Source organism: Uloborus diversus, chromosome 4, assembly GCF_026930045.1.
Source record: "Uloborus diversus isolate 005 chromosome 4, Udiv.v.3.1, whole genome shotgun sequence".
NCBI lineage: Eukaryota > Metazoa > Arthropoda > Arachnida > Araneae > Uloboridae > Uloborus > Uloborus diversus.
The window spans coordinates 33750327-33822415 of NC_072734.1; the positions used below are offsets into that span (position 1 = coordinate 33750327).

General features: G+C 31.6%; 1 protein-coding gene across 1 annotated transcript; it reads left to right on the top strand.

Annotated features, from left to right (window-relative positions):
• Nucleotides 1–34178: 34178 nt before the first annotated feature.
• LOC129221166 (neuronal acetylcholine receptor subunit alpha-6-like) lies at nt 34179–49933 on the top strand. The gene is made up of 5 exons (XM_054855616.1): nt 34179–34282; nt 36815–36969; nt 41735–41779; nt 44132–44241; nt 48494–49933. The coding sequence occupies exons 1-5, from the start codon at nt 34240–34242 to the stop codon at nt 48951–48953; spliced, it is 813 nt and encodes a 270-aa protein (XP_054711591.1). The 5' UTR covers nt 34179–34239; the 3' UTR covers nt 48954–49933.
• The last annotated feature ends 22156 nt before the right edge of the window (nt 49934–72089 follow it).

The window sequence follows — 72089 nt, forward strand, 5'->3', positions numbered from 1 at the left end:
TTTATGCGTATGTTATGTTATCAACAAAATGGCGTGATTATGAAGATCCGTGAATAATTTAACTGCAGTAAAAAACTAGCTTACATCATATTTTATACACCAAAATTTAGAATACAACATATCTATCAAAACTATCTTACAAAAAAATCTTCTATTAAAAACGGTACTTTCAATTTTGTATTTATAAACATCCATTCAACTAACATATTTTGGTTCTTTTATGATTTAATATATATATATATATATATATATATATATATATATATATATATATAATAGTACAGAAAATCTGACTGTGAAAGCATGTATAAAAAGTCGGAAACTTTAAGCCTGAAAACAATTTTATAATAGCTTGAAAATACAGTTAGACACTTTTCTAAGAACTTTTTAGACAGCTTTAAAGTAGTTTCCTCCAGTCAATTATTTTCCCCTGTTGCTTCAAAAGTTTATTTTCTGTTAAAGCTGCCATTTTACGTGGCATCATTTCTGAAAAAAATGCCAAAATATACCTTTCGAAAAACGTTCTCGAACAAATCAAGAGAAAGCTTTTGAAACACTAAAACTTATAGAACTTAGCTTGAATTTATTTTTAAAAATGTGTCTATTCTTTAAAAAGTTGGCGAGTTTGAAACATATAGTGATTGTAAAAGTTCATAATAACAATGTAAAACAAACTATAGCTTGAAAATTAAATTTTATTTAAATACTAGATGCGTTTCCCGACGTTGCATGATCTATCTCGAAAATAAAGTTGTGTCGAGTGACGTATGTTCAGCAATCAGGCTTAAAGGAGAGAAAACAATAGTGTAAAATTTGTAGTATAGCATTTATAAGTGATTATGAATATTTAACGGTTCTTGCATCACATAACACGAATTGGCATCGGCACACGACGCAAGCTATTGCGTAAGATTGCATCATCCTTCTAACTGCATAAAAAAATCAGTTGAGCGTTCGACGATCTGGACTTACGATCTGGACTTATGAGTTGCAATATGTCGAAATGACCGCAAAGGAAGAGTGTTGCCGTTGCATTGGACAAAAGAAGGATTGTCTTCACGTTCCATAGCAAACAGAATAAACTGCTCGCAGTCGACTGTTGTTTGACTACTGAATAAATTAAAGAGCACCGGAAGCACATTAAGAAAGAGTGGCGGCGGTCGTTAACGAATCCAATTTAGCGCAGGACAGGTATTTGATACGACTCAGTCTTCGGAACAGACAATCATTTTCTACAGACTTTAGAACAGCATGGGAAAACGAATCAGGTGTTCACGCATCTGCGTCTATTGTACGAAAACGACTGTGTGGTGCGGGTTTGGTGGCACGCCGACCACGAAAGAAGCCATTGTTGATTAAAAAATGAGGAAACACCGTTTAGACTGGGCAAAAGCTCACCAAGGGTGGACTGTGGATCGATGGAAATCAGTTGTGTTTTCGGACGAGTCCAAATTAAATCTGCATGGGTCCGACGGACAGCACACAGTTAGACGCCGCAAAGGAGATCCGATTGATCATCCGGGCTGCATTCAACGCACAGTCAAGCATCCTGGATCCCAGATGGTTTGGGGATGTATTTCTGATCAAGAAGTTGGTGAGCTTCACTTTGTGCAAGGAATAGTACACGTTTAGGTGTATATTGGCATTTTGGAGGAGAAATTGCTTCCTACTATCCGGGATCACTTTACCTCAGTTCCAAACGTCATTTTCCAGGATGATTCTGCTCCTTGCCATAGGGCAAAACTGGTAAGTAAAAATTCAAAAACCTTTTTCCAGCCATTAAACTTAAATTGACATGGTGGTAAGTATTTTTTTTTCTTCTAGACTCACACGCAGGTTCAGAAATGAAAAAAAAAATGAGCATGGGGTCAGCATGGTTCGAGCCTTGGCTCGAAAACTGCCCCGATCTAAATCTGATCGAAAATTGTTGGAATAAAATGGGGAACTTGCAAAACTCCGGGAATTAATAATTCGTGTCTGGCACCATGAACTTAGTAAATAATACCTTCAATCACTCATCCGTTCAATGCCCCGTAGATGTCAAGCTGTCATTACAGCTAGAGGTGGACCAAAAAAATATTAGGTTATATTTTATGATGTTTAAACATTTCCATGTTACTTTTTTTATTTTTGAACAGAAAGAGTTTACAATTAAAACCTCTACTTACTTTTTCGTCATCCACTTGGCAACGTGGATGCATTTCACATTGTACTTGTTAGTTTTGGCCATGTATTCACATGAATAAAGTAAACAATTATCGGATTCCTGCTGTGAAATGTTTATTCTATAAGTTTTGCAGAACTTCACATACATTCATCGTCGACCAAAACTTCTCACATATTCCATTGTTGTGAAAATGCGAGGGTGATGCAATTTTTTTTTCCAGCACTATAAGTCAACTCCTGCAGGGTTGACCTGCGCCGATTAACAAAAAGTGATTCATTTAATAAATTGCTTTATTTATAAACTAAACATTAAATTTTTAATTTCAACAAAACTGATTTTGGCAACGTTTGACGAGCAAATTAGCGCTTTTTTGGTTTAACTAGAGCCGCTACATATACCAAAGAATCAATATAGAGCCCTTAGTTTTAACCAGTTTGGCCATGACATACCTATAACGGAAAATGGCCACCCTTATCTCGGTTTTTGTTAATTTTCGTGGATTTTACAAAAGTACAATTTTTTTCCTTATTTCAATTTAAAATTTAAAAAAAAAAAAAAAGAAAAATAGTTTTTCCCCATGCAAATAAAAGTTTAAAATCATGTGAGGGATATTACAGGTTTTTTACATGATTTTTTAAAAAAAATGGAACTAACCCAGTCTTTGAGACTTACGTGGCTTGTTATATCCTATTTTTTCATCTTCTGTGTTACGGGTTAAGGGTGAATCTAACATGAAACCTAAAATCTGCAAACCAAAGAGATAAGGTAATAAGATACTATAGCTTTAGTCTTTGAGAATGATTAGAAGCAGAAAAATAATTCGCATTAACTATGATATGAAATTACGGGTATTATTCAAGAAAATAGTTTTTTTCCATGCAAATAAAAGTTTAAAAACATGTGAAGGAAATTACAGGTTAATTACACGATTAAAAAAATGGATCTAACGCAGTCTATGAGACCTTACGTCTCTTGTTATGTCCTGATTTTTCCTCTTCTCTGTTAAGAGTTAAGAGTGAATCTAACATGAAACCTAAAATCTGAAAACCAAAGAGATAAGGTAATAAAGGTACTATAGCTTTAGTCTTTGAGAGTGATTAGAAGCAAAATAATAATTCGCATTAACTATATTATGCCATTATCGGTATACATCGCAAAAGTATCATACTACGCATTCTTTAAAAGAAAACTTTGCTGCTGATACGTTTATATATTATTAAACTAAAGCAGGCTTTGTGAGTAAAGGAATTATTGAAATAAAACATGAAAAGAAATATTTGTAATTATTTTAATCAATACCATGTTAATTATTATTATTTTAAATATTTATCTATTTCTTTCTTCATAACAGGTAAACAAAGATAATTAAATTATACTGTTAGAGAACTAATCATTCTTCTTTTTTTTCTTCAAAATAACGCTCCTTATTTTAAACAGTATGTCATTTTTAAAAATAAATGCAGAGTAGAGTAAAATAAAACATCAAAATTTAGTTGAATCTTAATCCTCACTCGAAATGCCTACATTTTTATAAGGAGATTAAGTCTCGAGTAAATGCATAAAATATTGTAAATCTTATTATCTACAAGAATATATACTTTTAACGCGTTTCAGCTTGCTAATGTCTTCATATATAATTAATAAGCTCAGCTAATTAAAATTTTTAACGTTGTCAAAATAATATATCAGTATCTAAAATAAATACAAAGCGTAAGGTAACATCAATTTACATGTTTGAGTTTTTTACATAATATAATTAATTAAAACATTGTTTGCATTTAATTAAGCCGCTATACTGTAATATTTACCCGATTTTCTTTGACATATAGGAATGGTATAACACTCAGAAGAGATTTTTTTCCGTTGTTTAATTGAAAGGTAACGATGTTATTGAGTATTGAAGCTAAGATAAATATTTAACTACCTTTGGAGAACATTTTTTACTGTTTCGAGAACGTTTTAGTTTAACAAAATGTTCACATTTCTGAAGATCAATCGGAAAGCTTTTTTGGAGGAGATTCATACCGTTATTTAATGAGACTCGCTGTGTTGTTTACATATCATTTGTCAAATAAATTTTGGATATAAATATTTAATTTTCTTGAAAAGAGTGTAGAGAAAATTTCAGCTGCGTTTTTATTGCAATAAAAAATTACGTATTATTTAGGCTTAAAATCCATTATTAACGAGTGATAATAGTTAACTTTTTTGAGTTACGGAACTTTTTTGAGTTTTAATAGTTGAAGGGGAAGTGAGTACAATATGTTAGTTCAACAATCGATACAATAGAAAACGTAACCAAAATTTGGTTTAAAATTTTGTAAATTTTGAAAAAAAAAATCATAAATACAGTTAAAAAAAACTTTAACTGCTGTGCTAAAAGAAACATATTGTGCTAAAAACATTATGTCGAAAGAAGATCCTGTGTCATTTTGAAGTACTTGTTAGTGCTTTGACACTTTCGGCAACTTTGTTAACCAGAGTTAATTTCCTGTTGTCAGTTGGAATTCACCATCATTACTACAGATAAAAATCTAAATTTACTTCATATACAGGGTATTCCCATTTAACCAGCAATACCGTGCTTTCCAATTGCAGTAATGTAAAATATCAGAGGCAGAGCGATTAAGAGAATAGCAACAACCAATATTAGTTCTTTGTCCTTTTATTGCGACAACCTATCATTACTCTTACAGGGAGATAAGTTCCACTCTCATGTTTTGCATGGTCCCTTAAAACTTTTAACTGGAATATTTCTCTGAGTTTTGGTCGCGCAAATGCCAATTTTTTTTTGTGTTAGTAATATGTTTCATTGGGGATTATTTAACTAAATATAGGTTAGGGGACTTAGGTCCCGCAAAAAAAGTTAAACTTTGTATTTTTAACGCATTCTCTTTTTGCTTCAATCTTTTAATATATTAAACTCTGCGTCTGATTTCGAACATTTTTACAATTGAAAGCATGCATCTAGTACTAACGGTTGCTAAAATAGTGGTCTGGCAGGTTAAACAGGAACACACTGTAGGTACATATGTTACTGTGAAAAGTCCGAAATCTGGTAGCTGCAACATTCACGTACCTAACATATCGTGAAAGATCGAGTATTTCCAGTGAATGACAGGTGAAAGTCGATACATAGAGTAAGGTCACCAGTAACAGACAAGGGTCCAGTAACAGACAGTCATAAGTTTGGATTGCAACCATCCAGTGCTATCAGAGTAAATTTTTTTGAGCCAGTTGGTACTTTCAAGGCAGTGGTGGAAGATTATAAATAGTGTTTCACATTCATTTGAATATATTGAAACTTTAGTACCAAAAATAATGAACTTTTGCACATTTTTATGATAAAAAGGGAATTCTGTATACAGTTGGCTCTCTGTTCAACAACGCTCTATTCAACGACTTTCTCTATTTAACGACGGCATTTCACGGTCCAAGATGGTCTACTATAGTGTTATAAGCATTCTTCTTATGGACGCTTTCTACTTAAGGACGATTTTTTGTGGTCCCTTGAAAGTCTTTAAACTGAGAGTCAACTGTATTTCTTATCCTTTCCTCATCCTGTCTGTTACTGTATCACCATATCGGTGTATGATCTCTATCTGATTTTTTGATGACTGCTAGTGGGAGCTGGACCTTTTTTTTCTTTTTTTTCAAAAATGAGCATTTTAAAGTAGAGAGAACTAATTCAGAGGGTCCAGAAGCAGCAAACGTTAGATGAGATGTAGCTGCATGAGAGAAAAATAGTTTTAAAAATCTAAATACATTACAAGGCTCAGAAAATTGAGATAACCTGAGAGCGATGCCTTAAGCATGTCTGACTGGTGCTGTTACCCTATACGCAAGGGAGGACTGAAAAAAAAGAAAATTTTGATTAGAAACTTCTAACACCAAAAAGCAAAGTTGTGTATTGCAATTCTAAAAATGTGGGAAAAATATTTAAAAAATAATAATTCTTTTGTCTTCAGATCGCGCATTGTCTAAAAAAATATCAATTTTTAAATATTTTTATGAAAATTCAAATTTGTTCAACTTTTTGTTCTAACCCCGTTTAAATGCTCTCTTTTAACGCTCTTTTTTGTCCTTGCAAATATTTAAATTCCTTTATAGTTTTTAGTTCGTGCATAGCCGTTAAGTTTCGTGAAATTAAACAAAAATCGGCGTTTTAAGCTTATTTGTACATTGCAGTATTTCTTCTTTTAGATTTAAGTTATACGTTTTTACAGGAAATAGGTTCTTAACAGCTCTCTTTATCAAAAATGTAATTACATTTTACTACATTAACAACCCAGAATCAGCTACAACTAGGTGGCTGCTCTTTGTGTTCTACCCTACAATTTCTCAGAAGAATAGTTATTTACAGCAATTATGTTTGCAAGTGTTTTTCATATAATTAAGTCTCATGCGTCTGCATTTCTGAAGATTCACTGACAAGTTCCAAAATCCTTTTAACAACCACAGTGTGATATGGGAATTTTAAGAATGCATACTGAAGCGAACATAAAAGCAACTATTATGTTTTCAGTACTGTCTAAATAATGTAGTTGTTTTCTGTAGAATTCTTTCAGATGAACAATAGTTATTACAAGTGGGCCAATAACTAGGCAATATGTATCGTAAAAGCGAAGAAACTGCTACTATAAGGTACAGAATTATTCTTATCTGGCAATTTTTGAGGAATCCTTTTTTTTTTTCTTCTGTGTTTATTTGAGCATGGAAAATCTATTCATTTAAAATACGGAAAAGAAGAAAATAGGTCACAATTCAGTAATTAAATTTAAATAAAAGCTTAAAGCTGAAACAGATTATGTTAATTAAAGCCTCTATATTTTGAGATTTTAGTCGATAAATTCATCAAAATATTTTTACACATTAAGTCAATAATCTTGGCTATTGGTGTTCGAAAGGGTTCCATAAAGATAACTAAACAAGACGTCATTTTGTTAAAAATGTGTGTAGAAAAAAATATAAATACAGTAACGTGGTACTACGCAATGAAGCAATATTAAGAAAACAAATCGTTGCAAATAAGTTTTAAGTTTTGAAATGAACTACACTGAAATGATTAGTTAAAATTTATATGAAATAAAATAGGCTGTCTCAAGGCATCTAACAGACTGTTCTAGGTAATCACACTAAACAAATAATAAAAAAGATTTTCCACAAACAAAAATAAAAAGTTTCGAGAACTCAAATTTTACGTCCAAAACAAGGGAGTAGTAAAGCGCGTTCAGCTCAGTTTATGACTGTTTTTACGTATAAAAGGCTCTCTTAAAAAGACTTACTGCAAAACAAAAAAATCTATAAACTAGTTCAATTAATTTTCTGGAAATGATAACCTTAAATGTTCTCAGAGACCAAAGACAAAAAAAAAAAAAAAAAAAAAAAAATGCACAACACAACACAATGCCTCTACTTTTACAAAACTCCATTAAATGGAATGTGGTATGGTATCTATTTAAACTTTTTTGGAATTAATAGATTCAATAAATACATAGAATTACACATGATTTCTTTTGTATCAAAATCAACTATATGAAAAAAAAAATTAAAAAATGACGCTATATTTTCCTGTAAAACAGAATTAAATTTGTTTTCACATGTGTAAAAACATTAACATACAGTCCAAGAAATGTTTAATAATGCCAGACAATGTTATGTTTTTTTTTTTTTTTTTGAAATGAACTATTTCCCGTTTGAGTAAAAAGTAAAATATGACCTTAATCAAAGCACAAATTGTCGAAAAATATTCTAGATGATGGAAGATTTGTGCTTTTCATCTTGATTTGATTATGATTAATAAATGATTTATTCATGTGTGGTGGTATGCCCGGAAAATAATGTTACTAGACGTAAATCGAAGAGGTGGAGGAACATGAATAAATGTAATTTCTAAAGCATAATCGAATAATACAAGAAACCTGAAAACATCTAGAAAAAAAAGCTTACTATTGCCAAGAAAATAAATAAAGAAAAATGCATGAAAAATAAAGAGTAAAAAAAATCAAGTAAGAATGTTTACATGCATAAAGGGTTATGAGATCTGTGGAGGAAAGGAATACAGTTAAAACTTCACTAAATCAGTACTTAGTGTGTAACCTCTTAATATAATCTCTGCAAGATTTAGATTTACTTTAATGACGTATTAAATATATAAGAATTTGCTTAAAATATACACACACAAAAATCTGGATGAATTATAAACACCACATGTAAAATGAATAAAAATACAGCACCCAATTTTAATTAAAACTTAAGAATAGTGAATTTGCTTTTAGCTGTTGCCAGCTTTTATTTATAAAATATCCACACTGGGGAAAAAAACACATGGAGTTACATTTCTAGGTGCAGTTCTAATAATTACACGGATGCACACAGTAATAATATCCACATGAATTAAAGCACTAATTGGAACAACTCTGACTCTTTTTTTTTTGTATTCTCGCTGTGCTAAACAAGGAAATACTAAAAAAAGAGAAGAAATACCTTTAGAATTAATAGCAAAATGTGATAATGAATGATTTCTCTATGCTCATTAAACAATAGTCAAATTTTTATTTGTTTTTATAAAACACGATTTTTAATGAATTAAAACATATTTTTCATGCTTAAAACTGGAGAACAAAAACTTTAAAATTTCTATCCTCGTCTAAACTATTTTTTCATGGTTAAACTACCATAATACTTTATGAAACCAAGAAAATGAAAATACTTATTTTTATCGCATTTGACAAAATTGCGGTTAGCTTACCTGGAAGTATACTTTTTTTTTTACAAAAACACGAGAAAAAACCCAACCTAAAAGCATTTAAAGAAAGTAATCCAGCATGAAAAGTTCCAAAAGTTTCGCTTCAATGATCTTCTTATTCAGTCAATGGGAGTTTTAGACGTTACATTTAACTGGTTTTGAGCGGTCTCAAACTTTCTTGATGGAGAATGAAGAACTTATTATTAAATCTCCAATTTTCTAGATATTCAGTTCAAAAGCTGACCTGTTTCAATCGTTTGAATCATCGGAATGTGACGGTAATACTAAAAAGTATTGTACACCAATTACCTTTTTTAGATGGATCAATAAATATAATAGTTTGGACAAAACGGAAAAATGAAAAGAATGATTTAAATCCGCAAAGGGAGTAGGGTATTAATGGAACATGAGACAAGGTTATTTATATTTGTATTCTTTTGTGAAACAAAATTATTTAATTCAATTACGTACCATCATTTGGACCAAAGGGATTTTTTTTCAGCAACTTTCTTTCAAAATTTTGATTTTCAATAAAAAATTCTTCTTACAGCTTGAGTTTACGTAAAAGTAAAAAATAAAATAAATATTGTTTAGAGAAATAAAGTGTGTTTTTTTAGAGGTATAGAACATTAGATTCAAATAAAGCACCGTTAAATGATATAAATCGCCATGTATTTGGCTTTATTCGAAAGATAATTCTTTGCCATTTTTATTTAAATGTAATTTCTGGTATATGGCCACTTCGGCTGGCTTGGAGAACGTCTGATCGGCTAGTCCAATTTTCTACCACTTTTTACAGCAATGGGGCCCGTATGTGAGTGATATGTGGCGAATGTTCTTGTCCAAGGCGTCAATCGTCTGTGTCTTATCGGTGTAGACCTGAGACTTCACAAAACCTCACAAAAAATAGTTCAGCGTAGTTAAATCTTATGATCTCGAAGGCCAATTCACGGGTCCATTAAGCGAAATTATTCGTTCACCGAAAGTTTCTTTCAATAAATCAATTGTGACACGTGTCCTGTTGTCTATTCATGATGAAATGGAAAACCAAACTAAACACAAAACAAGTGACAACTATCAAAATGGCCCACAGATCAAATAGTGTTTCCGACTTAAAGTTCTATACTTTAAAAAAAAAACACCCTTTACTACCACATTTCACAACCCGCAGTAAAGGAAGGAAACACGGTTTACAAATAATATAATCAAAAAATTTGTTTTTAGAAAAAAAAAAAGTTCACACGTGAGATAAGAGTGAACAGAAGTAAGGAAAAGTGAGAGAAAGCAAAATTGCGGGGAAAGGTCAACTGGTGAAATATTTTCTTTGCTTTCAGCGGAACCTATTTGGAAATATTTTAAATATGTAATAACACGGGTAGTTTGTTCCAATCAGGAAGAAGTTGCCTCTCAAGGATAAAGAGTATTTGAAAACAAGCAATGTTTAAAAATCGACACTAATCCTCATATATATAATAGCCAATTTATTTTCTTCGTATATTAATTTACGCATTTATATATGTATTCGTTATCAATATATTTCGTATAATCTTTTATATTAAGTCGTTCTTTCTTTTATTTATTCCTTTCTTTGGTAAAGGTTTTTTTATTATTAAAATGTTTTGATGAAAATTCAAAATGAAAAATAAAATATTTCTTTGAAAAAATATTTTATTTTTCATTTTGTTTCATGGGACAAAGGGGCAAATTTCCCTATTTTTAAAGGCACAAATTACTGCCAAAAACAGAAAAAAAGATATTTCAATGCAAAATTTATTACGAAATATATTATTAATTCCTACTGTACGGTAAGCTTCAAAATAAATTTCCAATTTGTTTAAAGTTAGAAACCAAAGTAAATAAAGGTCAAATGCACAATAAAATACGGCACATAGCTTTTTTAAGGGTTTGATGAATCCACTTTATCAAAAAAAAAAAAAAAAAAAAAAAAAAAAAACCTCTCCTTACAACCAGAAAGTTGTGAGAGAGCCGTTCTCTTATCATGAAAATTATCTTTATTTTAGGAAACATGTTTATACTGTAGCTCTATAGGTTTTATATAATGCATTTTTACTGAAATATTTTCAAAAAACTACAAACCACAAGTAACTAAAATCAAAAATTAAAACAAAATCCCGACTGAGTCGCAAATGTGGAGACGATATGATTATCCTTTTAAAAGCATTATGCTATTAAAAACCAATCACAAGTATTATATTTGGAAACGAGTATAAACTGGCAACAAATAAACATTTTAAATCATTGCATTTTCTTTCTTTGTCGGCCAACGATGAATTCGGTTACCAATCGCGTGAATAACGGCTAATTCGTATTTAAAATCGCCTTGAAAAAAACGTTATAACTCGAATTCTATACAACATGAAAGTTCCAAACATATTCTATCAGACGTAGAAAAAATTACCCTTTAGTTTGATTGTACAAATTTTAAATTTTTAAATATATGTTAACTGCAGAAATCGCAGAAAATCTTTTAGAAGTTTTAAATTAATGTATTTGTTAGTTAATGCCATTCGAAGACGCAACGTAGTTAAGAAAACTCTCGATCAACTCAACTTTCAAACATTTTTTTTTTCAAAATTGGTCAGCGCGTCTAGGCGCTAGAGTGCCGCAGACACATACATAGACACGTCAAACTTATAACCTCCTTCCTTTGTGTGCAGGGGGTTAAAGAAAGGCGAGAACTTCTTTAGTCAACTGATCACGAGCAGTGTCACATTCGTGTGAAAAAATATTTTCTTATTGACACAACGTTTTGCACTTTATATTGACACAGTATAGATTGCAAACGTTTTAATGTAATTGGTATGTGTTTCCCGCAAGAGAGTTTTTCTTTGAAATATAATGACTGTCCGGCTTTTAGTATGTGCATCAAAGGCTTCGTAATGTATGTTATTTAATTGAAAACATTTTTTTTTAAAGTACCATAGAAAAAATAACTTGCACGCGTTTCGGAATATATGGAACCCTTTTTTCAATGAGAAACAAGTCAAATTATAGTGAAAAGTGAATTAGAATCTTTAATAACCCAACCCTGCGAAGTTAGGGTTTTGGAAAAATACAAAATAAGTTATGACTAATTTTTATGTTTATGTTTGTCCAGCATGTGTATTACAATAACCATTTAAGTAAGGATCCTTGCAACTTAAATATTTAAATTTCATTTAAAATTATAGAAGAAAACAAAGGTAATTTAAAAACCAACGTAATTATTTTTAGAAATTGCAATTCGAAATGGATTAAGGGAACGAAATTACTTTTGTTTATTTCCGTGAATATTTAATGCTAAAATATCTTTCTATCCGCTACTTCTAATTATTTTTTTTTAATCTTCGTTTTAAGCAGAGTATCACCAGATTAAAAACTTCTCTTTCTTTCAGATCAGGATAAAATGCGCTTTGATCTTTTTCAATTCAATTATAACCAGAAAATTTCGTAAAACAATATTTTTTCACGAAATTAAATTTTAAAAATTTATCAATTAATGAAACTGCTTTGCATATTTCGTACAATTAAATGAAACTTCTTAAAATTCCGTCTTCGGTGTTGTGAAAGTTTGAGGAGATGCCTTTTTTCTGTTTAGATACATTTAGAACAGCATAAAATGTTGTTGTGTTATTTTGAGAAGATAAACAAACATTGATTACGACTAAAACTGTTAGAATTAAGAAGTCGTATTCACACTCTTAAGCCTCTTAGTATGGCAACTAATATAGGACAATATAGGAAGAAAAAAAACATATTTATAAAATTAACGGATCAGAGGGATTTCATAAATGTGTTTTTAAATCTCTCAAAAGGCATTTTTTTTTCTATTCCTTTCAAGATATGTCGGAAAATTTCCCAGAGCATTTTCCTTTTTACAAAAGGCTAGGTAACGGTTATTTATGAAAGCATTTTTAATAAAGCGTACATTATTATTTCTGTCGTTCAAAAACTAGAATCCTATAAAAACTGAGTGTATGCACCTATGTATGTAACTATGTACCCAACTATGTATGCAACTATGTATGTATGTACAAGTAACTTCTCTCGAACGACAGTGAACAGACCATAGAGCCACGTATCGATGGATTCGTAATCTTCCCGTCTTCATGTTTGGAATTTAACATAATCCTCCGACAATAATTAGCGGAGATATCATTAAAAACTATATCAGTTATAACATTTAGATTTCGGCATAAAATCCCTATTTTTCAGAGGTTTTCCTCCAGTTAAATTATTATTCAGTAATAAGATAAATAAATACCTTTGTGCTGAATAGTAAAGTCAGAACAAACAACGTAAGTAGAAGCACAAATTTGTAAATTACAGCAGACACGTGTTTCGGCGTTACAGGGAACGCCTTTTTCAATGCAAAAAATAATGAGCTTATGGATGAAAAGACATCCGACAAAAGACTTTTGTCGGCTTTTTAGAGGCTTTTGTCGGATGTCTTTTCATCCATAAGCTCATTATTTTTTGCATTGAAAAAGGCATTCCCTGTAACGCCGAAACACGTGTCTGCTGTAATTTACAAATTTGTGCTTCTACTTACGTTGTTTGTTCTGACTTTATTATTCAGTGCTTTATCTCAACTTTCGGTAATAATACTTTTATTAAAATTTGTAGCGTAAAGAAAATCATTAAATGAAATATCTGTTGCCATTTTTTTTCTCGAATGTGAACAAATAAAATTCTGTTTTTTGTTTTAAGGCTTTTCCTGAGATAAGATGATTTAAAATGTTTCCTTTTTGGATATTTTTCTGCAATCTTTGCTAATTTTTTTTTATTTTTTTTTTCTAACCGACTTCAAAAAAAGAGGTTATGATTTCGTCATGCGACTTTTTATGTATGGTTTCGGATTATTCCAAGACTGCTGGACCGATTTCAAAAATTATTTTTTTGTTTTGAAGGGTATTCTTCCCATTTGGTCCCATGGTAATTTGGTCTGGTTCTGATAAGGAGTTCCAAAGAAATCCAAGAAACTTTGAATTTCACACGCTGTGGATGCATTCAGCTTATGTCAGCGGGCGGAATACGTGGTGTTTCCGTGACCGGTGTATTTTCTCAGCAAAAGTTTTGCCTTCGTCTTGAACGAGAATTCTCGTGGCATATGGATGATTAACTTTCGCCGCCTGTTAATTTTTACTTATAGGTGTTACTAATGTTTTACTACGTAGCAAAGCAGTAAATTAAATATATTTTGCTACTTTAATAGCTGAATCAGTTGACTTAACACTATAGTTAATATATATATATATATATATATATATATATATATATATATATATATATATATATATATATATATATATATATATATATATATATATATATATATATATAAATATATATATATATATTGATAATTCCGTTTTTAAATGCATTTAGTGTTCAATCCAAGGGGGATTGAATACAGAACACACCTCTTCCGATGATTTAACTTATATTCTTTAATAGTATTTTGTAACTGGTGTCTGATTTCTCAAGTGTGACCAGTATTTTAGATTTACTATTTCACAATGCCGCCAGTTTAATTTGAAATTAGGGTTATTCTAATTAGCAGGCTTCAAAAAAAGGAGGAGGTTCTGAACTCGTCGGATTAGTTTTTTCTTTATTCAATGTTCTATAAATATTCGAAGACACCTGTACCCAGGGGCGTGCACGGGGGGGGGGGGGGTGCTGTACCAATTAGGAAAATTATTATTATTATTATTATTATTGGTGCCTGTACCAATTAGGAAAATTATTATTATTATTATTATTATTATTATTCTGAAACGGTACACTTTCCTGGCGGTGCAAGGGTAATCAAATTCGGGTTTGATGAAATGGAGCGAACTCTTCAAACATCATACTCAGGTTTAAAGCGATTTGTACTTTATTATTTTGTATTTTGTCTCACTCAGTGAACCGGTTTTTCTGATTTTTTTTGTTTAGTGGATAGGGGTGGTCTAACTTTACTCTAAGGCTCCAAATCTTTGATTTACGCTATTTGTTGTTCAGAGAAAAGTTATGGATAAAAATAATAAATTTCATGCGATTTCTCTCACGAACGGTTAAGTATAAAACCCATTGTACTTGTAAAAAAATGACATAAAACAAAGGTATGTGATTTCTTTATCCATAGTTAAAGAAAGTACTAAAAAACATTATTATCAAGAATAATCATAATGAAAATTTCGAATCAAGGATTCTCTGCAGCAAACATAAAATTCATTCTAATGGAATTTTTTTATCTTCATCTATAATGGGGGCATTTGAAGAATCATGCGACTTTTACCACGAGTTACCTGAATTCTTGTGAAACATAAATTACAATTTACAATGTGTTACACTTTAAAATTTACAATTTTACGGCTTGCAATTTACAGTTTATTTTTAGTTTGGGAAACCGTAGACATTTAAATGGTTCTAACTAAATAATGAATCCAGTATATCTTTCATTAGAAATGAGATGTATCAATTGTTGTATTTCTGCTAATGCTCGTTTATTGTAAGGTTTAGTTAAAAGTTTAAAGGGTTCTAAATAAAATCGAACTGTTACTTCAAGTCTTGACTATGCTCAGAGCTGCAAATACTCCTCCTTTCACAAAGTTTTTTTGCCTAAATCTATGACAGCTTTATCGAGGGTTGTGTGAGACGTATTGTTGTGAAACATAATTTACAATTTACAATTTTGAACTTAAAGCGATTTCTTTTGTTTTTTTAGTGACTCGTGCATTTGCTTTCGGAAAGCAAACTTTTATAAAGTTGAACTAATAATAAAGACAAAATTTTTTTGTACATAGTTGCGCATTTGAAAAAGCCTTTCTTCACAGTCGTCGGAAGTCTCCGAGACGCTGTGGTCTATTCCTTTCTCTATCGTGCTTATATCAGTCGTTTTCAGACTCATGTGCTCGACGCTTGATTACTCGAGATACGCTTAAGAAAGGCCTCAACGTCATGTACCAATATTCTATCCCACGAACTTATTTTATATTTACACCACTAAAAACAAAAAATAAATTACTTTTAAATAAAAAAAAACCGCCTACAAAAAACACCAAGGAACTAAAAAGTAAAACGTAACCGACTACACTTACATGCTATTTCCTACACAAAACTAGAAATGCAATTTATTTTACAATTCCAGAACAAAAATCAACGAAACTAAACACCCAATTAATGTTGCTTTTCGAAAAGTAATTGCATAAAAGTAAATAGCTGATTTAGTTATACCTATTCATCAACGTTTTTAAATAAATAAATAAAATATTAATCTAAATTGAAACAAATCGTAGCTGTGAAGCACGACACTGTTTTGGGGCTACAAAGGGACAGTCATCAGTACAGCAACAGTAAACATGACCCTAAATTTCATAGTTGTAAATGAAAACACGAAAGTAAAGAATGAAGATACTTAAAATAATTATTGAATGAAGAAACTGGCCTTTTGATTATTTGCTAGTTTATTAGCAGTGTAGTTAATTTTTAATCGAACTTAGGCATTTAACATGTTTTTACGAGGGTAGAAGAAGAAATAAAGTTTCCTACCTTTAAAAATATTTTTAAACAGGTGCAATAAAGCATTTCGTATGTTCAAGCCCAAAGGCTGACATTTAAATACGCAGAAGCTTTAAATGAAAAGTTTCCTAACGCTTGGAGAAATAATTGAATGACTATTGTCAACTGATGAAGCAATATTAAAAGTTACATGAAGCAACGACCAAACCTTTCTCTCTGAAGACCAAAGAGTATTTTGATGTCATTTGTAAAAAGTTTAGATATTGTAGCGAGACATACCATAACACAACATATCATAACACAAGTTCGTTCCAAGCAGACTTCTGAACTTAATAATACTGATTTAGTTTGCAAAAATTTTCAGACTGAGTCTGGAAACTTAACATGTCTATAAATAATTTCTGAACCTGGCGAAAAGCAGTTCAGGCATGCAGTTTCAGGAAAATGAAGGGAGCTTTGAATTTATGTGAAATCAAGTCTTTTAAACTTATTAATACTGTTTTGTTGATGGTGTTCAAACGTGCCTTATGCACGAATCATATGTAAACACTTTTTGTACATTTGAAAATATTTTCAAAAATGGCTTTACATTTCCTAATAAATGACGTCTTAAGACGTAATTACGTTTTATGAGATTAGGAGTAAAACGATAGTTTGTAACAAAATAAATAAATAAATAAATAAATAAAATAAAAAATAAATAAATAAATAAATAAAAATAAAAATAAATAAAAATTTAGATTCTTGTATGACTTATAAAAAAAACTGTTCATAAGTGCACCCCTGTCCTCTATAACCTCGAAAATACAAAATAATTTTCAAGAAATAGACTTTTCTAGATTGTACTTTATGATTACAGTTATTTAACTCTGTCTAAATTTTAAATATTGTCTTCTTAGAAGTTTTATTAATAACGAAAATCCAGACCAATGTTTATCTTTTGTATCAAAATGTACAACAGGTATAATATTTCATCCAGAAGTATCTTCATCGAGCGCTTTTTTCCAACCTAAATTGCATTTTAAGAAAGTCTTTTGCATAGCAAAGTAATTAAGAGCAAAATGCACTCAGATACTACTTTCTCCTAAATGCTACTTACCCCAATAACTATTCACGAGTCAATGAACTTTTCCACTGATTTCTCTCTGCTCCCCATAAGCACCCATTGCCTTTTTATTAAAAAGGGAACGTGATTGTTTCGTGTAAAGTGTAGTGTAATGACCACAAAATGAGACCCATTAAAACTTCTTTCATTTAACCGAGATGCAAAAAAAGTTCCCCTCCGTAACAGCCATTTACGGCTGGCAATTAACTTGATTACATCCATTTCACTTTGCTTTTGCGCACGGCTCTCCTTTTTGACTTTTAACAAATGTCTCTCGATTTGTCTTTCTTACTGTTTCATATCAAAGTTGATAAAAGTTCAAATGTGTGACTTTTTCAAGTAGTAAATAGACTTTCTAAACCGGCTTAAATGCAATACTTTTTCCCATCCGTATACTGTAACGCATTTTGTTAACATATACAGTAAAACCTGTTAAGTTGCCCACCCTTGTAAGTTGACCCACTTGTCTAAGTTGACCGCTTTTTTCAGGACAGAATTAGATCTTATCATATAATTCAATCTCTATAAGTTGACCACCTGTTTAAGTTGAGCACCGCAAGTGGTCAACTTACACAGGTTTCACTGTAGTATTTTTGTGTCTTTGTGTGTATAACCTGTTGCAATTTCGCATAATTCAACGCTCATTCAACTAATTTTTACTACAAACGTCAGCCTAGCCCACTTATTAGAATATCGTTTAAAAGAATATCCCGCTTAATGTAATACGTTTTCATTGTACCAAATTGTTGTTGTTTATTATTTTAATTCCGTTTAATGGAATATTCCGCTTATTAGATTAATTTTTCGTGGAAAATTGGCTATTCTATTAAGCGGGCTCGACTGTACCTAACTTTTAAAGATTTATCTAAAAGTGTTGTTGCTGATGCTAACACCATTCAGAAGCCCAAGCCATTTTCGTTCCTATTGAGCTATGGTTTCTTGCAGAAGGGAACGGCTTCTGGGAGAGTGAGGCCCCCAATGAGCAGGAGTGCAACTTAGCCTTGATAGCTGACAGCACCTACTCAATAATTCAAGCATTTTTTCTGAAAGAGAGATGGACTGAAGCTAGAAAAAGCTAGATGGCTGCAGAAATGTAACCTAACTGCCAAAACGCACCGCAAAACTTCCTGAGACACTGAGTTAATGAGCATGTAGGGGAATGTGGGGCAAGATGAAAGAGCGGGGCAAAATAAAATGGTGAAATATTTGCTTTGCTTTTCGTGCCACCTTTCTAGTAATATTTTATCTATGTAGTAACACATAAAGTCTATTCCACTCAAGAAAATATTACCCCTTCTATTCAAAGGATATGACAATACAAGCAATTTTCAAAAACTGATACTCATATTGTACTATTTTGTTGTAACTCAAAAATTACTTTTCTTTACTAATAATAAAGCTCAAAGCCTCTCTGTCTAAATCTCTGTCTGGATCTCTGTGACACGGACAGCGCCTAAACCATTCGGCCGACTTTCATGAAATTTGGTACAAAATTCATTTATAGCATGGAGGAGTGCACCTCGAAGTGATTTTTCGAAAATTCAATTTTTTTTCTTTTTATATTCAAACTAGTGGTACCTGCACGGCTTTGCCCGTAGTTGAAAATTAAAAGGTTATTTGGTTCGCCTGTACATTTAAAAATAATGGATGACGAATTTCTCGCCAATTGGCTATGTTCTTTCGCTCTCCCATTCCACGTTATGACAGTTTCATTATTTACTCGTCCATCTTATGATAATTTTGCTCCGGAAATTGTCCTTAAAATTGAAATAGAAAAAGAATAAAATCGAATTTTCGAAAAAACGCTTCGATATGCACACCCTCATTGCTACAAACTAAATTTGTGGCAAATTTAATGAAAATCGGCCGAACGGTCTAGGCGCTATGCGCGTCACAGACATCCTACAGACATCCAGACAGAGAGACTTACCGCTTTATTATTAGTAAAGTTTTTAGAACATTTTACCAAGCAAATTATCACAACGTGGAAGAGTAAATTACGAAATTATCATAACGTGGAACCGTAACATGAGTGAGCAAATGAAAATAGCAAACTGGCGAGAAATTCATCATCCGTCATTTGTAAATATATAAGCAAACCAATTAATCTTTAATTTCTACGACGCGACGGGCAAAGCCGTGCGGGTACCACTACTAGTACAATAAACTGAGAAAGCTTTTAGTCTAAACATTTCAAATACTAATCAAAACCTTCTAATATTTGGTGCAGTATTTATTTGTTTAATATTACGCTTATTTGTATTTTAAATGCTTTGTACAGTTAGTCAAGTGCATGCGGGGCAAAGTGAAATAAGATAAATAAATACCTTTGTGCTGAACAATAAAGTAAGACAAACAACGTTAGAAGAAGCACAAATTTGCAAATTACAGCAGACACGTGTTTCGGCGTTACAGGGAACGTCTTTTTCAATGCAAAAAATAATGAGCTTATGGATGAAAAGACATCCGACAAAAGCCAAGAGCAGACAAGCATGCAGCTTAAAAGATAAAAACAGCGGATTAGCCAAACACCAATGACAAAGTTATAAACCAATCAGGAACCAATAGGAATGCAAGCAAAGGCCAAGAGCTTTCCCTTAGGTACGAAACCCAGAAAGAAAGAATTCAATTGGACAAAGATTAAGCCGAAGCTTAAACAAAAAGAAAAGAAAAAGTCAGTAACCGTGAACCGCAAGAAGAAAGGAAACCTAAGGGAAAGCTCGTACCTAAGGGAAAGCTCTTGGCCTTTGGTTACATTTCTATTGGTTCCTGATTGGTTTATAACTTTGTCATTGGTGTTTGGCTAATCCGCTGTTTTTATCTTTTAAGCTGCATGCTCGTCTGCTCTTGGCTTTTGTCGGATGTCTTTTCATCCATAAGTTCATTATTTTTTGTATTGAAAAAGGCGTTCCCTGTAACGCCGAAACACGTGTCTGCTGTAATTTGCAAATTTGTGCTTCCTCTAACGTTGTTTGTCTTACTTTAAGTTGAAATAGTTTATTTCATTTACTTATTCAGTCTTTTATCAAATCGCTTACGCATTCATTTATTAATTAGCTCAATTACATTCCTTTATTTAATAATTCCCTTATTTATTCATTCTCTCACTTATTTTCTGATTTATTCGCAATTTTATTCACTTATTTATTTTTCTTGCATATTAAGTTATTTATTTATTTATGTATTCGTTTCACGTTTCATTTCCTTTTCATTTCTTCATTAATTATTTTGTTTCCCCATTTATTATGGTAAATATATTTAATGATCGAATCGAAGATATTTTGTTAGAAAAATATTTCATTTTTCACTTTACCCTGTAAAAAAAGGAGGGGGGAATAAATTTCTACTATTTTTTGAGGTACAAACTTACTGCCAAAAATAAAAAATAATATTCAAACAGTACAAATTAATCGTAAAATACATTGTTCTTTCTTTATGTACCGTAATTTCATGAACAGAGGGAAATGTTTTGGGAATTTCGCTAGCGCAGTTTTAAAAACAATCTCAAATAAACTCTCTTAGTCTGCAGTTAATATAAATGATCCAGTAAATTAGCTCGAACATAATTGCTGATGAGCATTATGTAAATAAACCAAGGAAAAACATAATTCAGTCAGAATATGTAGCAGTGGTATACCATTTTTTTGATTGCGTTTACAGAACAAATGCAGTGTGTCAATTTCATACATGGAGTAGGAAATTCCGTTAATACCTGTTTACATTTAATCCTGGTGTGGATCATTACCAACTCTCAACTTGCCCGCTTTCTTCCTGGTAAAGAGTGTGAGACAAAAATTCTGCCAGCAATGATTCCCTTTTTCCCCTGACGTAGGAGGATTTTTATGGTGGTTTTAAAATTGTTCCGATGAGCCGGTCGGTTTGGTCCATGTAACTCTAATTGTTTTAATCTTCGGACTAATCTCGAGAAATATTCGAGGTCAATTTTCATACTAATATCCGCACCTAAATGTTTAGTTTTTGCATTTCAATGCTTTTATTGTTAGGATTGATGTCTTAGTGTTTTTTATTATGAACATTTTTTTTCAAGTGATATCCTATTCATTCTAACAACCCTTACATAACAAACATTTCCGCCTTTCCTATACTCATTACCACATAGGCTTCGAAAATCCAGAGACAGCACACTCGTAAGTCACGCCCTGATTTGTAAAAATTCTACCATCGGTACACCACAAAAATGTGCCTTATAATGAATTTTCAATTCAATAGTTGGAATAGAGTTTTGTGCGACTGTTGATGGAATAGTATTTACAAATAATATCTGAGCGTGGATTAAAAGTAGGGCGTGGTTAGACATTTTGTTCTGACTTAAGGAGGGAAAGCTTGATAAGTCTATTTTTTAGACTGATAGCATAGCGTCTTGAAGCAACTAAAATTTTTTAAGTCAAGCCCCCATTGAAAAAGAAATCTGCCTTCAGTACGTCACGATGATCTTCCACTTACCCACAGTCACAACATCTGGTTAAACCCTTACTACGGGAGTTACGGGGGTGATTTTTGAGGTTTAAACAAATAAAAAAAAATTAATTAATTGATAAAAAATATCATTTGCTTAAAAATGCAGCGAATAATATGAACTGAAGGAGGGATCTAAGACGGTATAAACACAGAAATTAAAATAAAACAATTTGATATTCATATGATATATATTCGCTTACTTGTGCAGTATTAATAAGTCCTCAGATGTTTACGGAAACTCATCATTCCGTTTCCAATAAACGTTTACCAGAAATTTATCAAAACATCATTCACTATTTGTATAAAATTACCATAAAGTATACTTCAGAGGTATGTTCTCAAAGCACTCCTAAAGCACCGATTTGTACTCGTTTCGTATAATGAGCAATAGTCGAGAGTTTAGATTTAATTCGGAATGACTTAATTTGCATGCATAGCTCTTCACTCAATGTCTGAACATTTAATTTCTTCCCACTTCACAGGGCTCGAAAGATTCAGGTGGTTCTTAACCTGAAATTCTCAGTGACTTCATTATTCAGAATTGTTGGAAGGGTGTTTAAAAGCCTCGCCAAGGGAATACAGTTATCAACGAAGCGCATTTTCTAATGGATGTCTTGCTCTTACATAGGAAGCGTTGCGTATGATTGTTGGAAAAGATGATACATAATTTCCCATCCTGAGAGTTTGTATTACTGCTATCAAAAGAATAACAAATTGAACTCATAAATAATGAGTTATAAAAAACAAGTCTTAAATGCATATGAAGTGATGCTAATATTGTAGTATATAACTATTTTTAGTTACAACTCTTAATATTTTAGCTCTTTAATAGCGTATTTTAAAAATGAAATCTAATGAAAAATTTAGTTTCAAGTGCCTAAATAATTATAGCAAACACACATTATTATATAATTAACATAGCATACAGTTATTTTTCTTCAACAAAACAAAGAATATCTCTACCAAGATAAAGGTAACTGTTATAATATATATGGGGTCACTCCACGTAAAATGTAAAAAGAAAAAAAAAAAAGGCAAAATTCTTTTTAACGCACCATTTTGTATTTTGATGATATTTGATAGGTAATATTTATCAATATTCTGTACTCCAAAACAGTTTTAATTCTTTCTAGAAAAAACTTTGTTCTGGAAGTATAGCTATGTTTTTGCTAGGTGGAGGAGTAACATTTTTGCATTTTTGATATTTTTTCTAAGAGTATTAATAACTTTATTTGAAATAGTAAAAAGGTTGAACACCGTTTATTGTAAAACTGAAAGATAGAGCTTTTATTTGTGCTTAAAGAAGCTATATAAAATGAACCCACTAGAAATTTTCTGGTGTCAAAAGTGGTTCCAATTGTGCCGTTTTCGTCATTTTGAGCACTAAAAAGACGATAAAGGACTTTCAGTAGGAGACTATTTCTCCCCGTCGCAAGTAGTTATGCATACTAGAAACACATGAAGAAGTATGCTGCCTACTGGTACCCCTTCATTATGAAAAAAAAAATGCTTTAGCCTAGCAAGAAAAGAAAAGTGAACCTTTTCACTCCCTTTTAAAGGCTTATAGGTTGATAAAAATTTGAAAATGCTAGGGTACGAAGCTGTTATGTCACCTTTTAAAACCAAATGAAAATTGTCTAGTTTTCCTAAGGCATGAGAAAATGTAAGTCTTGAGTGTAAGTGAATAACAACAACATTCTGTAGAAAAATAAATAAATCGACTAGATAATTACCCAATAAAATACCACTTGACCAAATTTAATTTAAATCAATAAACAGAATATAATTTTACCCTCTAAATAGTTTTCACTTTTTATTACACTTAAAAACATATTTTTTTTACTTTGGACCTATTTTAAACATTCGCTGATTCGAAGCATGTAAAAGGCTTTGGACAAGGAAATATTGGCTTCTAAATCTTCATTATTATTCTAAGTGTTCTCTTTAAATACATCTTTTCGTTCCCATGTCGAGCCATATGCACAGAAAATACAATTTTTCATCTTTAGTTGCAGTACATTCCGGTATTAACAATGTTTGCTTCATTGGCACTGTGAGTTTCCCCCCAAAACAGTGCTAAATTCGCATTAAAAGCACCTGGGCTGAATAGTGCTAAATTCATAAGGTTCATATTAATAGTATAGACATTTAAAGTTATTACTCAGTCTTCAGATAATTGTTAAAAATAAGAAAAAAGAAAAATTGAGCTCTATCATTCCCTAAAAAAGTCTGGGACAAGTGATACAGACTTGAAAATACAGAAGTAAGAAGCAGTTACTTCTCCCTTTAAAACATATCATTAACTCTTGCTATTCCAAGGCGTAGCAGTAATATAAGATTTAAAAATACTGAAAACAAGAACCAAACCAAGTTAACAAAAACATGGTAAAAAGTTTCTTTCTGAAATAAAAACAAAATGTTTCCTTAAAGTTTTTCTTCTTGCTCGTTATTCTCATGGGAGAAAATCGTTCTATCTACTTACATTTTAAATGACAAATTTTATATTTTATCTTTTAATTTTTGGAAGAAAAATATTCTTAATATCTTTTAAGAGCCGATATGTACATTTGAAGTTTAATCAGTTCTCAACACTTTCTTGGGTCTCAAAGGCTAATGAATTTTAAATTATGCTAAAAATTGAACTAAAGAACAATTATAAAAAAACATAGAAGTTTCCACATTTTAAAAATTTCAACATTTTCGCGACATTTTTACATATATCTCATACGGCATAAAATCCCCACATCTGCGTCTGTTTCAAATTGCGTGGGAAAACTAAACCTGTATACATATTTTACATTTCCCGAAAGAATAAACCCTTTTCATGCATAATGCATATTTTTATTTACGCCTGTTTTCCTAATTTTTATATTTTCTTCAAGCATTTTTAGTTTCAGAGAGATTTTGACACATGGGACCCGCAGGTAACAAGTAAAGACGGAAATCTTAAAACAAACACGCCAAGAAAATAAATGCTAAACTCGGAAACGATAGAGAGAAGGGTTTGCATACGTTACATAGTGTTTAGGAAACAGAATATTTAAATTGAGAAGCAACTGTAATGTGTTTTATAGTTTGGTCTAAAGTTTTGCCGAAGTGTGCTTTATTTTAAAGTACGTGAAATTTAAAACTCGTCTCTCTTTCTCTCTTCTTAAGAGTTATGTTTACGATATATTTAAATGTTGTTCATCATTTGAATTATTTAAGGCACACGCTACATCGGAAAAAAAAGAATGTTCACTACGTCTGCGCACAGGCACATACACTTAAATATTATCATCACATTCTCATACGTAAACAAAAATGAAAAAACTATGAACAGATAATACAGATAAAAAAATGAAATAAAGTTTAAAGTTCATCATTATTACATCAAATCTATTCAAAACTTATAAGGCTCTAGACAAATAGTAAATAAGTAAAGAAATTAAGAAATGAAAAGAAAAAGTAAATAAATGAGAATAAAATTAAAAAAAAATAATTTGAATTCTGAAATTTTAAATTTAAATTCTGATTTTCGCAATCACGAGCAACGTCGGGACCCTACTCATTGGAGTTATTGTTTCTAGAAACGGCTCTTGTCCCCTTAAGCCTGCCTCTCCTCCTGGGCGGTTATGTGCATAGTTGTATGTGTGTGTGTAAGCGTGTGTGTGCACAACCTGTGTGTACCTGTGTGTATGCACGTAGGCGTGGGTGAGTGTATGTGTGTGAAGGCGTCTGTGTGTATATGTGTGAGTGTGTTGAGCGTGCGTGTGTGTAGGACATCGACACCTCCGACAAGGAGAAGCGGATAGCTCAGGACCGGAGCAGCCGCGCCTGTAGAGGCCGGTGGGCGGTGGTGCTGCAAAGGCTCCTGGTCCAAGCTGAAAAAGGAACCGGACATCAAAGACGGTCAAGTGAGGACAATAAGCAATCGTGATTGCTTAGTAAACAAATATGAATAGAATAAATAAACAAATAAATGAACTAACTTGGGAGTGACAAATTTGCTTTTGTAATCAATGTTGGCGTCAAGCTTTTGAAACACCTTGATTTCTTTGAAACGTTTTTTTCCCCGCTATTTGAATTTCTATGCTCGATGGTTGTTTATTCTATGTCTGTTAACCCGGGAGAGCTTGCGTTCAGAACATAACACATAAGGGTCTCGCGGATTGCCTGTATGACCCCGTGTATTAATGTTTGCTTAACGCAATTTATTCATGTTTTTTTTGTGTTTTTTTTTTTTTTTTTTGTTCATCGGCAAATGTAGAGGGCCATTCCACCGCCACGTGCAAGACAATCCGACTCAAAAACGTCCCCAACATTTTGTTATAGATCTTAATATTTTAATTAAACAGAAGTGAGCACTTTTTGTTAATCTTTACATTTGATACAATGATACTCCTGGCACAGTATTGTTTTTATTAAATAACTATTCTGCAAAATTTAATTTATCTACATGCGTTACGTGCGGGATATCCAAAGTCAACTTCTTGTTGTTTGCCGTATGCATTGAATAACATTTTCGATCCATTAATATAGCAATGACGAAATAAATTGTAGGTTTTTAGCTGAAAGATTCGACAAAAAAAACATGCCTGATTTGTTAAGAAATAATAATTTAAATTGTAGAAAAATAGTTATATTTATTTCCATTCCATTAAAAATGATAATTTTGACTCGCAAGTAACGGTTACTAAAATTCATTTAAAAAAAAAAAAAATCAAAGGCGATGACAAAGTTTAATAAATACATTTTGGCATCATCTTTGATCAAAATAAATAAATAAATAAATAAATAAATAAAATAAGTTTCACATACGTTTGTGATTGTTAAGCAGCAAAACTTTGTTTATTACTCTTTTAAATCGTCATTTTTAATGAAATGTATGAAGGGTCACGCGCGGAACAAAATTGAAGTTTTCCGTGGAATGGCATTAAAACAGAAATTCTTACACTTGAAAAACAATTTAAGAGACTTGAGTTTGATTACTATAACACGTTTTCATTAACGTTTCAAAAAAAAAAAAAGAACAAAATAAAGGCGAAAAAATATTAAAAAGGCACAACGCGTATCCATATTTAATTTTACATACAATTATATTACACATAACTCGAATGAACTTCGAAAGTACAGTTTGACCAGTAATTGACACGCTGATGTAAAAATTAATTTCTCGAAAACTACTGATTCTAAAACTTCTATTTAAAATCTAAAACAAATTACAAAACATAAGAAATATTTTAATGTATATGTTCGATGTGCCTTCCATTCTTATGCACTTCGTAGCAATAACTATACTTCAATTCTAGTTTACTTAACTAACCTAAAACAAACTATGCAATGCTGTGGCGTTGGACTTATCAATGTTCGGATACTAAAACTGGTATTTACGAGTAAAAATAACGCTACAAAAATAATTTTGTTTTAAACTACTAGGGGGCTCTCCCCCTGCTCGCTAACGCTTACCAACCCTCGAAAATTGCTTCGCAACCTTATTTGATTCGAAAAGATTTAAATCGTCAGTTAAAAAGAAACAGATTAAAAACGCATTATGAGCTCCCTTTGGATCAAAAAGCACCCCTTCCCCGGGTTTCAAAATAACTTGTAGAGCCGTAAAGGCTAAGGGGCTCCTGAGCATTGCAAAACTGCAGTTTTGTATATTCATGGTCTCAGTCATATTTTGCTCTTTAGCTCGGGGCTTGAATTGAGTTAATCCTAAGATTTTCCGTTAAAATTGAATCCCTTAAAGTTTGTCAATAAGGGAAAGAAGAAACGTGCGAATCGAAAAGATGTAACTATGGCAACGCCAAATAAAACATCAAAACATCAATGGAGGTGAGGATTATTCGAACTTGATTTTTAACGGCTTGTAATTTTTTTTTCCTTTTGCAGATAGCAACTCAGTTTTTCGACCATAGGTCGAGATAGATCTGGAATAAAAAAAGCCGCTCTTTTAAGTGGTGTCAAAAAGAAAACTGCAGGACAATTCCTTCACTTTTCACTGATATATTTAATGAAGAAAGTAGTGCCTAAATTTTAACTAAGCTTAAAAACGTTCGAGCGCAAATAACTCCCGTCGTATTTAAGCTGGAGCATTGCAACAAATTGCGTAGAACACTGATAATTCTGCCTTTTCTAACGATATATATATAATATTAATATGTGAAAGTAATTTTTCACCCCTTTAATAGGCAATAATAGGCAATTTACGCGAAATGTGAGCTTAAAAAACTAATTACAACAAGACTAATTCAAATTTAAAAAAAAATAAAATCCCAGATGCACACCCCCGAGGCTCTCGGGGGTAATTTTGTACAAAATCTCAGGGCTGTAGGTGATATGGGGTCCCTGGACGCGCGTGCACCACAGATTTCTTTCCAGAATTTCTTTGAAACCTTACTTTTATTTCCTACAAAGAGAAAAGTGTTGAAAACTGCATTTTTTTGTGCGTTTGTGGAAAAGAATTACAGACATAATAATAACTTGATGTACGAAATCAGTCACAATTAATGATCCAAGTTTAGTGACAGGAAAATATTTTTACTAGAACTTAATATTTTACAATGAAAACCCAACGGAATTTTAATGAGGTATTAATGTTTCACGCATCCTGTTTTGCGTGTCAAGTATGGAGAAAAGTGGAAGCTAATTTTATGGTAAAAGTGTATTAAATGATCACTTTTGTCACGGTATCAAGTAGAGAAAGAATTGCTTATTCAAACATCATTTTTAGTGTCAGATTCACTAGATTTACACTGATATAAAAACAACACACTCATTATTAAGCAACACATTTTGAATTAAGTCGTTTTTAACAAAGCCATTTTCTCATACGCTATAGTAATAAAATAATATAGAATTTTTAACAGTTCATCGCAGTTTATGCTGTGAAGTTAATTTCTTACGTTTATTATACACTAGGTGCGTCACCTGGCTTTGCTCGAATTATGTCAAGTGACGCGTACTCTCAACAATCAGGCTTGAACCAAAAAAAAAAAAAAAAAAAAAAACGCAAAACTTCCCGACAAATGACGGAAAAACAACTAAAAGGAAAAAAATGCAACTCTCCCCATTACGGGAAAAGACTCAAAACAAAAAAAACAAAAAAAAAATATATTTGTTCAAATTCGAGAAAAAATTGCAACAGATATTTCTTCTCAGTGATTTTTTTCACGATACAAATTTTATTAAAAGTATTTTTTAACAATGAATTTCTAATTTAAAACTCACTTACATTTCAGCAATTAATTAGTTACTTATTACCTTGGAACTTTGGAGCACACTTTTTCTGATGCAGAAAACTCAGAGGTTTCTACGGATATTTTATTCTTAGTTTTGCGAGCAATTTTTCGCCCTCATACTATAGAAAAACGCCATTTTTAGGTCCTAAAATTTAAATTCGAACGGTTAGGTTTTTGTTTTTTTTTTTTTTTTTGCGTTTAAACCCCCCCCCCCCCTCCCTACGTTCTTTCTCAAATGTCTAAGTACCTCCCTACCAAATTTGGTCGAGATACGAAGTAAACTGTGGATTTATATAGGGAACACACACACACACATATATTATTTGTCTAAAAAAGAAAAATCTAAACTTACGCATTTTATATGAAATTTACACCGCTACTGGCACAGGATGAAATAAACAATCAACTTTTCAAAATCTTAAGTTGCAAAAATCAGTATTTAGTAAAACCTTCATGTAATGTGCGTAGTAGTAAAACAAATGGCTGACATACATCGATAATTTTGTACCAAAAAAAAAGAAAAAAATCAACAATGTTGGCTACTGGACAATCGTTGCTTGTAAGTTGGCGAATTCTCAGATATGTTCAACATACAATGTGTGTCAAATTTATAATCGGAGAGAGAAGAAAAACCTTTTGAGCTGAGATAAAGATTTAAACAGTTTCAGAATTGTGAGGACGGGCATTTTCTTGTTGAACATATCTCTCGAAATGTTTCGATCCATTGATACGTCTTCGAGCTCTCCAACTTCCCTGATGTTATGGTGACGGTTGAAGCTAAACTCGTAAGAGAGGTAATTAATGTTTATAATGGAGCTACTCATCCAGCTCATGTGCAATGTGACTAAAAATGTTGTCATTTGGTTTTGATTCTAGTTTCTTTATGTGTAAGTGTTTTATTTCTTTCTTAATAATATAGATTTGCTTTATATACCAAAAAATAAAAAATAAAATTTTTAAAGTAAATTCAAAGTGAAAAGTTATAAACACCAATGCACTTTGTGACAACTTTCCAGACAATGGCTGATGTTGTTACACTAACCGGGTTAAATTGTTGCAATAACTATTTCAACATATATTATTTAATATATTTACACAAATAATGTATTTTATGACTATTATAGACACAATATTTTACTGTCCTTCGCTTGTGATTTTTTTTCTTTTAATGAGTGAATTTCCACTTCAATGTCCGCCGTTTTTGCTGATCCAGTACCAATCTGATTTGTTGGTACAGTTAAAAAAAAAAAGCATTTACCGTTAATTTTTGTTTGCGGATCCCTCTCCTTTCGCCAGCAGAGGGACGTGTTTTTATTTGCGCTAACTATTACACTGTAAAAACTTACCGAAGTTCAGAAGTGACAATCGATCCCTTATGCCACCATTTTAGATTTTACTCGGTATAAATGGCCCAATATAGCTGTTTCTTTATGTAATCACGTTCCTCAAGTGCAGGCTTTAACACATTACATAATTTAATCGTAGTATTACAAGGGGCTGAGTTATAAGTTAAAAAAAGTAATTCATAAGAATATTACTAACGAAAACGAACTCAATGTTTTTCATGCCACCATCACAACTACTGATTTGTCATGAAAAGCTTCATCTTTTTTTTTTTTTTTTTTTTTTTTGATTGATGAATAAGCTGTAAAACATGAATGCTACCACGTTTAACAACTGGCCACGTTCTCCCTCATATATATTATGGTCTTAAAGTGGGCATAGACCTTTTACTTTGAACATAATTTTAAGTATGGGGAAATGTTAAATACAGACAGTTAAGATGAAGTCTTAGGCCTCTCTCTTTCACACGAAGCAGCTTAGTTGCGTGAGCTTTCGAACGGGCCGTTATCAGGACGTGTAACCAGGTCGAAAATTGTAACCGGGAAACCTTCACATCATAAGTAAAATCATCAGGCACACCATTCATGTGCCACTACCATTCTCATCCCGATGAGTTAAATCAACATTTTAGTAGATTCAACTCATCTGAACATTACTAAGCGTTCGCTTTACACACAAGTGAACCAGTTGAGTCATTTAACAACGTCATGGAGCTGCTGCTCGAAAACAATCGGATTATTAGAAAAAAAGTTGATGCAACTAAGTTGCAGCGTATGATGACTACTAAAACACCAGTGAACTAGTTATCACGCAATTATTTTTAGAAAGATGGATTCGACTAACCGCCTAAAGAACCGACTAGGACGCATAAAGAGTCCTACACGTGCTTAAACACTGCAAATATTGCATTGTTCTCGCAGACGTTTTGAGACAAAACATATCCAAATTAAATACATGGGTAAAATTTTATGGTGCTTGTGTAAAAACATAGATGGTGTTCAAGCAATGGTTTCTAACTCTTAAGACCTCTTAAGACTGCAAGGTAACTATAACAACCATTATACTAAAACTGACTTCTTGAAAGTAAAAAGGGGGTATACTCACATTTGGAATCACTCTGTACTGTCCAACTACCGATTTCATGGAATTTTCAAATGTCAAGATAAGACGAATCTATGTGAATAAGGGGGAAAAGTAAAGATTTGATGCGCATATTCCGCTCATTTGAATGAGACTCTGCTTCTGCAAAATCTGACATCGGTAAAAAAAATAATAGATTCGTCCATTTCCGGATGTAAAAGAATGTTTGTCTTTCCATACAATCCGTGGTCAGACAGTATATATCTAAATAAAGGAAAAACTGCGGAAAAATGTACCTCTGCGTAATTTCTTTGAAAGGTCTCACTTTCCTACTTTATATATTTATAAATGCCGTTTTTTAATTCTGTAAAAATTAGCGAAAAATACTCAAAGGAATTATTTACGTATTTCCTTAAATCACACTGTTTAATTAAACAAAAATTAATCTACAGCTACAAAATATGCTTTTACTAATTCACGTGCCTTTAAAGTTAATTGCGCTTGAACTGACATGAATAATTAGCAATTTAAAAAAGATAGATGCTTTAATATTCATAGCAAAACGTATTTCTTTAGCTTTTTCTCTTTGAGCCATTAGTCAAACGAAAGCAAAATCCGACGTGTCTCAGGTTTTGCCTCGAATACAGAATAGATGTATATTAAGACTTTAATATTTGATTAATTTATGACTGCGTGGATTCGTTGTCGACTCACACCACGACAGTATCCTGAAAGGTCAGTAAAACAATTTGCTTCCGAAGAACAAAGGAAAACAAGCAACTGATGAATTCTAAACACATATAGCAATTAGCTGTTTTTATATGTAAATGATGTAGCCATCTGTGAAAGTAGTGACACGGCATATATTTTACAGCTAAAAACTTTCTGAAAAGTTTACCTGCACGTGGATAGTTTTAATCCGGGTTTTCTTTTTAAAATCTTGGCAACGGAGAAAATTGCATTGTTACATGGTTCATTGAGTAAATTTTATTTTATTTTTATAGTAACAAAATATGATCGATTCGTTTGAAGTTAATTAGGTTTTGCCTGTCTCATAATAAAAATACTCTTAAAATAACGTTTTGTGACGCTGGATGCGTGTACGACTAATAGCATTATAATGGTATTTGAAAAAAAAAAAAAAATGCTCAGTTTCTATTTAAAGCAGAATTCCCTGTTAATATTGAGTGCCTTACCTTTTGTAATGAAACCTCATACATTAGTTACCATTGCTAAAAACCAAAAAAAATTTTTCATGCAGAAAACGTATTAAATAACTTGTCAACTTTCCGTAAACATACATATACAAAGCATGAATGTTGACTTCTTACTGTAGCCTGTCTAAAAAATATTAAAAACTAGCAGCACCCGCACAACGATGCCCGTGCTAAGAATTTAGAGAAAGTGCTTTTAGTCGACGAAATCGACGCCATCACCCCTCCCCCTTCTGGTGTAAAATGATCATTTTTCTTCAACTAAAATGCGTACACACTTTTTAAAAAACCCCATTAAAATCTCTTTGGATTTTAAACCTATTCACCAGAACCCATAAAAAGATTAACAGTAACTTTAAATTCAAAATAATCCTTCAACTGTGCAGTTAATCACTTAACGCGTCGCGCAGTCCCGCTGCCGTTACCCTGCCTTTTAGCGAGTGAAGCGGGTTTTTTTTTCTGCAATTTAAAATGTATCGCCAAAAAAACAATACTATAGTAAAAACGTAAGAAAAACAATCACAACTGAATAATACGAAAAATCAAATTATTTACTTAGATAAGTGACTATCCTCGACGATAAGAACAAAAACAAACGTTGAAGAAACAAGGAAAACAAAAACCAATAGAAAAATCCTACAAAAACAAACTGTACCTGAATTTCGAAATAAAAAGTATTCGCAGATTACAACAGTCCCTCAATAAAGTAGCCAGCGCACTCTCGATAAGTTAACTTACTCCGCAATCTATTAGGGATTCACAGGACTAAACTTACCCCGCCATCTATTAGGAATTTATAGAACTAAACATATAATCAAACCAGTAGTTCTTGAGATTAACGCGTTCAAACGAACAAACTCTGCAGCTTTATACTAATATATACTAGTATAGATATATTTTTTGATAAAAAACTATATAGCTATAAATAATAAGGGAACGAGTTTATGTTGGAGAGTTACCTTTTTTTGTATACCATAAATTTAATGAAAAAAAGAAAAATAAATAAATGAATAAATAAAAACCCCGAGAAAATTAATTTTGCATCTTTTACAAAATTTAATACTAAGGTTCGCCTAGTATTACAGCATTATTTTTTTTACATATTTTGAACACCATACTTATTAGTGTAACTCATTTATTTTATAATTTACAATGTGTCTAAAAATTCTCTAAAAAACCTGATTTTATTTTTCACTAAAATAACTGAAACAGGAAAAGTTCCCTCAAAACTCATAAATGAATGTAATTTTCGCTTGTTTAGACGTCACAATTGGCCTTAGTCTCTGAAGCAGGAACTTGGCTTTACATCCCGTTTAGTATGAGAAACATCAGCGAAGCATCCGTGGGGTTAGAGCAACCAAGAAGTACGTTGCAAGATGAGAGTCCTCTTCTTGCTTGGCGTTCTATTTTTATTCCGTGGTGAGTGTGAATTTTTTTTTAAATTTAAATGCTAAAAGTGAAAATAAAAAGGAAGTGTTTCTTTTTGCAGAAAAAAAAAGAAAACCGCTGATCTTTTAATAAATATTTGTTGTTTATTTTTTAATTAAATATGTTGATTACAATTACTCGTATATTACTAGATTCAATGTCTCGGTTACACATTTTATAAGCGCTGCTACTAGTAAAAGTGGTTTCAGATTGAAATTGGGAGTAGTTTCCCAGAAATTATACATATATTCGTTATTATAATATTGTGGTCTGACTCTTCATGGAAAAGTTTGGAAGTCTAGCATATTTTGAGAATATTCCTGGAATACTCATTGCAAACCAAATAAATAAAAACGTAAATTTAGTTAGTTCAATTTTAGTAGTTAGATTACTGTTCTTGAAAATTCTTATTTCTACTCGATAAAAATGAAAAGTGTATCCAGGAAGTAAACGACACTAATTTTTTTAAAGTGATTTTTTAAAATTTTTAAATTGCTTTTCATAAAATATAAGAAATTGGAGAAGCAAAGATTATTTTTACAAAAATTTAATTTTAAAATCCATTAAATGACAGTTCAGTAGACAAATAAATGTGGAAACTGTTGGAATGATTTGTTTTTGTATAGATCAGGTACAGGCATGTATTGGCAAAAGAAATCGAACTCATGCAATCTCTAAATTGTAAAATAGAAATTTTAGCCAGCCAGTCGCAATGCTATGAGAAAAGAATGCAAATTTGATCAAACATTTCTTTTAAAAAATATATCTGTAATTTTTGAAGAAGTAGCTTCCGAAACTTTGTTAATGAAAAAATACATCAATAATCATTAAAGAAAAACCGACGCAGATTTCTGCGGTTTTTTATTTTACCTCAATGCAACGTAAGTTTTTTGCACTGAAATTCTTGTGGGCGAACTAGTTTGAATCCATCAGATTCTGTCCAAGATTCGTATCTCAAGATTTCTGTGTGTATCTTGAGCTAAACGATAATTATTTTCCAGAATTCTAGCATTGATTTCGAAAAAGTGAGTACTTACAGTAATATTTTACACTCATGGACAATACTGTCCCAAAAATTACAACAAACTACATTTAGTTGTCAGAAACTTAAGGAACTTAGCAGGAAATTAAACGGTTAACACATTGAAATGTGAGAAAAGCCAAGATTTTGTCGGATGTATGCAGAATTGTACGTCCGTAAGCTCATATTGAAAAAAAAAGTTTTTTTTTTTTTTTTTGAAACTTTGAAACTCGTCTGATTTTTTCTTTCTTTTTTTTCAAATTTTCTTTTCACTGTTTGTTCACTCAATTTATGTTCATTAAGTAACGAAACACCAATTTTTGTTTTAATGGAACATTTTATCCCCTTCTCCCTCCAAAAGAAACGGAATTTTAAATAAGTGAATACCTTTAAACTAAAATGTTTATCCAAAAGAAACAACATTTTAAATAGTGTTTCGGAACAACAAGGAAACATTTTTTTTATAATGATGAATATCAACCACATAAGGAAAACTGAAAAGTAAATATGCAGTTAGTAGAAAAAAAAAGTTACTTTTTTTAGTGAATAGGCTGTAAATGCTGTAAAGAAATATCTTCAATATTTTGGTTCAAAAAATAATAAATAAATAAATAAAAGGGTACAGACTAGAAAACTTTGCATTTGTCCACTGGCTGGGAGGGTTAATTTGTTAGATTCCTTTTTTTCCCAGGTGAACTCAAGAAAAGGGGAAAAAATGAATATGCTCAGTGCTTAAGCTTATTTATTTACTACATTAGGGTAATTTTTCACTTGACCTCCAAAAAAAAAGGAAAAAAAGTTGCATATGCTCAGTGCTTGAGCTTATTTCTTTACTACATTTGGGTAATTTTTCACTTGACCTCCAAAAAAAAAAAAAAAAAAAAAAAAAGGAAAAAAAAATGCATATGCTCAGTGCTTGAGCTTATTTCTTTACTACATTTGAGTAATTTTTCACTTGAGCTCAAAAAAAAAAAAAAAAAAAAAAAAAAAAAAAGGAAAAGAAAATTGCATGTGCTCAGTGCTTGAGCTTATTTGTTTACTACATTTGGGTAATTTTTCACTTGACCTCCAAAAAAAAAAAAAAAGACGTTAAGCTCAGTTTAAAAAATTTCTATATAATCAAACAATTTTTTTTATTATCATGTTTCAAATGCTGCGGTTTTTAACCAAGTTATGACTTTTTGAAAAAGAAATTGCGTTTTAGTATTCACTCCCTGGTCAGTCTACAATAATGACCTATTACTTTTAACGTTGTGCACTGTTTTGCGAATTCGTACATTTGTAACGTCGTCAAATTTTCATTTAAAACCGAATTCAGTTTTTTAATACCTATATTTCTTTTATAATGCCTAAAAGCTAATAAGCATAAAAAGTGTCAGGTATCCCCTTCAAGAAATAATTTACTTATTTTAACGCAAAAAATACAACCTGTACCGCAAATTGGATAAAAATATTCTTCAGATTTCATTTAATACATTATGTGACAATCAGAACTATTTCAGGTTGTGATTGCATAGCTGGGTATCACTGCATTGATGAAGCTTGCTTGCGTAAGACTTTACTCACAGCCTATGACAATCACGTTCGTCCGGTGAAGAAGGCATCTAGTCACGTTCCTGTCTGGATAACTATCACACCAATAAAAATACGTGAGCTGGTATGAGTATCATTTGGATTGAATAAGACTAGTATTAGTTTCATTTAATAAGAATAGTATTAATTTGATTCAATAAAAGTGTCATGTTATTAATATGTAAGTAGTTTTGGCTGAGAGAGAAATAACAATGCAATAATTTTTGTTATATGCCTTTTCTTCAAAAAACTAATGCATAATTTTCTAAAACTGTTACGTGTTATATTGCTTTGTAATCAAGTAGCTTAAGGTAGACTTGCCAGATTTCTGAAAAGCTCAACTGGGACACCGGAATTCGCCCCCCCCAATCGTTGCTAGTATTCAAAAGGGTACACACCTGTGGTTGATTTTTGGATTGTTTTATTGGGCAGTTTATTCTCAATGCTATGCATATATGGTTACTAATTATAAACCAAAAATATGACGTAAGCAGGTAAAATTTGAACATTTCGCTTCTTAGAAGTAAATATTTACAATTTATTTTAGTTAGAAAACACACTTTGAATGAGGAATAAAAAAATGAACAACATTTAGACACACTTTTCATTTTATTTGAATTTTTTAGACAGTCTTTTTTGGTTTTAATCTTGTTGTAAAAATTCTCTCAAGCTATTCCGGTATTAATTTTACAAGAAAATGTTAAAAAAGATATAAGTAACAGTAATAATTGTCCTAAATAATCCGTCACAGTTAATTATTTATTGGCCTTTTTGGTCATTTGTAATCAAAGTTATCTTTTTCCGGGACATGAAGTAAACCGGCCGGGACACCGGGATTTTGTCTAAAAACCGGGACGTCTGGCAAGCCTAGCTTAAGGTATTAGAGTGATAAATTGTTTACAAGCGTTTCATTGCTTTATCCATTGCTTTATTCTTGGCATGGTATTTGTGCGTATATATTCACTCTTTAATTTCAGACTTTTAACTTTTGGCCTTTATTTTTCATATTTTTTAGTATCAGTGTTGCTTTCTAATGCAAAACATTTGGGTAAATTCACCTTGATTTTTTTGGTTACTCATCAAAAGAAATGTGGTGCAAACCCACTCACTCACTAAATTGGCTTTAGACTTATATAGACGTGAATAGGGAATGGATTAACGTACAAGATGTTTTGCATAAAAATGGAAACATCTTCAGAGTGTTACAATTTGAAATGTCAACTCCTAATAACTTATTAAAGTGGGGTAGGTAACCTTTATTAAAAAGCATTATTATTTTAAAATTAATCTAACTATAATAGTTTCAACTTCAGCCTACAAAACTCTTTAACTTTCATGAGTAATGCCCAAAAACATTGCTGATTGAAACTTTTTGTGACAATCAAGTCGTGACAAGAAAGCAATAATGTCTTTTAGTACTTCTTGTTTCTTTCAAACTTGTCATTATCCCAAGGGAAGTCAGTGGTACAGTTTTTTGAAAACTAACACACATTAATTAATTTGGTTTCTTTAAAAAAGACTAACATTGGCTTCAACTTACTATTAAACTTATATTCCAGTTGCAGTTTTGACATGAAACATCGCGAAGTATAATCCATAATACATACATAGTATTCCATCGTATTTATGATAATAAAAAAAAATCGTTCCACGGAAACCTCTTGGCTATCCATTATGAAATTTATTACATTGGAAGACAGTCGATGACTTAAAAACAAATATTTTATACACGGTGATTTTTTATTCCATTTTCCATTAAAAACGTAAAACTCAAATTCAAACAAATAAAAAATAATAATAAACAAAACACTTTATTTTTAGCATTGTATTCAGTAACTATTAAACACTTTATTTATTAAGAAAACACGCGGCTACCTTCTTTTTTGAACAACTATATGTTTCGTTTGTTTTGTCTCATTGGTTATAAATTACTTTGATTTTGTAATAAAAATAATTATAAAAGTTCGTATTTAATTACCGTTTATTTTGTTGTTTTTTCTCTTTTTGCTCCTACAAAAATGACCTTCTAAATAACAAAAAGATAAAAGACTTACATATATATATTCTTATAAATATATTCAACACTTTTTTAGGAATGTTACTATTAATAATAGCTTAAAATTTCTCTATTTATTTATTTAATTTACAAGGCAATTTTATGAACGTTAATTGCACAGCTTACAACGTTTAAAGTTGCTTTTTGGAAATTATCTAGAAAAAAATGAAAAGGAAAGGACAAAAGCAACGACTATTATGTTTATTGTTCATTTATTTCTTTTTTTCGAAATAATCAATAGAGAACGCAAGTTTTTGGGAAGTAATGAGCACTTAAAGTAAAAGAGTAAAAATTTATCGTTCTCACGCTCGTTTTAAATGACTAACAGGCAAAAAAAATTTAAAAATGTGTAACCAGTAACTAATGCTAATGAAGTAAAGCTTCATGCTTTGGACTAAAAATTATGCGCCAAGAACCCAAATTACAAGGAGTCTACCCGATAAAACTACTCGGTATATCGGAAACCTGTTCCCAAAATGCGGAGACGCTTTGAAAAGCCGGTGCACTGTTAGGCCGAGATGAATCCGCTTAGTGTCCCACGTTTTAAATTAATAACTGAATATAAAGCAGAACTAAACTGAAAAAATGAATATGATCCACGTCGCATCCCTCTGAACTCGTCAGTTTTTGGCCAATGCATTCAAATACTGTTTTTTCCTACCTTTCATATTCCCTTAAACTTGCTCCTTGTAACTTCTTCTTGTTCCACAAACTCAAAAGATCATTAAATGAAGAAGATTTGAGACGGTTCCCTAAATGAAGGCATATATGACGAATGAACTGAAGGACATCACAAAAGAAGAGTACCTGGAATGTTTCTAAAACTAGAAGAACCGTTGGGATAAGTGTATACGCCGAAGAGGAGAGTAATTTGAAGGGGATCCAGACATACAGCTTAAAATACAGCTAGTATTTTTTTATGACATTAGTCAATGTATTTTTTGAACTTACTTCGTAAGTAGCGTTCTCATGCGATAGACCAACGCAACGAGACCCAAATTTAAGGAAGAAAATAGAAGAAATACCTGGTCGGTACAATGTTAAGTTTTTGGGAGCATAACTCGATTTTAACGAATAAACTTAAATCAAACATAATGTTTGTGTTTACCATTAAGTTATTGCCGCTAAGCCAGGGCTAAGGCAGAACTACATGCAATATGCCAAACAGCCTGGTTATCACATCAAGAGACTGCAGTTTCGTTCTTATTAAAACTCCTGAGTCCGGATTAGTGAATAAACCGAGCTGGAACTGCAGTCTCTTAGTGGGTGTGATAACCGTGCTGTCTGTTACATAGCATTATATTCGTTTTTCAAAAAAATATCATCATTTTTCATCGTATCCTTTGTTGTAAAAATTTCGATAACATCCCAACGTTAGTGATGAAAGTTATTAATGAGTCATAATCCGTAACAACAAGTGATGACGGCATTTTTTTTTCAATTTGTGGACGTGAGAACTATTTGAAAATTATGTACTTATTGATCACAAATGACATAGTTTCCGAAATTAAACAACAACAATAGTAAGTATAAGCTAAAACAAATTTTAACAAATTACATAACGACGACGGCAACGAAAAATATGAAGAATTTTAAGTGAATCATGCTCATTATAGTTAATTACTTATGATATTAATATATATATATATATATATATATATATATATATATATATATATATATATATATATAAAATAAAATAATAATAACGTATTGTCACAAATGACTGTATTTTTTGAGTCATGAGTATTACATGAGAAACAATATCATAAGAAAGAGACAATGAAATAGTTCAATGTAAATTAACTAACTTCTTTGGAACTTCACAAAAACAAAACTAATGAGGAAAGAACAAGTATGTTAGGAGTTTTTTGGTTATTTTATTGAAACCGTGCTTAAGAGCAGTCGGCTATAAGGAGCAAGTACAGTGCTGGTCAAATTATTAGACTAAGACTGTTTTAAAAGTAAATTCTTTATTGATTACATAACTATAGACACATTAACGAATAGTGAAATACTTATCTAATATTTAGTATGCATTCCCTTGTTCTTGATGAGCATTTTAAGTTTTTTTGGCATACTTTTCACAAGGTTTACACCATTTCTTAACTTTTCAAAAAAGTAGGTAAAAAAATTTTTACTCACTATTATATATACTCACGTACACATACTCACTAATTACTTAAAAAAAACTTTAAATATAACTGAACACACTAATGAAAAGAACTAGTGAACTGCTTTAGCTGATTGAGGTTATGTTCCTGGTAGGTAGATAAACGAAGAATGTGAACAAAGCAGACAGTGTTGCCACCTGCAAACATTAAATTATGCTAAAATAACGTAATAATCAGTGTACAATATGTACTGTACTTTAACAGTAACATAAATAGTAGTTTAGTACAAATAGGGAAATAGGGTACCAAAAAAAAAAAAAAAAAAACTCTTTAGTCTAATAATTCGGCCAGCAGTGTATCACGGTTCCTTCGTGCTTATTTTAAGCGAGTTTGACTGTATACTGAACTGCACCACATATTTTTCTTACGTTAAAAATACTAAACATATCGTTTAGAGTATTTTTTAATTACTTTTTACTTATCATATTTTTTTAAGTTTCAATTTTGTTTTAAAGTATTATATTTTAACTCATTTTTTTAAACTACTATATTCATATTATGTTTTAACTATGCCTTAATTTGTACTTCTTACTTCAAGTTATCTATCTTACTTCAAGTTCCAAGCAATGATATGACTGATAAATAAGCAATACATTTTAATGTTTATCATTTTTTTGTAGGATGAAAAGAATCATAATATAGAATTAGATACTTGGCTCACCGTGGTAAGTACTTGTAACTGATTAATATAACTTGTAACTAGTTAATGTTTCTTTATTTAAAGTTCAGAAAAAAATCCTGGAATAACATTGTAATAAATTTTATTTATTTATGTATGGAATTACGGATGAAATTTTTTTTACGGTGTGAAGTAATGATTATATAAATACTTAATGCTTCATTTAGTTTTGTTTTAAATATATATATTGTCGTGGAAAGAAATGAGGCAATATTTGCAAATGTTTCATTTTTTAATTTTATTGTACTTGAGCTTTATTGAACAAGTTTGCTTATTTGGTTTCCTCTGAAAACAAAGTCCGAAAAAAATGACAAGTTCTAGCATTTCCCGATTGTTAGTATAAAATCCAAAACGCGTTTCTTTAAATATTTCAAAACTCTTTTTGCAGATACTTCCCTTTTAGTTTCCACGGCAGAATAGGCATTGAATCGTTTATCAGAAACCAAAACAACCCCCAACTGTTTTTAATTTTTCCCAGCTTTCAAAAATATTTTTTACATTTATGCAAATTAAAAGAAAATATGTAAAACTGCTAAAAATATTTACAAAATGATAGGTTCATGAATAAATCTTTTTTAAATATTTTTATTTATTTATTTATTTTTTATTTCTTATCCGTAAGAAATATTTACGGATTAGAAATAAAAAAAAATTTATTTTTCATTATCTGTGGCAAAAATGTGTAAAACTGCTAAAAATATTTACAAAATGATATATATTAATTCATGAATAAATCTTTTTATTCATTTATTAATTTTTTATTTCTTATCCGTGAGGATTCAATGAAAGTAAGACTGTTAAAAGACTGCATTAAGAAAACATTGAAAATAATATTACATCTCATAGTATATTTTTTTAAATTATATAATTTAATAGCATATACGAAAATTATTTCTGTTAAGGAGTTACAGTTTAGTTACAGTGTACAGATTGTAACAATTGGACAATTATTTTTAATTGGCTTGTTTTCTCTGAAATTCAGTGCACCCACTGAGCTTTGCTTTGGATAACGTTTTTCATGTTTCTCCATCGCCTGCGAAATTTCAGTGAACCTTGGATTTAGATTCCGGAAAATGACTACTGAAGGTATTATGAACAACGCACAAAACTCTCTCAAATTTCTTATCATTTTAGAAATGACATTTAAAAAAATCAGTTGGAAATTTCGTGTCTCTGTTTTAGCGAGTTTGTATCCAAAGCTTATTGAAGTGAAAAAAGAAATGAAATTTAGAAAATGTCAATAAAGATCCCCAATATTATGTTACAACACATAATTTAACCTAATTTGCAGTAAAATAGGTTGCATCGTGACCTGACACAAGTTGTATTTAAAAAAAAAAAAAAAAACATTTTTGCCACAGCTAATAAAAAAAATGTGCAAACATTCATTATTATTTTTTACTATATAAAGTCACTGCAGAGAAGCTGCGGCTTTTCCAAAATTTTCCAAGTAAAAAGACCTTCTGTCTTTCACCAAGAATGAACAAAATTGTTTAGTTCGTTGACTTATTTGTATACGAATTAAGTGCACTGTACTTTGCAACCTATTATAAATGGTTCATTCCAATTTGCTATTTAAACAACTAAGATGACCACTTGATGTTCTACTTTAAAACAAAACCTTATATTGAAAATTACCTTATCAAACATAGATAAATACATATGTGTAGTTTCTTGACTGCATTACAGTGCTGGCAAAATTATTAGACTAAAGAATTTTTTTTACACTATTTGCACTAAAATACTATTTATTTTACTGTTAAAGTACAGTACATACTGTACACTGCTAATTACTTTATTTTAGCATAATTTAATGTTTGCGGGTGGCAGCACTGTCTGCTTTGTTTATGTTTTTTTGTTTACCTACCTAACAAGAACATAACCTCAATCAGTTTAAACAGTTCACTAGTTCTTTCTATTAGTGTGTTCCGTTATATTTAAAGTTAGTTTTAGTTAATTAGTGAGTATGTGTATGTGAGTATGTAATAGTGAGTATAAACAATTTTTTACCTCCTTTTTTAAAAAGTTAAGAAATGGTGTAAACCTTGTGAAAAGTACGCCAAAAATGCTTAAAATACTCATCAAGAACAAGGGAATGCATATTAAATATTAGATAATTATTTCAATGTTCGTTAATGTGTCAATAGTTATGTAATCAATAAGGAATTTGCCTTTAAAACAGTCTTAGTCTAATAATTTGGTCAGCACTGTAGTCTATTTCGACAATTCCTTATATAACTAGGACTTTGTTTCTGCATACATGGTTGCGTATCAGAAAACCGTTGAAATAGTGTTTGTGTGTTCGTGTACTGCTTGTTCATTTGCTTTATATTTATAGAAATGGCATGACGAATATCTGAAATGGGATCCAAACGACCACCACGGCATTAATAATTTAGTACTCCCGGTATCTGATATATGGAGGCCAGATATTACACTCTACACTGGGTAAGTTACCTGCACTTTTCAGTCGTTTAATTTTTGTAACAGTCAGCTGTCAATAAATGTGATAGCCCTAGAATAACTGTTTAAAATATCATGTATTTGTGAACTAGGATTTTAAATGAACTGAACGTTTATATTAATATACAGTCAATTGCCAATCATCCGCCAGTCAATCAACAATCAAGAATATGTATTTTCGTAGCAAAAAATTATTACCAATGCCTGTTTTTTTGGTAGAAAAAATTGTAAATTTAAACTCACTAGTCAGTTGCTTTTATTTTATTTATTCATTCCCTTATTTATTTTTTTATTTACTTTTACATGCACTTGATCTTTATTGATATTTAGTTCTGTTGGGCAAAAATACAAAACATTTTTACTATAATGTATGTATTTTCACTATTAAAGTACTATGCATCAACACAGCCAATTTTTTAGGAAGAACAATTTTTACCTTATTAGTCCCTCGTTTTAGCATTTATGCTGTTTATCCACGATTTTTATTATCTGCGGCACGTGTGGCACTAAATTCTGCGGATAATCGGGAATTTACTGTTATGCAAGGTTCTTTTGAATATAATAACTGTACATTCTCCACTGTTGATTAAATACATCGTAATAATTGCAAGTAAAATAAAAATTTTGTTCATCTTTTTTCCTATTTTTTGTTTACTTTTTGGAACAAGTTCCTTTTGAATTATCCCCTCTAACGGGCGTTGGGATGGATTGTCTAGCCAGTAGTAACTGCCGAGATGTGCTTGTTGATAATTTTTTGACTTTTAATGTAAGGAATTCTTGACTACGGTAGGATAGGTTATTCGCAAAATGCAATTCTGTAATGCAAAGAACTACGAGTGGTTTTAGTTTTTGACAGTTAGCTACAGTTGTGATAAAGAAACTCACAACAAAATTCGCAGAGTGGTGTAAGACGACGAATGACTGAACACATGTAAGATGGCGAAAGAATTGCTAGTTCAACATCTCACCCGATAAGTGCTTGAGTATATATCATTTGTACTGTACTGCAAGGATTGCTTTCGAAACTAAATTTGAGTTTCAAATGCATTAAATGTTACTCTTACATTTAATGTTAATTGATTTGATGTGGCTTTTATAGCCCGCTGAACACTTCCTATAGTTAAGACTGAAAATATTATTTCATGGACAACTCAGGAAGCTTTCATTAGCACCCGAGATGTAGTCAAAATATTTGACGAAGCTATAGTTGGAATACGTACTGTACGTATTGCAGTGAATGGATATAGAGCTGTTGGCATTAATTCTCTAGACAGCAGCATTTATTATGAATATTTTCAAGCTTCGTACTGATGTTATTGCAACGAAAAGGAAGTCCTTGCCGTTAGTCAGCATCCCGTTCCTTTTGCACTTCCTAAAGGACAAAGTACGATCAACAATCCAACCTCAAAACCTGCATTTGTTTAACAGCTCTTTCAAAGTCCTCAACTACTTTGAAACTTCTTCCGCAGCTTAGTCTTAACTTCAGATCACCGTCAAGAAAACAACCAGAAAACAAAGGAAGACGCTGCCTTCTGCTATATTTCTTGAGGTCTTGTCAAAATACTACTTAAGAAAGAGAAATAGAAAAAGTGAGAAATCAAGAGAGATTGAAAAAAGCTAAGTTTAAGTCATTACCATTAACGAATATAACTAAAGAAATTCACGAATTCTAACTATTATTGTGCAACTCGGTTATTCGTCATCATATGAGTCAGTTGTTGTGTATAACAATTAATCTTGTTCTCCGAAATTTGTGTCTCGCTTTTTTTCCCCTATTTTTTTTCATTACAAGCTGCCTCTTATTTATTGTTAAGTTTCTTATGATGTTGATTAGAAAGGGATTTACTTTGGCATTGAAACTGATTTTCTTTATTTGTTACGCATTTTGGACATTCCATTTTACTCCCTGAACGTTGATTCTACACTATTCGTTATGTATCCCGCCTGATTTCGCTGTCTTACCACGTAGATAGAAGGAAAAATAATAATAAATAAATGATTTGTGCTACACTTTTTATCATTCAAAAAGAGATGCTCATAGTTTTATTTTTTTAAATCAAAAACTGCGATTTAAAGAAGTCACGGTAAAAATTTCAGATATTTAATTCGCACTCCAAACCAATGAAAAGTAAACCGAAGCTTTTCGTGTCACCACCCTGTCTCCTTATACTTTTACGTTACTTTTAATTTCATCCTGATTTTAAGGCACATTGTCAGCTTGTGTACAACAATCATAAAGTTGCCATCAAGCTGTGCTGTTACTGTTAACTCTTTTGTTAATTTTTTCTGTCTTGATAATATATGGGTAACAGTTAAGAAAGTATGAAGCTGTCAGATTTATCTTTTGCTAACTGCCCCTCTGCATTTTTATAAAAAGCTTAATCCTTCCTTGACCTTTCCTAAATAATCGTACAGTGTAAGAATATAAAGTTTTCAAGAAAATTGTAATAATTTTAAAACCCAAACTAATGGGCTAGACCTAAAAGTAAGCAGGTATCAATTTGAGCCTTTTGAGAAAAAAAGAAATGCAAGCGTATTTACTGATGCTGAAACAGAGCAGAAACGCAAAAATGACTCTTAGAACATATCATTGAAAGAACATGGAGCATTTACAACGTTTTTGTACCGTAGTAGGGAGCATTAGAAAAAAGTTTCTGAAATGCAACTGAAACAGCGCTGGTTATTTTAATGGTATTTATCTTAACTTTTCGTTTTAAATACTTCACAATATGTCCTTAATATCTCTGCATTCTTTAAATAAAATGCATTTATTATAAATATCTAAGTTTTAAACTAACTTTTACAAATATATAACATTTTGTAGTGAACTATGCAAATTTCTTCTCATGGGTCAAAATGACCCCGTTCGTATTTCTAGGTGTACAAAGACCGCCGTAATTGTAGTGTTAAATACTATTTTCAATACATCGCATAAACAGAAGAGATGCAAAAAAGTTAGGAGTTGGTAAATTCAATGCGTGTTCTTTGGTTGAGAAACATTCCCGTTAAAAATAAACGTAAATTATTATATTTTGGAAATATTTAAATAAATTTAAGTTATAAGAGAGAGTCATAAAAGCTACTTTTAATATTTTGACTGGCTAAATGGAATTCAGAAACTAAACATATGCTTCTAAATTTTATATGTTAATTTATTTATAGTTTAAACGAGCTTACTTGTAAGTTTAAAAAGACTGCGAACAATATATTTGTTCCCTCAATTTGCTTTAATACATTGTTTTCATCCTTCAAATAACCATCGAAAAGTAAAAGCAAAATAACCGAATGATGTTGAATAAATAAATAAATAGCTTTTTACAGATAAGTAAATAGTAATCAACTACGTTTTAAAGCACAAAATTAGCGAATTACTGCATACACGTGTTTCGAAAATACAGGGAACACCTTTTTTAATGCAAAGTAGTGAGCTTTTGGATATCAAGGTATCCGGTAAAAGCAAGGAGATTGATAAAAAAACAGCTTAAATAATAATAAAATTAATAATAATAATAGAAACAAAACAAACAAGACAAAATGGAAGTCAGAGCTGAAACTCATTACATATTTCCATTCAAGAAATAGCCGTTAATAAATGAATGTCTCCAAAAATTCCATAATAATAAATTTTACTGACAAAATGAAACCGCTAATGAACAAATTAGCAATAAATTGCATAATATTTTGTTTTGCTGTTTTTCTAACATTTTCCCAGTTTTTCCTCTATTATGTTTATTCTAAATTTTGGCTAAATGTTTCAATTAAAGCGTTAATTTTTTTTCCTGCTATCAAATACATTGCTATTTTTTATTAGCGGATTCATTTTGACAGCAAATTTTATTATTACGGGATTTTTGTAGAAATGTTTAGCTTAACGGGTTTTTCTTGAATGGAATCCTGATAAAATTTCGACTATCAGTTCCATTTTGTCTTGTTTGTTTTCTTAATTAGTAATTTTTACTACTTAAGCTGTCTGTTGATCTTTCTTGTTACTTTTATATGACATTTTTACATCCAGAAGATCACTACTTTGCATTGAAAAAGAGTTCCTCACAAATCCGAAACACGAGTATGCAGTAATCTCCTAATTATGTGAGTTAAAACGTTGTTGATTACTAGTGACAGCTGATGTTACAATACACTGTTCTTTCATATGCAAATAATCGTTTTACGAATAATATTGAACATTTTACCTGCTTAAACTCCGATACTTAATGCACCTTGTTTTCTTACGTTTCAGTACACCGGATTCATCTGTTATTCCATCCATGACGACAAATTCCGTAATCAGAAGCAATGGTGACATCATTTGGGTTCCACCATACACAATCAAGAGCCGCTGTCCAGTCAGCCAGAAGCACCGACGCAGAGTAAGAAGCCCTGGTGCTTCCCCCTATACTTCAAGAGAGAGAAGAATGGAAAGTATCCAGTACAGGTCAAGTACAGATAGACACGAAGAGAGACATAGCGACGAACTCATTTGCAGCATTGCCATTGGTTCTTGGACTTTAAGTGAAAACTTAGTGGATTTGAAACCTTTATCGGACAAAGTGGATATGTCTAACTTTGACGATGGACACCATGATTGGACATTAGACACTGTAACTTCACGTCGTGTCTCAAAGTATTACGACTGTTGTGAGGAACCTTATGCACACATAAATTTTACTTTGACCTTTCGAAGGCACGATCACCATTGATGAAGAAAAACTCCCACGCAGTACGCTTAAGATTTCATAAACGTTTCATAAACGTTTTAAAATAGCTGACACAACGTGACTAACCATTTTCAAATGTTTAAGAAATGAAGTATGCTACCTGGGATGATTCTCGATAGTCGCCAATGCTACAAAGTGGAACTGTTACATAAATTAGGTTTTTGAAAAGAAACTGAATGGCATGCATGAAAGATGGTTGTCGTATTCTTATTCGGTGACATTATAACGCTTTCCAAATGACAAACAGATTGATGCAGGAAAATATAACTATACTTATATCCAAGAAAATGTTCTTTCTTTGCTATCTTTGCGATTTAATTTCTAAAAATACATTTTACTTCAAACCAGATACACTTAAAAATTCAGGAAACTTTTAGGGTAAATATTACAGTAGAATTCAACATTGGGACATATTGGTTGAAAGCGTATAATTCAATTTCCCCACTTCTTTTACAAATCCCATTCAGTATAGGTGCTAGCGCACCGTTCTGCAAACAATAATAAGGCAAGTTCAAATCCTATCAATTGTATCTTTTTCTTTTGAATCAGTTAAATTAGCCAAAGCATTTTCTTCAATTCTCCAGTCGACTTCTACAGTAAACTAGGTTTTTTTCATTAGCTATATATTTTTACAAATGTTTTACGTTATAAATTATTTCTAGTTTAGGAGGATTATGCAAGAGGAGGACTATGAAGATGGCCATTAAAAACGTTAACTCAAGTTTCTAGTTGCACGTTCTCATTTTTACCTTGCAATAATTATATTTCACAAAACTAACCGTTTTTATTATTATTTTTTTAAATTTATTTTTTGTTTTAAACCGGGTTGATGATGTTTGGTAGATTGTTTTCATTGTTATTTAATCAAAAGAAAACCAACTGCCTTGTCCTGTTTCAGGTACACTTAGGATTTTTTTTACCACTCCTTTACCTCAAAACTAAAAATGTTACCTCTTATTACGTAAATTGAGTCTTTATTTTCAGATTTCGTGCTTAATATTAGTTCATTATCTAAACTTATAGCATAAAATTTCGCTGCCGACCTCTTGTTTCGAAAACAAAGCAATATTATTAGTTATGATGTTTACAGTCTAATGATCTTAGTTAATTATACAGGGTGTCCAAAAAGTGCTTGACACATTTAAAAAAAATCATAGAAAACCAACAAATTGTAATATGAATTTGCGGTTTGCACCATAACACTTCACAGGTTCAAGAGTTTTTATGACATCGAAAAAAAAAATGAAAAGGGGGAAAAAAAGAAGAAAACTTTTAAATATTTTTTTGTTGACATGGGAAAACGCAAAAAGGAATGAAAATTACTAAACGAAGAATTACAAGCATAGCATATACTGACACCCTGGCTGCGAAATGCCTTTTCTCTTCATTTTTTTCCCCTTTTCATTTTTTTTTCGATGTTATAAAAATTCTTGAACCTGTGAAGCATTATGGTGCAAACCGCAAATTCATATGGCAATTTGTTGGTTTTCTATGAATTTTTTAAATGTGTCAAGAACTTAGCGGACACCCTGTATATCTCCAAATGTGTTAAGAAATATTTTTAGTTTTTGAAATTTTACAATGCAGTTACGTCATTGTAATCTAGTATAATGTTAAATAATATACATTATTGCTTGTGTACATGAGATAAAAAAGCAGTTTTAAAGAAAACACAAATACTAAACCATGACAAAAGTCAATCAAATACATTAATAAAAATGAAAAAAAAAATTAAGAATTAAACTGGAAAAAAATACATCCATTTCAAAACAGATGCAGTTTAAAATACCAAGATGACTATTATTATCTATATTTTGTGATACACAAGTTTTTCCTTCCCCTTTATATTCTAAAATTTTCTGTAATTTACTTTGAATAAAATACCTGGAAAATGATGTAGGGAAGAACACAGAATCTTTGTTTGGAAAGTAAGTTAGCTCATGAAATATGTCAAGCACAAAAATAAGCACACTCCCAGGAAATAGAAAATATACAAAGAAAAATGATCTGCGAAAGAAAAAAAAAGTGACAGTTACAAACTACATATCTTGCATTTGCACTTCAATTGCATCGTAGTCGACACAACAGTTCTGTCAAGAGTTAAAAACACATTTCTGTGCATTTTTTATTCAAAACGTTTTGATAAGGACACAGCGTGTCTGCTTGAAAATAAAAGTGCTATTTTTCAAGGAAATTTCACAAGATGTGTTTTTCTCATTTACCAGAATATCCTTTCAAATATGTGTTTCTAGAATTTGAGGAGACGAAAATATGTTTTGAAAACCGTAAAATGTAAAGAAATAGTTCATCTACGATTGCATATAAAGATTAGTTGTTACTTTGTAAATGTAATGTTCTGAATTATATTTCATATAATTTGGTATAGATTGTAGAATTATAAATTCTGTCGCGTCACCGCGACAGTAAATAGATTAGTTTCTCTTTTGCCGATACCAATGTTTTTTTTTTTTTTTTTTTTGTTAATAAACCCAGAACATTACTTGCAGCTAACTAATTGACTAATGGACTCATCATTACCAATTGGCGAGTTTCTCAACGGTTTGTTTTATAGGAGAATTTTTGTCACACAAATGTTACTACGACGGGGCCTAATACTACGGATGCACAGATAAGCAAATTGGTCGATTATCGATTCATCTGTTTCTTTCCAATTGACGATTAAAATCTTTGCGAATCAAATAGGATTGCGACGCAATCTCCTGGGGTGGTGAGCGTTAACGAGCAGGGGGCAGAGCCTCCTAGTAACTTAAAAATAAAAAGTAGCTGTAAGGCAGGAGATACAAGAAGTGTAAGGAAGGAGGGGGGCTAGATGGGTAATTAATTTTGCCCTCAAATTCAAATGTCCTGTAATTTAATTATTCTTTGTAATGCCATTTGAATTTCAGTTGTGAGAATCATTTTGCAATATTTCATTCAGTTTTACGCACTTTTTAAACAATCTCTTATTTCTCTGTACATTTTCATACTGCAGTTCTAAAATACTGTTTGCAGCATATTACGTTCTTTAATTGTTTTTGAATGCGTTCATCATAGTTTCTTATCAAAGGTTTTTCATTAAAAAAAAGTAATTTGAAAACTATTTTTTCCGCCGACAAATCGGCAAAATGTGGCCTATTATAAATAATCGCAAAGCGGCTAATTAATACTGATTAATTTTTGTATCTCTACCTAATACATAAACGATAGAGAGAAATGATTTCCATAGGTGGGCACAAACCATTCTGAATAAAAAAAAATCGACAAAATTATACACAATGAGCCAATAGTTCACCACATTCGGTTCAAATGTTGGTTGACTACTTTTTGTCAAAAAGCAGAGTGTCTATTTTAATTATTTATTTTTTGTGATTATACTACAATTTTCCATCTCAAGTAGCAGCACTTGAATGATATTTTCCCCTGACTTGAAGGATTTTTTATGAAGGATATTTATGAAGGATTTTTGTGATTGATAAAAAAAAAATCTTCAAAAAAAGTTCTGCACATATTTCGATTTTTGTTGCTAAACTTTTGTTAATGTTGCAATTCTTCTCTAGCGCGCAAATATATAGCACTAAAAATATCGATGCAGTTCGCCCACGGATGATATGGAATTGGCAAACGTCCAGTTAAGACGAGTCGATCCGAATGAGAGTGAAAAGTAAAAACTTGATACACGTGCTCCGTTAGTTTCAATGTGACTCTGCTTTATTCATAAGCTAACATATAAGTACATTTGTATGCTGCACTAGTTATCTGCGTTCTCGCATGTAAACCGATGCTTGCCTTTCCAACTCATTGGTGATCAGACTATTTTGAGAGTTCACATTTTAATACAACCCATTCAGACGTGGCGTCCCGTATACCGGACACGAATTTTAAACAGCTGCTTATCATTTATTAATTGAATAAATTACTCGGTTTTTTTGTAGTTAACTCTTTACAGTCTGCTTATTATTATCTGTACAAGAATTTTTCATTTTGGAATTGACAACATAAAGAAATAGGGGTTGGGAGAATGGGACTGACTCGTTTTCCCAACCAGGGATTCTCATCAAATCTCATCTCAAAAGCGAGTTTTTTTTTTTCTGATTTAAAAAAAAATATATAATCTTACATTAATCAATAATCAATATTCAATAATATGTGTCCGGATTATTGGACGTGTCATAATTCTTTTAATTTCTCGCCTATAAACTTGAAATTTTGTCTATAAGATACTCTTTACCATAGTACACTGCCTACTAAATAAAACCACTTTTGGTTAAGTATTTCAAAATTCCGTCTGAAAGGGATAATGTTAATAATACACGTGCGCTAAGTAAAGTGTGATAAGCGTTACAAAAAAGAATATTAACATTCAACGAAGGGGAATTTTCTAAACTGTTGTCAATATATCCCTTTGAAAACATAGAAGTTTTTAAATGCATGTGCAGCTTTTCAAAACGTCATTTTTAAGTCCGTATATATTATGCATATTTCTAAACTTTTTTTTTAATTAAATAGGAAAAAATAAACGTGTACAAGCGTACATAATCCACTGTAATATAAAAATCTGTTCGCGTCCGTCTGTCTGTCTTTCTGAAGATCGATCTTCTCGAGAACCGCTGTGAATCGAGAATCAAACGAGATACGTATCAATTCGAAATTTTTCAAAGAAAGCAATAGGACCAATTTCGTAATTGTGCGACTTTAATTAGCAGAGATATTAATTAAAACGTTAACTAACATAACGTTATTCAGGAAATTTTATTTTTTTCCTGTTGCCATTTTGCATATGGGTGAGCAAGTAAAATTCTAATAATTGTTTTGAAAGAGATTTTTTTGGCTGCTGTCCAAATCTTAAAACAACGTTTCCATCTAGAATTTCATTTTAAATTAGTTTAAAATTGGTTGCTCTATACGGACATAACTTTTATTTTATCGTCTGTCCTTTTTTATTTTTTACATTCAACGTTCTTAACTCTTTTCAGCATATGAAAGTTGTTTCTTTAGCTATGTTTATCATAGACTAATAATAAGAGTAGACCGAGCTTTCCCAGACTTGCTGATGAAAATATTGGTTCATGGATACATCATGTGACTGGTGGACGGCTTGGCGAAAACTTTGGCGGGAGGGTTGCTAGATGGCAACATTATCTATAGTTTGGCACTCGACATGTATTTTAAGACGTAATGTATTTTCATTATAATTTTTTTTCCAGGTGCAGAGATTGAACTGTTTTTCTTTTAGCTATGCATTATTTTGGCATTAGTTTTTGATCACAGTTTTCAGTAACTTTTATTTCATTTGGAACTGCTACGTCAGCGTTGGCGTGAACGTAATGGCGTAAACGTTTTGCGTTAACGCAAAAATGTACTAATCGGTATCTTAAATTGAAATTTTAGGTAAAAATCTTACCGTTTGCCGATTCTTTTTGGGCGCCTGCATCTTTAATTGCTAATAGAGTTATTGAAATTGACTAAAGAAAATGCACAATGCGATCTAAACGAAAAACTCACTATATTAATAAAATATTTACAACTTAGAACAACAAATTTACAATTTGGACTCCAGAAAAGATCATTCTTCCGTCTTCCATCAATTCTATTTATTTTATTTCTCGCGAGCGTTGACCGTCTGCTACGATCAACGACCGCTGTTGCTAGGATATCCACCAGTCACATGGTTTGGTTTATGAGCAGCAAAAGGGTTGCCATAGCTCGGTCTACTCTTATTATTAGTCTATGATGTTTATTGATTGTGGTGAAAGTTTATCATTAGCTGGCCTCACATTTTGGTACATTTAGGATGTGCGACTAATTCTGTTTATTTTGTTGGACTTTTTCTCGTCACATGAGTGAGTTTTTGAATTGAAATAACTCTCTTTTTCCTTCCTGTTTCTATTTTTGAAACACAGTTTGTATCGTTAAAAGAATATGTTAAATTAAGATTGTTTGGATTTCTTTAAGTGAAACAGAGTCGAACAAAAAAGACTGTTTTTAAGGATTTTAACTAAAGCTAAATTGGAATCTGATGACTTGGTATTAAATTAATGCTTATTGGTATTTATTTAGTCTTGGTGCTTTAGTTTCACGTAACCAACCAAAAAGTGTGTGTCATTTTATGTAAAAAGCTGATTGTAATTGTACATAAATATTTCAGATATAGGCTATCAGATGAAATTCATTTTAACGTGAGCACATATTCTAGTTGATATTGCATATATTTTCATCTTTTGTGCTAATTGAAAATACTCATAACTTGTGTCATTGATAACTATGATTAATGCTAAAGAGATTTTTGCCAAAAATATGCTGTACTGGTGTTTTGCAAACCTTGTATTACGCGTATTTATATACTCCTTAGCGCTTTAGAAACTGATGTCAGAGTAATGCAAACACGTCAATTGGACATCTCTTTCATTTTAAAGTAGCCCGTGCAACGCCGGGCACGCAGCTAGTTTCTTATAATAAAGTAAAAAAAAACATAAGCATAAATATTGAATTGATTTGCTAAGATTTATTGCAAAGTTTAACACAGCTAATTTAGGGCATAAACTGCTCAGAAAGTTCTAAAACTGTTCAAGCTGAATTGAATTGGTAGATTGTCATGAATTATTCAAGATGTTATTGATTGGATTCTTCAAGTACCTCTTCCGAATCCGACTGAGTTTTGCGAATGAAACCTCTGTAAGACCAAACTTCTTTATTGATTTTTCTAGGACATATTTTAAGCGTCAACTAACGCTAATTATCGATAAATGTAAAGATGTAAAAATTTACCTCAAAAAAAAAAAAAATAATAATAATAATAAAAATAGACCATGTACACAAGGGTTATTATTAAAATTAGTTTAGCGTTTTTAAAATTTTATTTCTTTCGTAAAATCAAAATCTTACGCACAACGAATTTTTATTTATTTATTTTTTGTTTATCACAAGCATCCGAAGTTTTAGATCCATATTCAAATTTCTTCTGCTTATAGGCTGGATTGTCGATATTGAATTCTAGATATAATTAAGGTGATTTTTTTAAAAGTAGATTTTACCCACGTTTGAGACCTTTATTATGTTATTTTGCAATGTAAAAAAAAAAAAGTTTTTTTTTTTTTTTAAGCATATGTTTTTAAACAGCTAAACTTTGCTGAAAACATTAAAAATAAAAAGAAATAAAATATTCCAACATAAAAAAGAATTACAGGAAAAACTGCGAAAAGAATGATGAACATGAAAATAAAATAAATATTTTGAGCCTTCATAAAACACTGTTTTTCATTTTGGTTTTTTTATAAGGTTTCAAGAACAAGCAAAACTTACGTTTTTCTTTAACAGTAAAAAAAAAAAAAAAGATTTTACTATGCAAATTGTTTAGAAGATCAGAAGTTCACTGAAAGAAAATATTTCCTATTGCGTTTAGTTAGTCTATGTCTGCTAGAACTACTTATTTTAGAGATCTCAATTCTTGTTTTTCTTTTATTATTTATATAAAAATATACGATAAGTTTGCAATCAATTTTAGATAAATATTCCAAAGCATTTGGAACGTTTATTCTTTATCACTTACTTTTCTGAAAAACTTGTTTTTATTATGTATGCAAACATTTACTTTTCATGATAAAATCCGTAAAAAAAAGTCCGTAAAAAAACTTTTTGAATATCAGAACATCAGCATACGTAAATATTTACTTGAGTAAATATTATTCCTTTCCTCGTAAAAATCATTCTTTTCGTAAATTATTACATATATTTTTTTCCTTAATAGAGAATTTTTACTTGATAAAAACGCTATAGTGTCATGGTTATTATTTTTTAATAGTTCATTGAGAAAAATAACACTGTTTGGTAAGTCTTTAAACCTGGAAAATAAATTATGTAAGACTATATGTATTTTTTGAGTAATTTTATTTCCGTATCTTCCTTTTTAGGAGTAATTTCCACAACATTATACTAAAGATTAATCAAGTAAATGTTAAAATAAAAAAAAGAAAACCCTTCTTTATTAAATATCATTTTGTAAAACGAAAAACAATTCTTCGTGCATATTCATTCTAGCTTCCTTCATATGAGGTAACTTAGTTGATTTAACTTTCGAACGGGTGGTTATCAGGATGTGTTGCAGGTAAAAGACTTAAGGAACCGCCCGGAAGCCTGCATACGACAGTAAACTCGTCAGGCACATACGCCTCTACCATTTTCATCCCAATGAGTTAAATCAACATTTTAGTTGATTCAACTCATCGGTGTATTGCCAAGCGATTGTTATACACCGTAGTAAACTATATGAATCAACTGGGTTCAGCTTAAACAGCGTTGTGGAGAAGGTTTATTCGGTATATTAGAGGAAAATTTGATTCAACTAATCCACCTCGAGTGAAGATAACGAAAAATGCCAGTCAACTAGCTGACAGAACTTTTTTGAAAAGTTGATTTAACTGACCCCCTCGTGTGGCCTAAAAAAAGCGAAATAAACTCAAAGTAATATTTACTCGAGTACTAATATTAACGCGTTCATATTTTTTGGTAAGGTGTTAGTTTTATTGTGTTGTTGTTTATTACAAATTATTTTTCGTGGTTTTGAAACGACAAATTGGAGCATTACCAAGTCCAAGCACTAGAAAACATTTAAAGAGGTTCAAAAATTGCGTTTAAAAATAGCTGTTTGCTACGCCAAAAACAAAAGCTTCCTCTATCGTCATTTTTTCAATATTCTTCGGAAGACGGTTGGGACCTTTATTTTTGACATTATATTGTTTCTCCTGATGTGTACTATCATCCCTTTCAGTTTTACCCAAGAGTTCAGAAACATCCTGTAAAATTTTACATTCATGTGATTGCATGTTTCTTATCTCTCATTTAAATATACACTGGGGATGTGAAATTGATCATAAATTTTATTTCAGTAAGCAGTACATTGTTCTCTCAAAAAAATATTTGTTGTTGTATATGATAATAGATGATACATAACACATTAGCGTATACGGTTATATAGAGGCATTATAGGTATATGGTTACATTGAAAAATCGTCCATCAAGCAGTATTTTGCCGGAACATCAAAACTAACAAAAGCATAAATTACATAGAAAAGTTGCAGTTATTCTCTTGACAGCGAAAAATATTTCGCCATATATGCAAATGTGTTTTTTTTTTTTTTTTTTCATTTTTATTGTTTTCACTTGACTGCGTCCTATCCTTTTTAAGGTTCAGCGGCTTCTGCACGCGGGCGCTCCACATGAACGGTGCCCCCCCCCCCCCTTCTGCCCCCCTCCGGAAAAGACCTAATTTATAACCGATCCTTTCTCGGCTTAACATGAATCTCTTTAGGAAAATATGGCATCTAGAAAAAAAAAATCCAGCATCCAGCCCATGGCATTAGTTTTTATTTTGTCGTCTTAATGCAGATTATGTTTTTGGAAGTTATAATTGCGACAGGAGTCATTTATAGATACAAGAAACCCATTGAGTAGGGTCCGTCGCAAGATGTGACTGCGAAGACCAAATTTTGAATTCAACATGTAATGTAGACCGGGGCACGTTTATGTGGATTTTTTTCAATGAATTTTCTATATTTTATGTTTGAACTTAGGAAATTTTAGACATTGCGGTTTTATAAAGCAGTTAATGCAGTCAAAATTGGTATATTCAGTTGCTGCTCAGTTTGTGTTTATAACTGTCAAAAAATATTTTTGAGTCTAAGTCGGTTGCGTAAACTTGACCTGGACACGGGGCACGTTTACGCATATTTATTTTGATACCTAACGTGGTTCTGTTAGTGTTTTGAACATATTGTCTATTTATCGTTAAAATAAAACAAATCTATTACAGACTGAATGGTGTATAAATTGAAGTTGAACGGGCATGAAGACAGCACTACAATATTGTAATCTATAAGGTACAAGTTTGTAACTCAATTAAAAATTAAATGGAGATTTTTAAATTTAAGTAGCCTTAAACTACGTAACAGTTTTGAGACAGTTCGGAGCAAAAAAAAAAAAAAGAGTCAGGACACGTTTAGAAATAAGACACAGTAATAACGTGCGTATAGGTGCTCCGACGTCAACGCGAAAACTTGCCCCATCGCCAAGTTTGGATTCTTTTTTACGTGTAAAAAAAATAATAATAACATTTCATTTCATACAAGTACAACTCTCAAACTAGTATGTTGTGGCTATCACGAAACGTTCGCCTATATCTTTCTTATAATTCTGATCTCTCCCCATGCTTGACGAGGAAGTAATATTCCCAAGGAAAACAAAATTAAACTGACCAAAACTTGACGACCATCCCAATTCCCGATTTATCTCAAAAGCAAAGCAAAGAATGAAAATTGAAACTTATTTTAAAAGTCTTCCTTAAAGTAATTACAAACATTTATTTTTTAACAAACATAAGATGGCAACAGTTAAAAAATTTAAATCATCGCGATTTTCTGGTCATTTTCCAACAATTAAGATCACACGAAGTACGCAGACGACAGTCTATTATGATTTATTGTTTCTTATTGTTGCAATTATAAAGCTATTTTTATTCACACAGAAAAAAAAAATCAGACCCCCCCCCCCCCCATGGAGCGATTGGCGCAAAAAATGAACCAACGACTGTTTACATGTGGATTCACATTTATTCCAAATTTCATCCAGAACGTAGCATTAGCCCCTTTTCAGCTGTTGACGCCAAAATAGAATCAGCTCTTATATCCTCTAAGGGATACTTGTCGATATCTTCCTGGGGAATGGCAGGCACGCGTAACTCAAGAAACCTCCCACTACTTCACCCACCTTGGAGAAATTCCAAGGTGCGCCAAAAACCAATGGGCACAAGTTTACATAGGGGCATATATGTGTACCAAATTTCGTTTGATTTCATGCAGTAGATTTTGCTGTAGAACAGCCACAAAAAATGGTCACACACACACAGACTGACATTTTCCAAAAATGGTCGGAATGGACTCAGCATACCTCAAAGCGTTCGAATCCGTCAAAATTCGAAAATTTGCACGAATCCAATACTTTTTTCTATATATTATATATAGAAGAAAGTAAAAATACATAAAAATTAGCAGAAATTTATCCTTTTTACTTTATTCTATATCTAATATGTAGAAGAAAGTATTGGATTCGTGCAAATTTTCGAATTTCGAATTTTGGCGGATTCGAACGTTTTGAGGTGTGCTGAGCCCATTTCGACCATTTTTGGAAAATGTCTGTCTGTGTGTGTGTCAGACCAGTTTTTTTGTGTGACCAGTTTTTTTTGTGGCCGCTCTACAGCAAAAACTACCGCATGAAATCGAACGAAATTTGGTACACATTTGTGCCCCTGTATGAACTTGTGCCCATTGGTTTTTGGCACGAATTCCTCCAAGGGGGTGGAGCAATGGAGCGTTTTTTGAGTTATGCTTGCCTGCTATTCCCCAAGAAATAACTGGCGGAATCAAACAAAATTTGGTCCATATATTGCCCTTAACAGGTACAGGTGCTGGTTTAATTTTGGTGTCAATAGCTCAAACGTGAGTTGAGCTATAGAACGTTTTTTGTCGTCAATTTTTATTGCTGTGTCTCAAGAAATAATGAACGGAATCAAACAAAAATTTATCGAAAAGTAGCCTTTAGAGAGTATAACAGCTGATTCTATTTTGGCGTCAATAGCTGAAAAGGGATGGCGCAATCGAACGTTCTTTGTTTTCCATTGCAAGTGCCATATCTCAAGAAGTAATGCTACGTTCTGGATGAAATTAGGAATAATTGTGAATCCATATATAAACAGGCGTTGGTTCAATTTTGATGCCAATCGCTCCGTGGGGACGTAATTCTCGTGATTTTAGTTGTTGGAAAACTATAAGAAATTCGCGGTGATTTAAACTTTTTAACTGTTGCCATCTCGCGTTTGTTATCAAATAAATGTTTGTAATTATTTTTAGCAAGACTTTTAAAATAATTATCAATTTTCATTCTTTATTTTGCTTTTGAAACAAATCAGGAATTGGGATGGTCGTTGAGTTTTAGCGTGCGTAATTTTGTTTTTGCTGGGAATATTGCTACCTCGTCAAGCATGGGGAGAGAACATAATTATTCGAAAGATATAGAAGAAAGTTTCGTGATGGCCACAACATACTAGTTTCTTTCTTAACTAAGTATTATTTATTCACAATAAGCTTCAAAACTTTCAACTCAAAATTTATTCAACTTGGTAGAAAACAGATCATTATTTTTGCATGCTAGACTAAAGTTCAACTGATGCTCAAAAACTTAAGAATATATTTGATAGGGAGCAGCATCAATCTGTCTGTCAAGGGCAAAGGTAAACGTACCCCGGTCTACCCTGAAATTTCAAATGTGAATGCCCAGGGCTGGATGTGTGTGTGTGCGTGTGTGTGTGTTTTAAATTTTTCTTTTCTTTTTCTTTCTTTTAAAAAACGTTAAAGTTTACTTTCTTTGACTAAACTTATCGAAACAATTTTAACAGTAATTTTTTTTCTTCTTTCATCTAACTATTTTTAAAAGTTCAGTCAACTGGTCCCCCCCTTAAAAAAAAGCGTTTTAAACCTCTTCTTTTTATTTTTTAGATGCAGTAAACATCATCGCTTAATATTGTAATATGTTTTAACTATTTATAAAACATTTATATGTGAATATATCTTAAACTGCTCTACTAAAATCTAGTTCAATAAGCAAGAGTCTTCATAGCACTTAAATATATACATATATTTCTATTATTCCTGTTTTTTTAACTCTATATACATTTTTTTCTGGTGGCTAACGTATTTTAACAAAAAAAAAATGATTCCAGCGACTTTTATTAATTCTCTTTTATATAAGCTCAAACGTAGTAGAAAATACAATGATTAATGCTTTTACGTACCTCAAAATAAATTTCAATTCCGTTTCACATTTTATATTAAACATATTGTACATTTTCTACAGTTTAGGTTTATTATTGTAAACATTAATAAAATTTATTTAATCGTAAGGAATTCCTTCAAAACGTTATGTTTCGTTCAATTGCGCATTGATATTTTCTTCAGTAGCAATATGGATATGACCATAAATCATCGTAAATTGAATTCCATTTGTCGTTTGTATGAGCAAAAATATCTTACATTAACTGTTTTAAATAACATCAATTTAACTAAACATAATGTTTAGTAAAAAAATTTTTTGGCTCGTATTTAATATATATATATATATATATATATATATATATATATATATATATATATATATATATATATATATATATATATATATATATATATATATATATATATATATATATATATATATATATATTCTTTTGCTTTAAAAACATTATTTAATCGTTTTATTTATTTACCTTTAAGACAGAAAAAAACATTGTGAAGTTCTTCAAACTTTAATCGTTTGCTTTTTTAACATCTATTATTCATACCACTCACTTTTTAGAAGCAATAAACGATTTTAATCGCCGTAGTTTAGAAACTGCAAAAGAAAAGGTGCCAAAGTTATCACCTGAAGAGAGTTTTTTTCTCAACATTTATAACGACGTCATCAACATAATAGCTGCATATTAAAGTAGAGATAGTGCAAGAAAAAATAATGTATGAAAAAAGAAGACCAGGCTGCACTACCTATTTAATGATAATTACAAAGTACATTTTTCTTGAGTGATTGCTGTTGAGATACCATCAACATTAAAAGCTCCAAATGGCTATCAGTTCCTGTTTTTTCTTATAGTAAATGTTTAATAAGAGTTCAGATATTTTAAATTACACTCGTGAAACACTTATTATAGCATCTTCAAGAAGTGAGCATTTTTATGTCTTTAGTTGTTTATTCAGTTGCTTTTTTTTTTAATTTTTTTTTTTTTTTTTTGAAACAAAAATAGCTTTTTGGAGTTTTTAGTAATTTGCAAGAAGTCTAGTTAATTTAAAATAATAAACGCTGTTTCGGAATTATAAAGTAAAATAAAAAATATGAAGCATTTTTTTCAACAATAATACGTCAATAATTTTCTGGAAAAAAGCGATGTTTTTAGTGACTCAAACTTAGTGACTCAAACTCTAGTAGGGTAGACCGGGGCACGCTTACGCATGAGGCACGTTTATGCAGTGCCCCTTTTGTAAAAGAAATTATAAAGAAGAACCATTAGTCATAACAGATTGATAGTGCTCTCTAGTACATGTTCGCATAAGTTTTTGAGCATTATTAGAGCTTCGGTCTAGCATGCAGGAATAATAATCTGTTTCTCACTAAGTTGGGTAAGATTTGTCTTGAACGTTTTGAAGCTTGTTGTGAATAAATAATACTAAGTTAGGAAGGAACAAATACATTAAAAAATGCAGAATTTATTTATTTATTTATTTTTTTTTGAGAATTGTAATTGTATAAACTGAAATGTTATTATTTTTTTCACGTTGAAAATAAATCCAAACGGCGACGGGGCAAATTTACGCGTTGACGTCGAAGCACCTTTACTCACGTTCTTACAGTGTTTTACTTCTAAACGTGCCCTGACGCTTTTTTCGTTTCGAACTGTCTCAAACCTTTTTAGTATTTTCAGGTTCTTATTTTTGAAAATCACAATTTATTTTTGAATTGAGGTACAGATTTGTATCTTATAGGTTACAATCATGTAGTCTTGTCTTCATACCCATTCAGCTTTTTCTTTATACACTATTCAGTCTGTAATAAATTTGCTTTACTTTCACGACGGTAAGACGTTATGTTCGAAACACTAACAGAACTACGCTAGGTGTCAAAATAACTATGCGTAAGCGTGCCTCGTGCCCGGGGCAAGTTTACGCAATCGACTTGAACTCAAAAATAATTTTTTAACGATTAAAAACACAAACTGAGCAACAACTGAATGCACCAATTTTGACTCCATTAACTGCTTTATAAAATCGCTCATGTCTAAAATTTCCTTAGTTAAAACATAAAAATTAGAAAATTCATTGAAAAAAATCCTCAGGAACGTGCCTCGGTGTATCCGACAACAAACTAATCCTCACTCTTTTTAAATGTTCTACACACAGGTATTTTTTTTCCTTTCACAATTACTACCATACGGTTTTTTAAAAATCACTGTACATATTCAAAACATGTAAGTCAATCTTCAGAAATACAGGGTGTCCGAAAAGTCCTTTGCACATTTAAAAAAAATATAGACAAGCAGCAAACAGTCGTATGACTTGCGGTTTTCGCCGTAATAATTTCACAAGTTCAAGAGTTTTTTATGAAATCGTACAAAAAAAGGAAAATAAGAAAAAGAAAAAAAAATGGAATTATAGGATGTCACTGTATCGTCGTAGTAAGAAAAAATAACGTTATTTGAGATGTTTAATGATTTTATTAAACTGACACTAATACCTTTCATAATAAGAGTTAAACGTGTGCATCGTATCTTACCCACAACAAACTTCAATTATTCCAACAAATATGTAGCCGTAAAGGCTGGCTTGGGCTGGTTGGCCCGTGCCCAACACCGCGATAAAACAAGAAGCAATGACTACACTCACAGTGGATATTAGTAAAACAAAGGAACCTCAAAAGACAGTCAAAAGAGAGTCAAAAGAAGGTTGCAAGACTCCTTTTACTATTCGTTATGTACCAGATAGATGTAGCTGGATAGATAGTTCATCTACCCGTGGGTCGGTGCGACCTCCCTCTAGTACGCCATCGCACCTGTAAGCTAGCGTTTCCCCCTCCCCCTTTTTTTGGGCCCTCAAGCCTTTTCGCCCTTTTTTTTTTTTTTTTTTTAGTACGGCTAAACGTGTGTTTTCTTTTATTTATTTATTTCGCTCTCAAGCCAGAGTGACTTTGGTTTTTCTTTTTTTTTCTTTACTTGCACCCTCCCCTCGAACCTGTGCGGCATCAGATTTTTCTTTTGCTCCCTTGTACCTGCGCGTTTCCATTCGCATCCTTCGGGAAACAAGGTTGGCCCCCTCTAGGGGGACCCCTGCGTCTATCTCAACTTTATTTTAATCGGAACATCAAGCAAGATCCCATCAAGATTTGGACTTTGCAAATTCTAGTAATTTAAACCTTTCCTCACAAATAGTCTCAACGAAATACCTTCTCAAATGTGGATCAAACTAACAAATACAGCTATATCAAGCTTGAGATTTGGAAGTAAAGCTAAAAATAAATGAATAAACAAAAGTACCTTTTTCACGTTGTTTTCATATTCTTTCTTTTCACAAACGAACTGATAGGTGTTTGAATTGAAATGCCTTTAACTAAGACAACCGACGTATGTATATTTTTAATGATTTTTTTCCTTTTTGAATAGCAATCTGAAGGAATTTATAAAATTAGTAATATAAAAATTTGAAAATTCATAAACATGGTGATGAATGATGAATTACTATTTTAAGATCCATTGAGGTATGAGGAGGAAGCGCCTCCTCACACCTTAATCACACCTATTTGGTTCCTATTTAACATCTGATTCTTCCAATATTGGTGATGAATGATGAATTACCGTCTTAAGATCGATTGAGGTGTGAGGAGGAAACTCCTTAACTTTAATTTGGTTCCTTTTTAACATCTGATTCCTTCAATTTACCAGGCAGCCCGGTTGTTACATCTAGGGAGTGCAGTTTCTTTCTTAATAGACCCCATCAGTCTGGATTAGTGAATAAACGAGCTGGAGGCAGATGTCTTCTTATTGAAGCTGAAATTGCCAACAAACTGGTAGATAAAGTAAATTCACCTACCCAGTGGTTGTCCGCGGCATGTATCTAGTTTACAGCACTTTATCTACCAGTTTGTTTGCACTCTTAGCTTCAATGAAATGACATCTGCCTCCAACTCGGTTATTCACTAATTCAGACTGATGAGTTCTAATAAGAACAAAACTGCAGTCTTTGGATGTGATAACCTGACTGCCTGGTATAATGCATGTATTTCTGCCTTAGCCCGGCTCTGGGGCGTAACTCACTGCTAATTGTGGTTCTTTGTTCAAACTCTTATGAATCAGTTTCGTATAAGTTTTCAATTGCGATATTCGTTTACTTTTTATTATTATGTTTATTTTTTTTCAATACCATGGTTTTTCAAGAAACATATCGCCCACTTGAGGAGCCCAATTGAACTTTAGAGGGGCAATCGACTCCAGGTTGGGAACCAGGCTTTTAATTCATTTTAAAACCAAACGATAAAGGTTCCAGTAAAATGTAAAATATTAGCATCATCAGCCAAACTGGCAATAGCAATCTCAGCAATAGAAATAGTCTTCGACAGTTTTGCTTGTCCTATGTTATCATAATTCCCTCGTTGTTCGTATTTTTACCTGAAGTGACATCACGGCTGTAGTATCTACTTATCATTGTTGAATTCCAACAATGGTAAATATAGTTCGCTTGTCTTCAACAAGGCATGAACAATATAATTTTCAATTTGAAGCTGCACATCGCAACAATGGGCAACAATATTACAGTTTTCCAACAAAGAATACGTTTTTGCTTTCGTCACTATTTGGAGTGGATTAGAATCTGTATAGGAGGAATTCCAACTCGTGCAGTTTAAAAGGTTAATATTGCGAAAAAATTGCTTAAATTTGAAGGTAAGTCGATTTTTGTTGTTATGTATGTCGTACACAACGTACTGCAGTAACATATTTTTGCATTTCTTTCGGGATTTCTCATGTAGTGACACATGTATCGCCGCCATCTTCACTCTTCATGCTTCGATTTCAATTTTTACTTTCTTCTATATCTAATATGTAGAAGAAAGTATTGGATTCGTGCAAATTTTCAAATTTTGATGGATTTGAACGTTTTGAGATGTGCTGAGTCTATTTCTACCATTTTTTGGAATGTGCGTGTGTGTGTGTGTGTGTGTCTGTATGCTGTGTGAACGGTTCTTGTGGCCGCTCTATAGCAAAAACTACCGCATTAAATCTAACGAAATTTGATACACATATGTGTCTCTATGTGAATTGTGCCCATTGGTTTTTGGCGCGAATTCCTCCAAGGGGGGTGGAGCAATGGGACGTTTCTTGAGTTATGCTTGCCTGCTATCCCCCCGAAAGTAACTGGCGGAATCAAACAACATTTGGTACATATTTTGCTCCTAAGATCTACAAGTGCTGATTTAGTTTTGGTGTCAAAAGTTCAAAGGAGGGATGAGCTATAAAACGTTTTTTTTTTCTTCACTTGTGACTGCTATATCTCAAGAAATAATGAACGGAATAAAAAAAAAAAGAATTATCTACAAGTAGCCCTTATAGGGTACGAGAGCTGACTCTATTTTCACGTCAAAAACTGAAAAGGGGTTGGTACAATCGAACGTTCTCTCGTTTTCATTGCGGATGCTATATCTCAAAAAGTAATGCTTCGTTTTGTATTAAATTTGGAATAAATGTGAACCTATATGTAAATAGGCGAAACCTTTCCATTAAAAATTACGCTAAGTACTATGTGGATGTCTATCAAGTTCAAAATGATTTAAAAAAAATATTTACTTACAAGCCTGAAGCAAAATATCTAAGATTAAGCAGAAGAATGGTAGAATTACGGTAACCGAGTAGCATTGGCGCATTTTTCCAAAAACTGCCAAATTTGGCGCCTACGACTCAATGTAAACAAAGTACTAATAATCTAAACAAAGGAACTCCTCCAATGAGAACAGACCCAAAGAAAATGGGCGGAGCATCAGATGACTCAAACTAGCACATTGGTAACAAATAGTCTATTAACCTTTCTCTTTCACTAATCGTAACCGTAAAGAAAGAAACAAACAAACAAACAAACAAACAAATAAATAAATAAATAAATAAATAAATAAATAAATAAATAAATAAATAAATAAATAAATAAATGAACGAACAAATAACATGGGAGCACTTTTTTCCATTAAAAAAAATCTTAAACCGCGTTCAAAAAAAAAAAAAAAAAAAAAAAAACAGCTTTAATAAAATTAATTTGAATTTTGACATCCTGAATTCAAACTATGTTTTTCGCAGTCAGGAGTTTATGTGTGTGTGTCGGTGTGTTTGTGTTTGTCTGCAGGTATGAGTGTTTGGGTATGTTTGTGTGTGTAGGTGTGTGCATGTGTGTGTGTGAGTGTGTGTGTAGGATATGGACGCATTCTGGAGACTGTGCGAACCAGAGGAGCCGCATTGGAAGGGGCCGGTCGACGATGGTGCTGCAGAAGGAGGTGGGGGGAAATCCATCAACTTTCCGAAATTGCAATTTTAACTTTTCAGAAAAAAATAACTCTTTGTTTATTCCTAATTTACTTTTTCTTTCAGTTTCATTGTGTTTTTTTTTTAAATTAAAAAAAAAACCCTTCAAATTTTATTTACATTTTGTTAACCAATTTTCTTATATTATTAATAGAATTAAATTTTGTAGAATGCTCAAAACAATTAGGGGAGCAAGCAAAAAAGTGAAGAAAACCGCGTGAGACAGCCACGTATTGGCATACAATGGATATCGTACACATGCATCAAAGCGCAATACAGAAAAAAGACGTAAAAAAAATTGGATTTAAGCTTTAATTCTTTGAAAATGTGGGAAAAACATGAAAAGATGATTTAGGGGCATAATTTGGTTACATGTAAACGATAAAAATCACCAATTCCAGACATTAAAGTTCCTAAAACTTCTCGCTATTCCGTGTTAGTTGCTGAAAGCTGTGGAATAGTCCGCATTTTTTCTTTGACTACATGGTTTGATAACTTCATTGGTCATATTTTAAATTTTTAAACGCAAAAATAATTATTTATTTTTGAATATAACCCTCTTTTTTCAATGTGTAACGTTTAAAAAAACATATTGCGGTATAACTGAGTTTTAATAAAATAAATTTAGCTGTGTTAAAAATAAGAGCATTTCTATGTAATAGCATCATTTTCGACGCCATAAGATTACATATTTGAGGTTTTTCATACGCACCCCAGTAACGAATTCATTATTTGAGGCAGTGGGGAGCAATTGGTTGTTTGTGGACATTTTCAAATTTTGTGTAAAATGCGTTTAAAGATTGCTAACTAAAAAAATTGAAAAATTTGCTAACTAATACTGTAGAGCAGCACCTTACAGGGTTACTAGTACTATCCCTTTCACCATAACCGAGTAGATGTTCACCTACCACCTGTCTCCAAATTTTTAATTTTGGCCCTTACATTCATCTGCATCTCACTGCTTCATTTGCATAAAATTTTTAAGCGGAATTCAACCATCATTATTAACCTTAGTTCTTATGAATTTAATTTCTCCAAATTATTCGTTAAGGATATTCTTTTCCTATTTACAACTGCATCTGATTATTTAAGCCTTAGCTGTTAAAGTGATTTTTTTGTTAAATGGTAGTTTGGCCCAAAATTATACTTATTTTGCATTTCACAAGATTTAGCAAATAAAAGCAGAACATGGTCCAATGATTTTTGGGCTCTATATTTAAATTAATTTAACGAAAGCAGTATCTACATATACATATGCATATATGCGTGTAAATATTACAAAACTTTTGCTCGAGAACATAGAGAACTTGCCGATTCGATGATAAAAATATTTACAGACAAAATTGCAAATTTTCTACGCCATATCAATGGGAAAGAATTGGATTTAAGTCTCATTTAACAATTGCTACAAAATACAACCCCCCTCCTTTTAATAAGAATCGCAATGGAGAAATTGTTGCACTATTGTGGTGGGGTTTGTTTCAACCGAAAACTTAATGTAAAGTGATTACAATAAACATTAATTTACCCTGTTATGCTCGCATTTCATTTGGCTTAAAGACAAAATTGGGAAAAATTTAGTAAAGTAATATAACTATGTTTTAGAATAGGGGAAAGACACCACTTTTTCTGGGGAGGAATATAGCTCACCTGACAGGTTAAGTGTTCAATGCCTCAGCCGCATTTGTAAAAAAGCATACGTTAACAGTTCCCTAATAAAATATCCCTTATTTATGAATCTAAATTGTGCCTAAGGAATTTACCAAACACAAAAATTCCTTTAAAAACATTCGCATTTTTATTAAATAAAATTCCTTTGAAATAAACCCAGCGCAGATTGACGTTTTAAAATTTACAAAAAACAAAGAATGTAAACATTATTTCCCCTTCCCAAAGATCACGCTTGTCCCTTAAATGCAACCCATTAAATTATCGATAACGACATTATAAGAATGATATTTTGTCTAAATTGTACTGACATTGTTAAAAAAAAAAACAACGTAATCTTCGATGACCGATCATTTGTGAGGTAGTTTCTTGTTACTAAGAATATGATGGAACGTTGTGAAAGCACTAAATATTAAGACAACAGAGTGATATAAAGATCACATCAAGAGAATACATTTATTTATCTGGGGAACCGAATAGTATTACAGGTCATAAAAGAGATTCGAAATATTATTAATTAACTATACCGGTTTCCCAAAGGAAAATACAATGACAGTTAAGTAAAAAAAAGAAAGAAACCTTCGACAAAATCTTTAAGAAGATATAAAGAAAAAAAATTTTTTTTCATGCACAGAAAATTCGTCAGTTGTAAAATGGCGGAAAACAATGTAACGGTGACTCAAATAAGTTACTAGATATTTGCATTATTCCTCAAAATGAAGAACGTGTCTAAATTTTATTTATTTTAATTAAAACAATATGCTTGGTAAATAAGGAAGTGCTTGGGAAATCTGGTTAGAGGGGCAAAACCACCGGAGTGATTTTATTTTATTACTAGAAAGTCACCCGTCATAGTACGACAGGTGAAAACTGCTTCTACTTTTGGAAGAACCCATTGCCTGTTTGGTGATAGTTTGATAGTCAAAATTTTAACCCTAACACCATGGGAGTAACTCTCAACTGCAGTAGGTAGCGTTCATATTGCTGACCATTTTTTTCGTTTCTTCATGCCCCTGAAATGACACAGTCTTACCAGTAAAACTGTTAAGTTACCGGATCCAGATGAAGTATATCCAATAACCAGGATTAAATGAAAGAAAAAAAAAACATAATGCAAAATTTATCGCCAAACAATGACGACAGATACTAAAATACTTTTAATTAAGGCCCCTATATAGGGTAGACCGACCAGTGAGTGAACATCACCCAGTGAATGAACAGCGCGTCATTTTTTTAAAAAAATAAGCTTCCAATTTTTTTTCTAAATAAATTCACTACAAAAGTGTTCTTTATTGATATTCTAAGTTATCTGACACCTGATTGGTTACTTTAGATACGTATTTTTTTCCTGGAAAAAATTTGAAAGTTATACTGCCGTGAATCGTTCTTTTTCTCTTTAAAAATAATTAGGCTGGTTTCGCGCAAGCAATTATTTTGATGAATATTATTTTTATTGATAAATTTTATTTTTTAACTTTACGAAAGAAAAGTTAAGTATACATATTTAGGCTACGGATTTAAATTGTTTCAGTCTATGCAGAATGCGTAGATTTTCAGGTAAAGGGGTGTTCAGTCACTGGGTTCGAAAAATTGTGAAAACCCAGTGAATGAACAATGGCAAAATTTCTTTTGATTTAAAAGTAAATTTGAAGTTTCTTTGATATATTTTAATTTTCTTACTTATTTGTAATGCAGATAGTTTTATATGCTTATTTATTTATGTACTAGTGGTACTCGCACGGCTTTGCCCGTAATAGAAAAATTAAAAGGTCTTTTGGTTCGCCTGTATATTTACAAATAATGTATGGTAAATTTTATCGCCAATTGGCTTGTACTCATGTTACAGCTCCACGTTATGATAGTTTCGTAATTTACTCGTCCAGCTTATGATATTTTTGTTCTTAAAATTGGAATAGAAAAGGAACCGCATCGAATTTTCGAAAAATCGCTTCGAGGTGCAAACTTCCATGCTACAAACTAACTTTGTGCCAAATTTCATGAAAATCGGCCGAACGGTCTAGGCGCTATGCGCGTCACTGAGATCCTGACAGAGAGACTTTCAGCTTTATTATTATTAAAGATTTCATTATATATTTTAGAATTTCTTTATTTTTGTCTTCGTAAACAATGCATTTTTTACTGAGTTTTATCTTTTGTCTATCTATATCTCTATCTGTATATTAACCTACCTACCTACATCTATCTTTTTATATCTTTATCTCTCTTGATAGATAGACAGATAGATAGAGAGATAGAGAAATAGAAATATATATATATACAAAGAGAGAGAATAGATAGGTAGATAT

Bases quoted from the DNA above. Each gene is read 5' to 3' on its own strand.
- LOC129221166 (XM_054855616.1), top strand. From the start codon at position 34,240: ATGAGAGTCCTCTTCTTGCTTGGCGTTCTATTTTTATTCCGTG. The intron at 41,780-44,131 runs GTAAGTACTTGT...TTATATTTATAG, and splicing joins TAGATACTTGGCTCACCGTG to AAATGGCATGACGAATATCT. The intron at 44,242-48,493 runs GTAAGTTACCTG...CTTACGTTTCAG, and splicing joins GATATTACACTCTACACTGG to TACACCGGATTCATCTGTTA.